At 39.5% G+C, this 60948-nt stretch overlaps 1 protein-coding gene across 3 annotated transcripts; it reads right to left on the reverse strand.

The window, feature by feature from the left end:
- Window positions 1-4437: 4437 nt before the first annotated feature.
- On the reverse strand, window positions 4438-50323 carry SS18 (SS18 subunit of BAF chromatin remodeling complex). 3 transcript variants are annotated; one of them, XM_075084892.1, is made up of 11 exons: window positions 49879-50279; window positions 46662-46738; window positions 45257-45341; window positions 31766-31919; window positions 26149-26370; window positions 16204-16371; window positions 15384-15488; window positions 13126-13218; window positions 12290-12412; window positions 8302-8435; window positions 4438-6134 (listed from the first exon to the last, which is right to left on the reverse strand). In XM_075084892.1, exons 1-11 carry the CDS (start codon window positions 49945-49947, stop codon window positions 6108-6110), a joined length of 1257 nt encoding a protein of 418 aa, XP_074940993.1. In that variant the 5' UTR covers window positions 49948-50279; the 3' UTR covers window positions 4438-6107. The 3 variants fall into 3 exon arrangements, with proteins under 3 accessions (XP_074940993.1, XP_074940994.1, XP_074940995.1); XM_075084893.1 differs by lacking the exon at window positions 13126-13218 and having other exon boundaries at window positions 49879-50323; XM_075084894.1 differs by lacking the exons at window positions 13126-13218; window positions 15384-15488 and having other exon boundaries at window positions 49879-50263.
- Between the last annotated feature and the right edge of the window lie 10625 nt (window positions 50324-60948).

Here is a 60948-nt window from a genome sequence, read left to right on the forward strand (position 1 = left end):
TTCCTGGTATTCTGCCTTCCTTGTTTCCTGCCAAAGAGCAGGAAAACACAAAGCAATGTGAAATTGAAGGGCAAATAATACAGGCCATACAGAACTATGCTTCTAAGGTAATAAAGTATGTGCTGTCTTTATAGGAAGAGCATAGCAACAGTCGTAACAAGCACCAATGAACACCAGGCTCCATTAGACATGTTACCATGCACGCAAGGTACTTGTGGCAGTTACAGATATCCTAGTACCCACCAAGCATCTATTTATGGTCCTAAAATCAACCACATGCCACCAGCCAAAAACTTTGGGGGATACAACAGAAACCTTCACGCTTGCCTCAGTTTTTCTATGTTCTTACTTCTCCTGAGCCTACATGGATACTGACGCAGGTGATAAATCTGAAACCGGCGTCAAGCTAGCAAATACTTTGTCATACTCAGATGGGGAGGCTCTCTGGGCTTAAGAAATTAAAAAACTCCGGTGTTTTTCGGGCAGAACCCTTTTTCTGAAACAGTACGTTTCTAAATAAGGTATTTCATGGTAGAAGGAAAATATTTTATCCAAGCTGGAAACAGCCTTGGGAGCAAACAGATAGATGTAGTTATTTAGGTGCTCAAATAAGAGCTAGCTCTAAAATGATCTGTATCATTGCTGGGGAAAAAAATAGAGAGATACACAGATCATTAACCTTTGAGATTGACACCATATCAACTTGGCAAGAAACTACCTTAACAAGTAAGGCCATAATCACTATTTAAATAGAAACTCTAAGAACTGTGACACTTTTTTATATTGTAGCCCTGTGGAAAGGAACTCTAAAGGCTCTGGGCTGAGAAAAGCTATGAGTGGAAAAATGTAGAAGGCAACTTAATACTGCAGACTAAAAATTCATTTGATTCGAAGTTTACTAAAAAAAGTCAGGAGGTACAACTGATGTTCTTAATTTCATAGAAACAAAATGTGTATTCCTACCAAGCCTGCCCTAGCAAATGGCTTTTTCTACAAAAGTATCTGTAATGGACCCGTGTCAAGATGCCAGGACACTTCTGGCAACACCAACTGCAGCAGGTGATTAGAATTTATGCTGTGTAAAATTAACTTTTAGATTAAATGAAAATTATGAACCAAAAATGCAACAGTTCACCTACGCCATTTGTTTAAGACGTGTCAAGGCGAGTGAATATAACGCAGCACTCTGAAGAGTTCACAGACTAACAGCTCTGGCTCTTCCAGCAGCTTCCTTTCCAGCCCCACAGCTCTTTCCCCCAGAAACCTGAGGTGTAAATATTGTCCTATTTCCCCCCTCAGAAACCTGAGGTGGAAATATGTGAAGCCACTGACATGATTCATTTCTTAAGACCTAGTGAGGAATAGTAAGGGAAAATCAGAAAACATTACCTACAGAAAGCTGAAAAACTCCGCTTGTAAAATCATCAGATCTCAGGAACAGGAGATCATACATTCCCCTAGATTAGTCAAGAATTTTTCTTGAAAAATCTGTGCCCTGGAGGCTTATGAGAATTGAGCAAAAGCATCCAGCATCTTGCAGGCTTGAAACGTAAGTATTTCACTATTCACATCATTTTGGTGATATATTTCACCATAGTGGAAAAACAATAATTTTCTGAACAGAACATTGCCACCCCGGTTCAGATTTACATTTCAGTTTAATTCTGCAACCTGAACCAGTAGTCTGCTGATAATGCCTACTGCCAGGTTTTTGCAGAGTAAGGTACCAAAAGTTATGATAAAAAGAAATCTAAATGCAGTCCCAGTATTTACTGTCAACGCACCAACAGAAATATCTTCCGAACTCTAGCATATTGCTTGTTGCTTACAGCTGTGAAGCATGAGGTTTTACATTCTTTCAAAATAAACTGTTTCACCTGACCTGATGTAACTGTGCATGTTCTCTCATATATACCCAATTCATTTTTTAATCCTACTAAGCCCCTGGCTTCAATAATATCTTGAGGACCGAGTTTGCAGTTGTGCATGTCGAAAAAGCATTTTCTGTTATCATTTTTACAGCTGTTGCCTTTAATTTTCCTCATGTTTCTGTATCCTTGCAAAAATGACACTATCTGTTGTGTACCTCTGGTTTATACATAGTACCTTCTGAAATAAAGAATCCCAAGCATCTTTCATTCGCTCTTGACCACTCATCACCCACCTGTCTTTTACCTGACCTACCTTTTTTGGACAAGGGAGAGACAAGGATGAACACAGTAATTCAGCGTGTTGGTAAAACTCCGATTACAGTATTAGGGTACTTGGTTAAGCATTCCAAACCACCTCTTTTTGAACGTTTTGGTGGCACTGACTTCCGATACCCACTGAACCTACATTTTACTGCACGAGCCACAGAATTTCTCCTGATGGCTGATTAACTGCGTATGAGTAAACTGGTATTATCCCACCCAGTACCGACTTTGTTGTAAACATCAGCTCTTTCTTAAGTTCTGCTATGGTCCACTGCATTTCCACAAAGTTTTAAGTCCTGCATAATTGAAGTAGCACCATTTCCACCTCATTTTGCAACCAGAACATGTACTCTTTTCTCCGTTTTATTTGGTAAGTGTTTATCAGTGGTCCCAATAGAGCTCTGGCATAATTTGTTATCAATATCCATATTTTTTTATATTTAGCACTTATGCCTATTCTCCCCCCATCTTATCTAATGTCCAGCGCTTGACAGTCCACCTTACTGCATGCTTTATTTTTACGGTAGCAGCTTCTCAGAGAACTTCAGGCTTTGTGAACATACAAATAAAGATCAATTCCATCAGACTGTGCTATCACTGTTTAAAGCAATTCCAGCAGATGAAGGGGCACATTTTGGCTTTTTTTTTGTTTTTAACAAACATATTTAATACATCATTGAAAAAAATTTTTTTTCATTTAACTTACTACTTTATCCAGTTATTAATTCACTTCAGAAGGTTTGTTTGGGTTCATTTCATAGGATTTCATCTTTATGCTTCTATTTTATGATACAGCAACTGTTGCTCATGTAGGAAAATCAGCTACTTTCTTTTTAAACTTCTTCAGGCCTTCTGGCTGAATTCCACCTGGACTTGCTGATGTAATAATTCCTCTTCATTTTGTAAATTTAAGTATTCTCTCCTTTTTTTGGAATCTAAAATCTGATTATTTTTTTTAAAATCACATAAAGTGTTTCAGCATCCTCTGTGGTAGGAACTGTAGAAGTACAATGATATTTTTGCACTGAAGTCCTTGCCCCTCTTTCATCAGGAGTATTTTCTCAAAAAAATCAATTACTTTAAACATTTAGAAGTAATTTTAAATATGAAAACAAAAGCAGGACTATTTGTAAAAAGATAGATTTATCCTGCTCTATAAAGTGGCATGTTTGCTTACTTACATTATTACAACCTTGTAAAGTCAGTTTCGTTTGAAGCAGTGATCCAGCTTCTCCCTTCTGTGTGCTGTTCACAGATCAGAAAGGGAGATAAAACTGCCCGAAAAGGAAGAGCAAAATACAATGTCAAAAATAACAGCACTATGATAACCAAAAGCCACTTAATTCACTAAGTCCTCCTCTTTACTCTGAACATTTGTATCGTTTCTGCTCATGTACTTGATTTGCTGTGTCAATCCCCCTCTTAGGTCTTCCTCTTTACATTCTACATGTAAAATGCCAAACATAACACCTTTTTTACTAGTTTCCTATGGGTTGGATTTTATTTAATAAAGAATACGTACTAAAATGAACCTTGTATCTTGCTATTTCATCCTGGTCCTGTCGTGCATTCCTGCTGCTTTTTTTTTTTGTTTAGGGAAAACTGGTTTCTTTTTTAATACATAATTTCAGCAGAAATACTTTTGCATGGAGCTATCTCCTCTCAAGTTGTTCTTCTGGCATAGTATCAGAGGAATAAGGTAATTTTTGTCACCACCAATTAAAAAGTTTTACGAAACAGGACCGTTATAAAACAATTAAACCTTGCAAATGCAGTAGTCTCTAGGAGGGAAACCCTGGAGGAAATTCTGCTTATTAAAATTGCAATTTTAGTTTCCATTAAAAAGGAGAATAAGACAACAGAAGATGGGCTGGCAAGACAAATTATTTCTTAATGTCAGTTGAGCTTATTTCAAATGAGATAACATATCTACACCAGGTTGGGTTCAACACATTTTTGCCTCCTCGACTCATTTATCTAATTCAGTCATCTTGATTATAGCCTCATGGACCTTCATTTTCAGAGGAAGAATTTTGTAACAAACAACCTACACAACATGCTGATTACTGAACAGTTAATTCTAATTAACTTGGCTATGGCAAGAGAATTTTGATAAAGTCCTAGAATGCAAATACAGTTTGGTTATTCTGGCCAAACTTCTATAAAATAAAAACCCACAGCAGAGTCTCCAGATGAGACATCAGAGTGACAGGGATCTAATTTAAAGAAACAAATGAGAAAATTAAAATCACAAATAATTTATTCTTCCGTTAGAATTGATGGAGTACAGTTTTAAATAGCAATGAAGTACACAGTGGTGGAAAATTGGCACAGACCCTACAAGCATTTCATTCATAATAATGCTCCTCATGCCATATCTGTTCAAACCTTGATGTGTGTTTTCTGTCGACTTTAAGGAAATTGTTTTCCCTTTAAAAATTATGAACAAATTGAAAATCTTGTCTTCCATGTATAATGTCATACGTATTTTGAACACCAATTGTTCTGCTCGCCCCCCCAACATGATCGTCACCTGAAAAAAAATATAATTTTACTCCTGGGCTGATTTTAAGTTTTATCCTTTAGAAAAGTTGCCAGGAATTCTTGAATGCATGTATTCCTGCACAACAGAATATCCATCTATTTATCTGATGTACAGTTGCAGGACAGTCTCAAAACCAACTTTTTGTGTACTACGCTATTGATCAAGGTGCTGCCTCTATCTCACATGCAACACTATAAGCATTAATGCAGTTCAAAACAAAATTTGGCATTTACCTCACCAACAGGTTTTATGTTCGATGTTAGAAAACATCCCTTGGTCTCATGTTAACCAATAAGAAAAATGGACACACACAAAAAATGCCCCTTTTCTAAAGATATTAACTCCCAGTTAGGAAAGTTTAGATAGGTTTTACAAAGTCTTCTAGGCTATTTTGATACATACAAATTATTCAACTAAAGGTTAAAATACACTGATACAATACAGTCCTGTCCTCCATATTCTTTTTCAAGTTCTTTGCATATTCAAGCCAAGTAAAATTAACACTTGTCATTTTCTTTGTTATTGCAATTATTAAAAGGGATTACAGCTTGCTTATGCAAAGCTGTGACAAAACACTTGAGAAATGAAACCCAAACGTTTATCTTGTTACCCAAAAAATGTTACAGAAAATTGTCAAACTATGTTAGAAACAATTTTTACAAAAATGCTTCACTCAGAAAAATTGGAAAGCTTAAAAAATTAATCTTTGCACAAGACTATATTATACTGTCCTTAATTATGTTCCCATTTAGATAACTGGGATTCTTATTCTTCGTACATGAACCTATCAGTGATGTATGATGCTCTCCATCTTTTTTCACTGTTATCTTTATTGTACACCATTTCGAGACTTATACAATCAAGCACTTATCATGCCCCAACCCATTTTTAACAGTAGATTTCTTATCCTGCCCAGCGAGTAGTGTACTGTCTTGCATATTCACCACATGAAAAACATAATATACAAAATATTGCTGCTGTAAAAAGTGTGCATTTCCCCTTTCCCCCTACAAAAGAAATCTGTGGAAAAAATATTAAATTCCCATAACCTTCATAAACATACAAAGCTGTTCGCACCTTTCAGTCTGTAACAGTCTATTTGACATATAGTTCCCAACTCACTGCAAATTGTTATGTCATGTATTTTCTGTCCAATATTGCCATCTAGAGTAGAGATGTGAAATCAGTTTCTGAGAATCTACAGTCTTTAACAATTAACCCATAAAGACTGTATACCATAAAACAGCCACAAGATTTTTCCAAAAGCTAGATGGAATGGTAGGTTCTCATCTCAGGAAGATGTCCACAGTGCTGAGGAGACAATAAGGCTGCTAACAGATATTGCCTACCGGAATGTGAGTACTTTTTCACTGTTGATAATTTCCATACTGACCCTAAGAAAGAAATGCAAAATACATAATCAGACCACAAGGCATATTTTTCTGTATTAAAAGCTGAAATCAGAAGACCATCCAAATAAACTATGATGTTAAAAGGTGGAAACAAATAATAATAAATGATAAACCGATATGAGTAAGTGGTACAGACTTTCATCTCACTAAAAATTCTTTGTGTTTTAAAGTAAAATTAAGACTGATGATACAGATTTAAATCCAGGAACCTAATTTGATCAGAAGAGTACATCTTTAAATTCACTACACTGCTGTGAAATTTGCACAACACCGTCAAAAATAAAAGATGGGAATTACTTCCCACCTAAACTTTGAAAACTACTTCAAAAACACAAAGACACCTACATTCAAAGTAATTTAGGAAACCAACCTGCTTTCAGAGATACCTGAAAATATTCATGTATCAAGCGTCACAAAAAAGGACTGATACATGTATCTCAAAAATCAAGGCACAGCCCAGTGAACATAGAAAACTAGTCAACATATCCTATGGGAATCAATAATCTGGTACCTAAAATTATTACCTTTATTGATATTCTCTATTTCTTTTGACAAAATGTCACATACTGCAGAGGAGGGCGGAGGTGAAAGGATCAACATCACATGCTTACCATGATCCTTCACCAGAGTTCAAGGCTTGCAGAAACAAGTAGTGTGCTATGAAGTGAACATGCTCCAAACTGCGGTCCCACCACCATTTCATGTTAAGTACCGTCACGATAAGGCAGTATTTGAAATTCCAGTTTTATGTTGCAATGTCAGTTTTTTACCATTGTAATATGACAATCAGTTGGGAAGACTGGTTTTAGAACAGCTGCCAGATGAGAATTTAAGCAGCACAATTCCTGTGGGAATGGCTAGTATGAAAGAGTGGAGAGGTCTTCTGTAATTGAGTTTCCCAGTGGAACTTAGATTACACAAACTGGAGGAGCAGAGCCTATCTACAGAGAGGGTTATCCACTTACACTGCAAAGAAAGCTGGAAGACACTTGGCAAATTGAGATTAAGTTTCCTTGACCCTACATTTGCCACAAGCAAAACATTCTCCTGTAGCTTATTATTTGCAGGAGGAAGCTATTAGTTCAGTGCATGAGCATTTTCTTTATCTGTTAAATAATCAGAAGTAATTGCATCTCTAAACTAACACACTGAAAGAGTTTGTTCCTTCTTCCTTTTCTTTTCTAATTTCTGTAGAAAGGAAGCCAACTGTTCTTTAAAAATGCAGCCAATTGTGGCTATTCTCACTTCCGAGGTAAAGTTCTTCTTGAAAGTTCAACTGATCTTCTACTGACATATCAGGATTTCATTTAAACACTAGAACCTCAACTTGATCATAAGGTGTACTTAGTTACTCTCCGCTTTATTTATGTCAGGAAAGTAACAGTGTACATTTTAATGACATTTCTGAATGATTCATATGGCAAAGATTAGATTGTTACAGTTTAATACTTTCTACAGGAATAAAACCTCTGCTTCATCCTTTAATCAGAAGATGGTTTTCTTACAGGAGTCGTCCACTACAACTCCAGCCTACAGTTTGGTGGTTCTTGTTTGTTTTAAACTTATCTTTGTAGTGACAGGAAAGAAGCAGTTGATTTTTCAGGTAACTTCTTGCCCATGTTCAGGGTTCCTTTATACCGCTCAGAGAAAATCTGTGCAAAAATAGGCTTCATGTCTCCCCACACAGCTCTATAGTGCAGGGACTTCAGTTGCACAATTGAGGTGTTTCTGCAACTGGAGAAGACAATTACTTTATTTGTGTTTGTGGAAAATCAATTCAACCATTTTTATCACAAAGCAGTAATTAAGAATGATCCTCCATAAGATTTAGGAACCTCGCCTTTCATTTTAGTCATCCCCCATGAGGCCATGAAACAGATCACCTTAAGTTTTAAGGTCCAAAACTACTGTCTGGAGTGCCTCACTTTGCCAAATCGCATTAAAATTCATAAACTTAGAAGAGAATCACTAATCACACCTCCAGACAAATTAATCTGGGCAACTCACCTGGAAATAAAATCTGTGAGAACTGTATATATACACCTGAGAGACCATGTCCTCAAATTTATTAGTTTAAATGTCCGCAAGAAACGAAGACTATCAAATGAGTGTGTAAGAATCACAACTTTCTCATCAAATGAAAGAATACCTGGTCATATCCATAAGGCCTCTGCTGTGGTGGCTGTGGTGGCCCAGGCTGTGTGGGTCTGTATCCCCCATACTGCTGGCCTTGTCCTTGTGGATAATTGGGATACTGAGGTCCTGGACCACTCTGGGAGGGGCCTGGAGATCATTAAAATGTAAATTAAAAAAAAAGAAAAAGGATCGCTTGAAGTGTTAGGAAGAAGAGACCAGTAAAAACATTGAATTTTACAACTGAGCAGGGTTAAGTATCACTACTGTGCAATTAGGTCTATTCCTACCAGGGAACAGTGTCTTCCTCTCTGGAGGACCCTGGAAAGCACCTAGTTGACAGGGCCTGTGCTCCAACCACAGAAACATTTACCTTTATTTATATATTAATTATTACCAGTGCATGTAGTTCCACACATGAGGTCATAGGACAGCGAAGAACAAGGCAAGAAATGACAAATCATAACCACCACCACTTTCTAAAATGTAGAGAGGCACACTCTTCTCCTGTTGTATGCTGCTCCAGTTCCAGAACTTTATAATGCCAGGAGCAGGCAGATCATCAGCTGTGTTCAGCATTTGGACCATTTGAAGAGACTAGCAATGGTGCGCTGCCAGAAAGTCAGTTCCACAGCAAGCACACACCACAGCAGGCAATCATAAATGGGATGTCAGGCAAGCAAGTTACATGCATAAAATGTGACAACCAGTAAATACTATTGTAGGGTGGAAAAAAGCACCCTCTACTCCATACTCCTCTGGTCATCTTAACTTTTCAGGAAAAGGATAGGGAAAAGCAAACAAATAAAAAACCTTTGGTTCCAGCCCTTTTTGACTGTAAGAGGAAGTTCTTTTGTCAACACAAAATCTTTGTTACTATTCACAGGGACTCAGCCTATTTACCATTGCAAGCTGTACCTAACTGACATCAGGCAGTGTAGACACGTTCCACACAAAATTAACCTCATCCCCTCCTACCTTGGGAGAGATGGTGTACTGTGCTTTTCAGTGACACTCCATATGGATCTTTTGCAGTTGATCTACATTAGCTTTTTCAACACCACCCCGTAAAAATTGGCACTTAGGAATCATAGAATCGTTAAGGTTGGAAAAGACCTCTAGGATCATCAAGTCCAACCGTCAATCCAACACCACCAGGCCTCCTAAACCATGCCCTGAAGTGCCACGTCTGCATGTCTTTTCAATACCTCCAGGGATGGTGACTCCACCACCTCTCTGGGCAGCCTCTTCCAATGTGTGAAAAAGACATTTTCTTAATATCCAATCTAAACTTCCCCAGATGCAGCCTGAAGCTGTTTCCTCTCATTCTGTCGCTAGTGACACAACCTCAGGCCATTTCCTCTTGTCGTATAACTTGTTACCTGAGAAAAGACCAACACCCACCTCATTACAACCTCTTTTCAGGTAGTTGTAGGGAGCGATAAGGTCTCCCCTCAGCCTCCTCTTCTCCAGGCTGAAACAACCCCAGCTCCTTCAGCTGCTCCTCATCAGACTTGTTCTCCAGACCCTGCCCCAGCTTCACTGCCCTTCTCTGGACACGCTCCAGCACCTTGATGTCCTCCTTGTAGTGAGGGGCCCAAAACTGAACACAGTAGTCGAGGTGTGGCCTCACCAGCACCGAGTACAGGGGCACGATCACTTCCCTACTCCTGCTGGCCACACTGTTCCTGATACAAGCTACGAAGCTGTTGGCCTTCTTGGCCACCTGGGCACACTGCTGGCTCATGTTCAGCCAGCTGTAAATCAACACCCCCAGGTCCTTTTCTGCTAGATGGCTTTCCAGCCACTCCTCCCCAAGCCTGTAGCGTTGCATGGGGCTGTTGTGACCCAAGTGCAGGATGTGACACCTGGCCTTGTTAAACCTCATACAGTTGACTTGGCCCATCGATCCAGCCTGTCCAGATACCTCTACAGAGCCTTCTTACCCTCGAGCAGATCAATGCTCCCACCCAATTTGGTGTCATCTGCAAACGAACTGAGGGTGCACTCAATCCCCTCATCCAGATCATTGACAAAGATCTTAAACAAGACTGGCCCAAATACTGAGCCCTGGGGAACCCCACTTGTCACTGACATGAAGTGGATTTAGCTCCGTTCGTCGTAACTCTCTGGGCCTGTTCATCCAGCCAGGTTTTTACCCAGTGAAGAGTACACCTGTCTAAGCTATAAGTATCCATCTTCTCTAGGAGGATGCGGGGGCAGACAGTATCAAACGCTTTACTAAAGTCCAGGTAGATAAATTTACAAGAAGATTTATAACTCTTCAGAAGTGCTTTCTTTTTAAGAAAAAAACAACACTTTTTTTTGTTGTATGTCCCCTCACCGAGAAGAAATAGATGTCTTTAAGCAATAATGCAATTGAGGGCTAGTGTTAGCTACAGGCACTGGATATTATTATGACATGAGATGGTAACTCTTTCAGTAATTCTGGACCTATGAGACAGTCAAAATGATGACCTGAAGAAGAAAAGCTCCATAGGCTATTACCATTCTCCTCAGGCCTCAAATCCCCTTCAAGTATGCAGTTTCAGCTTTCTACAGTGGAACAAAACCTTAAAGATTGATAATAATGTCTGGGATGCCGATTTATTTTTGCAAATTAGAAAGCAATTACAAATTAAATTGAGCAAGAAAACTGCATCCTAAAAAGTGCTGTGTTCATCTGACAAATGAAACTTGGTTTTATTTATTAATGGTAATTCTAACTATTCAGTGATAGATTTTAGAAAATAGAAGTGGAACCTCAATATCTATTTCTGCTAAAAAACAGAAATTGAGATGTATGCTATTTGGGTTTATAAATTATGGTGGGTAAGTCGCTCCAACAGATTTCTTCATCCCTTTCCTCCAGTATTTCTTAACCTAAATTTTCAGAGTCAGATTTTATTTCTTTACTTACAAAATTTAGAATAGTGAGCTAGATAGACCTTCACTCTGATCTTCATTCTATTCCTATGTTACGCTTAGAAGAATATAAGCACATGAATATTATTTTAAAACTATCAATTCATCCATAACCTCGGAAAGGAGAAACCTTGCTAAATCTCAGTAGATCCTCTTAAAACTGAATTCTTTCTCGACATAACTGGATTTAATGCAAATCTGGCATTTACCTACAGGGCAAACAAGTCAGCCATGCACCTCCTCACATACCCACAATGCTGAGTTTTAGCGCTTAAACCTGCAACAAAGCTAAAAGTTAAGATATATGGAGTTAGATTTCAGAGATTCTTTCTTCCCAGATAAATATGTACAGCTTTACAATATGCAAGCTAGTAAAACTTCAAAGAGCAGGATTTTCAGTATGCTCTTCTGACCTCAAGTTTTCAGAAGTAACGCACAAAAATTACATACTACTACTTCAAGTTTCCGGTGTGGGAGGTTTTCCTTGAATCCAAGGACTACATTATCTCACTTGTGGCAGAGGATTTCTCATTCCTGCCACACATCAGAAGGTTTGCACCACTAGTGCAAACTTGTAAGACAAACTCTCTTGACAGCTGCAGTGGCAATACTTATATTTGTTTCCTTACTGTTCAGTACCAGAATTTTAAAAGAATGATTAATGTATGTTGGATGGAATTTTAAACTAGTTTTAAAAGATTTTGTTCTAAATGGCAAGTCCAAGGATGAAAGGGTATAAATGGTTCTTTGCTATCTTTGTGCCCTCCTGACTGTGTTCACCTACAGAGGACACAAAACAGCAGATACTTTCCAGGTCTTTCTAAATTACAGGCAGCTGTTATAACGCTGTCTAGTCACCTTTGGCTTCCTGTGCTACCACACTGTCCTGGATTGCCAACAGATCTACTTCCCAAAATACGCTGTCTTCTACACTTTCTTGTTCTGGCCCAGTGAAATGGCAGGCATACGGCTTTTTTGCACAAGCCAGGCCTTTCAACTCAGTAAAACAGGGATGGAATAACATATGAGGATCTCTCTTAGTCTCTCTGTGATAGCTGTCTGTGTCTTCAGATTCTTACCATAACCCTGCTGTTGTCCTGGATAGCCTTGTTGGCCTGGATATTGCTGCTGTTGTGGTGGATAACCCTGCTGTTGTGGTGGTCCTTGATATGCATCTTGCTGCTGACCATATTGCGAGTTTCCTGTAAGACGATTGCAAGAAAGCAAAAAACTTATAAAGATACCTACTTTATTAATTTTTTCCTTCTAAGATGCACAGCCAACAACACAAGAACAAAATGAAAATGCAATATTGATTTAAAAAACTGAACAAAACAAAGAAAACTCAAACCAAACAGAAGGAATTCGGCCAAACAAACTGCAGTTAAAGCCAATTTTGCAAAGTTGAACTGCAGCATTTTCAGCATCTCTGCCAAACGAGCATTACATTTACTGGAACATCACAGTCATAAGATCATGACTATACTAAATAAAATTAAAAAAGACAAAATTAAGGACAGCTACAAGAGCACAGACTAGCTACACAAGATCAGCAAGCTGTTTCCTCACAGCACTATAATTATACAATATATACACACACAAAAAGATATACAACTGAACCAACAAATTTATGTTTAAATAAAAATTTCCATTGAGGTAAAAAAAAAAATTCTAGAGTGTTTTAGTCATTTTACTGTTGTTAGAAATGGCAAATTGTGGTTATATATTTTAGGTGTTTGCAAGAAATTATTCTGAATGCTTCAAGTTCCCTGCAATTTTCAAGACAGCCAGCAACTAGTATTCTACAAGAGCTTTGCATGGGTATAAGTCGTGTTGTGCAAGAATTTTTGTTCCCGTTGCGGGTGGGGGAGGAGAGGGAATGTATGTGCGTATGTGTGTGAAGGTATATAGATACCTCCTTCGTAGTAATGTTGTGAGGAATCCTCATAAGGCCTATCGTAGCCTTGTTCAGGATACGACGGTTGCTGATAACCGTAATCATTATGACCTACATCAATTCGACAAGAGACAGGAAGAAACGTTAATGGCCTCTGAGTGAAAACCCTAAAAATACTTCATTTCTCAGAAGAATGAAAAAAAATTTCAACTGGATATACATGAAAAAGAATTTTCAATTGTATTAGCCAAAGATTTATTAATATGATTTCTTTTCATATTGAATTAACATGTGACAGAAAAAAAAAAGGCTTAATGCAGTAGTTTTAGCAACATCACAGCAAGGGATGGTCTTAACCTTCTGATAATCCTTTCTGGTGGGGTGGGAGGGGGGAAGTACTTTATCTTTCACTCAAAAAAAAAATGAAAGCATTTAGGCCTTTCACATGTAAATAACCTGAATTAAATTAAAATGAACAAAGAAACCAATTATCATACTTTGTCTAACACCTGTTCTGCTGATCTCCAATTCAAAAGCATATGCTAAAAGCAGTGTGAAATATAACAAATAAAGCTCAATGAAGTTATGAACCACAGTCCACATTACATTTTGCTTTTAAGTGACAGAAAAATAACATTCTCAAAGTTTTCCCTACAAGCAGAATTCCTACAAGTCTTAAGAAAACTTTTGCTCTTACATTCCAGTCCTGAGCAGGATCATTACAAATGACTCCTCCTCTACAGGTTCTCTGATTAAGAAACCAATACATGCAGTAAGCACCCCACCTGTTTTTGTTTTTACAACGAATATATTTTGTCTTACAGATGACCAAAATATATCTTACTGCTAACTTGGTCAAGAAAACAAGCCAAAATTTTGCTTACATTTGAAATGAAATTATACAAGTTATATATATTGGGAATAAAATGTTGGTATAAAAATTAGGAGAAATAGCTCTACAACTAAGTGGTCTTTGTAATTCTGCAACTGCATCAAACGTCATTGACTGAATCTAATACAAACACATAGCCATTAACATATGTCTTATATTCTCTTTACATCCTGTATTAAAGTAATAATGAGGTAGTGATAAAGAATGAATCTTTAGCAGGAATAGGTCTTAGAGAAGTTATCTGTGCTGCCACAGAGCTGTCAATGGTAACATCCAATTGCCCTTATTACAGTAAATTGCCTGTAACCATCTGAAGTTCACATGCATAACACAGAAGTTCCAAACTGAAAGCTTAATAATTACAAGTTAATGCAACTTGTAAAATAACTCTGCACATATCTCTCCAAAAGTAACACGTGACCTTATGTAGACATGGCTTGACGTATCTTAAAAATCAATTTAATAGAAATTCAAACAACTAACTTGTATCCTTTTATTTGCAATGAGTGGTTGCTTTGGCAATTACACAGCTTTGCTTTGTATACGTTTTCAAAATGTTAATGTCTACCACGTTCCTTGAACTTCGTAAGATACCATTAAGTTGCACACACGATTATCGCAGTGGTCATGAGTGAGCATCTTTGTTCTCCCAGTCTCTGCTCAGCCTAAAAACAGGTTAATCGCAACTTTTCTAACTTATAACACAATCCAATAGCCTTCAGCACTCTAAATTTCAAGAGGTATGAGGACAGATTTATGCAATTCAAAGTTATGGCCTTGTCTTGAATGTACTGGGGGGACTTCTAAAGAGGATTCACAATTACAAGCTCCTCAGGGCAGGGACCATTTTATTTCTTTGCAAAAATTAAGCTCAAGGCCCATACCATCCATAGCAGCAATAACACATTTGTGCGACATATTAAAACTAAACACTAAGTTAAAAAATAGAATCTTTACCGAAAAGCCACATCTCTTTAACAAGTTTTTGCACTCCAATTAAAATCTTTAATGAAAGGATATCGCCCCCTTTCTTATTTATAATGAAGTTAGACTGTTTTAATTAATCTCAATTATATTAGATATGCTAAGGAACCCTCCGTACTTTTAGATAAACCAATTACAGAATTTTCATTTTGAAATACTAAAACTGCTGTTAAGAGTTTCAAATGGGAGTATTACAAATTACATACTTCGAGTAAGTTGTAGAATGAACTAGTCATAGTAACTTAAACTGTAGTAACAATTCTGAATTTGGAAGGTTTTGTAAATATAATGTGTAATATCCAATTACTATTCTTGCCCCATTCCCTAATTTTGGGTATACGACTACATTAATATTGGGCAGGTATAGAAAATGGGAAAGTTAATATTTATGAGAGATTACCATCAGGGTAATATTGCTGGTTCATGCCTTCTGGAGGACCTTGTCCACCATGACTGTATTGGTCCCCATAATAGTCTTCCTGGCCTGAGTACTGCTGTGGTGGGCCTGAAAAACCACAACCAGTCAATACGTAAATAACTTGTTTTCTCTGTTATAAAGCCTGCTAATTTCTGACTTCAGTATGAGAAATATTTCTCAAATGTACTCCCCACCCATATTGTTGCATTTCACACAACATATATAAACTGGTTTACTTAAAAAAAAAAAGAAATATATCTATCTATATATATATACACAAACACACACAGTTGTTTGGTTGCACTAGATTGAGCAAATATATACCAAAGTTAAGTTCTGAGCTCATTTTAGGAACATGCGTGTAACAGACTAAGGTGTTAAATACAAGTTATTCCTTTTCTGAAAGGACTGGGGAAAAAAAAAGAAGCAAGACTGTGGAACAGTGTTCCTTTTCTGTAACTGAATGAATTCGGAACCAAGCAGGTACTCTGTTCCTTTTCTACACCTATCATTTAAATATTGAAACAGAATTCTGCATCAGCATATGAGATGCGTATTTTTAGGTACATTTTGTCAGAAAGAACTCAAAACAAAAGAAATACTTTTCTTCATGTTTCATGGTGATACCAGTAATCTGTTGCTGCAAGAACCACTCTTAAGAGGGTAGCAAAAAGAGTCTGCAAACAAAGTCTGTGATACGCAATGATTTGATCAAAATTTGGTGTAAGCAAGGAAGTGATTTTACATAGTTTTAAAGATGGTTATTTAAAACCGACATAAAAACACTGAAGTGAAGTCCTACCTTGCTGTGGTGGCCTGTATGGAGGAATCTGTCTCTGACCCATCATGTGGTTTCCTTGGTTAACTTGACCCATCATTCCCATAGGTGGCTGCTGCCCCTGGTAATGCTGCCCACCTGCTTGTGGCATGTTGTATTGCTGGGAGGGAGGCTGCTGGTGCATCATTGGACCTGTACAAGGAAGAGTAGCAAAAAAGACCCCTGTAACACACGATCTGTTATTAAATCTATCAAAAAGAACATGGAAAATTCAGCCTTTAAAGATGGACCAAAAAAGGCTCTGTATTTCTGGTGCTCTCATAAGAACTCATTGTTTCTGGAGCAATGCAAATGCAGGCGATCAATTCATTAACCGAGTTACAAAATAGAACTCGGCCTAAATAAGGCTGCTTGCTAGATAATTTTTCTTCAAACTACACTGACATTAGTTTAGTCATGCACAAATATAACTGAAACACTTTTTTACCATTGTTTCTTTGTTTCAAAAAGCACCTGCAAAGAAAGTGCAGCTGAAAATTTGATAGTGAAATCTTGGTATGTTGTAGAAAAATTATTTAACATTGTGAACTCCTCGGGGCATAGTTTTAATACACATGTAGTTGTTGTTATAGTCCATCAACAAGCCATTTCGCTGTTATCACAAACCAAACAATCTTATTTAGCCTGTAAAGATGAACCACGTGTACCAGTGAGTCAGGCAGTCACACAACAGGCAGTATGAAGAAAGGCCCATGGGAATACATGCTCTGCCCACCACTGAACAGTCCCAAGCAGCCTGTAACAAAAATATTCATTCATACCAAGCTGCGCCATGTTTCTATGAGCCACAGGAAGAGACCAGGAGAGATCAAGTACTGTCCATGTTTTATCAACTGAGAAAATCTCATTAAGGCTGAACTTGGAGAAATGCAAACTTCAGTAATGAAAACAGACAGTTAAGGAGCACCCTACTGACACCATACAGCAATGAAAACGATGATTACGCCATTTCATTATATGGGATTCCAGCTTAGGTCGATACAACTTTTAACATAGAACAGCTTCCACACTTCCTCTGTCGTACCACTTCAGAAAAGAGTTATTCCAGTATTAAAAATATGAAGAAGAAAGAGTTGTGACAAGGAGCTAAACTTCTTAAACAACATATTTTTATAATGCATTAATTCAAACCACTTAACACATATCGCACACTTCATAATGGTGAAACCCAATGCTTTTTTTACCTTTTTTTCTTTATTTTATATTCTACAAATACAACAAGTATCTAGTCTCACTTAAAACCAAAACAAATCAAAACACCGAATTAGCATAGCCACTCCTTAGCCCCTTCCCAGGAGAAAAACGAAGGTATCATCTAGTTTTCTATATGCTAGATTTTGCCATTACATTTAATATTTTTAAATAACTAGGTGCTGGAGCACAAACAGGAAATCCTACATAGAAACCTCAGTACTGGAAAATTATCTAGATAAAGTCAACACTGAAAATGGATTTCTAAGGAAAGGAATACACAGTCACTTAGATTCTGTATGTGGAGTTATGGGAAAAAGTTAAGCCAAATTAATTAATGGTAGGAATTCAAAGTGCGTTAGTTAAATCCCATTAAACCCCTGTGTGGAATCTCTCAGTGAGAAGTGGCCTTAGTTCTGTTAAGCTTCATTTTCCTCTGAAGATAAACATTGGCCACTCTTAAAATGATCCAGTTATGTTCCTATCCTTCGGCATGGCAGTGTCTGTGTCCCCATTTTAAAGTAAAAAAAAAATGGTTTAAATTGAGATACTGTAATTATTTTTCACTTAGCAAAAATATTCTTCATTTTTATATCTTCTGAACAAGTAGGTAATTTAGATCATTCCATTTCACTGCTCCTCTGTTTGGAGGTACTGAGAAACATTAGGCAGCCTTGAAAAAAAAATAAAAACTTGTTGCCATATTATTCCTAGATCTCAAGAAAGCTTGTTAATTAACAATATTAATATTAGTCACAATACAATGTGATAAAATGTGTTGGGTCCCCATGGTGCAATGTAGAGGTTTTCTGTTTGCTTTTTAAATTAGAACTTCATTAACGCTTTGTAGAGCCACAATGAGAATTCACTACCCTGTATCAGACTGTGTATTGTGTTAATAACAGAGTGCCTGGCTTCCTTCCAGTTTGGTTCACATCTCTTTCTTATGAAGAAGATACCTAAAAAGAACAACCATGGTCTCTATCGTCTCACACAACAGAACCATTTTATGTGGTAGTTTTGAGGGGTAAGGGAACTTTAAACTTGTTATTTCTTTTGAAAAATCAAGACTCCAATAAAGCTACATTTATTCATCGTATAATACTTAATATGACATAAAACTAACCTAGAAAATGCCTCCACAAAACTTAAGTCAAAAAACTGAAGATCATTAGTTCTAACATTTGTAGCACATATTTTTACAGCCCACTTAAAACACAGCTCTTGAATCTCAATCAAGTCACAACAAACTACACACAGTGGAAGTCGTGATCTCTTCCAGACTTGGAGATAAGACCTCACACACAGAAGTTCACAAAACTGCACGCTGCAAGAGAATACTCACGTCTTTCATAAACTCCATAGAAACTCCCTATTTTTTTGGTGAATTTCTAGAACTATTTATTTAAGAGAGGGCAATACCTCTGATTTGTACAGAGTCCAAAATGAGTCCAAGAAAACACTGTGCAGAACTACCTCTGTAAATATGCAAGCACACAAACAGACTATTGCCTTTCCAAGAAACTAACTTTGGTTGTGCAAAAGCCCTACATATGTTTCTGTAGATTCAGAAGGCAGCCTTCACACGTTAATATCCTGGAAGCATCCTTGGGATGAAAGTCTGAAGAAGATGCTAAGAAGTAATACTGTAGGTCCTGTGAGGAGCACAGGCAATTTTGGTAGTCACTAAAGAGACATTTGAAAAATGCACAGTGTAGACCCGAATCAGTCTTATGGAGTAAGTGAATGTATAAAACAAGCCAGACAATAAATAGGTGAAAACTGAACTGTTCATTGGTCAATTTATTAACAAATAGTCTACATTATCAAGAATACACATCATTTTCCTCAATTACTCATTGCAACGTCATCTACATCTACTAAATTAAAAAAACCTGTTCTTGCTCCAGGCAGCGTCTCATAAGGACAACTAATGTATAGGGAAGAAAAGGTATGTGGATTTAAGTAAAAATGGGCGGGTACTTGATCTTCTTATAAATGCAGTGACCCGGTGGCAGTCTCCTGACAAGAAACTACTTCAGGAAACTGACAACCTAGTGTTCAGACATGCAAGATTAATAGAGAGGAACAGCGAACTACAAGTGGGTCCCTAAGAAATTTGAGACCAGAAGTTCACTGAGGATGAAAGAGCTGCAGGAAAACTTGGCGGTTTAAAAATGCCTCCTTAGCTTCATCTCTTCTGCTGAAACTCAAATGCTACGGGAGGACAATAACTGCTGACGTGGTTGAAACTTCTGAAGAAGCAGAGCCGTGAGGAACCACACTCACAACTGAATTGGTGGCTCTGCTGTTCCGATGGAAGAGCTATGGGAGCAGCTGGGTATAACCAAAAAGCAACACTACAAGCTATTGTTTCTTCAGTCTTCAAAAATATGTTGGTTTTGCTGCTAAGAGGTCTGTTCTTTAGGTGTTTCACAGCGTGTACTTTTATCAATGAAGCAGTCAGACATCCACATCTAGAGTAGCAGCAAAGTATACCATGCCAGATTTACCATGGTAAACCTTGTCATTGTATCCGCTGTTACATAAATAACAAAATATTTGCTGAGCAGCCCTCAGCAAATTTTTTGTTGTTTTTCTTCATGTTTACAAAAAAAATGCTTGTTTTTAAACATATGTGACAGTGATAACGCTTGGAAGAGCTAGCTTAGGAACTCTACCGTAGGGTAAATTTAACTTTCCATTTTCTCAAGATTCTTGACTAAAGCTACAATTCAGATCTACTTGGTCAAAGGAACCAAAATCTTCAAGGTGTTTTAACATGAAGGGTGGTTTAAACACTAACTCAAAAGATTTTGAGGATACAAAATCTTTTGCTACTCCTAATGTAATGTTTAGTCTGCAAATTAAAGGCAGTAGAAACTTCTCCACACTCACTTATTCCACAAAGGTCTCATCTCAAACTGAACCATAATTTCAGATGTCCTTTAAGGAAAAAAAAAAAAACAACCACCAAATGTAAAAATAGGTCATACAAAAAAAATTCCTTAGTTACCAATGCTGCCTTTCATGTTTTACACTAGGGAAGAACAAGCACTGTGGCACCTGTTTATATCTTTGTTTTTCCAACATAGCAGAACTGCAGTGTATTCTACAGCTAGACATCCTACAAATCCACCTATAGCATGACGGCACTACAGAACACGGAGGCAATTTTATTTTTCTTTAATAGGTTAGATGTCCAAAAAATTGAGAGTGCCCTGCTTTGTCCATGACATCAGGGCTACTGTAAGCAGCTGAGGTATTGAAATTAACAGCCTCTGCTTACATGGGAATGAACAGATGGCAAGACATTCACAGAAGGTCCTCAACCTCAGAAATCATTTTATCCTGATCTGTCATACCCTGAATATGTTTATATTTCAGATAACATTGGATGTTCCTCTCTTTATGCTCCTTTATGTAGACAACTAAAGAACAGGAATTCTGCACCTGCCTCATCTCTGCTGCCTCTGTGATCTCTTCGTACTTGCTTGTAATTGAGAGAGCTCTGAAACTCTAATGGAATTTTTGTAAGGTTCTATAAATGAAAGTGGCATTAAAAAAAAATCTCAGCACCAGATTTGACAATTGGTCTTCTGCAAATGATCGAGTCAACATTATATTCTCACATAAAGGTCACCTGTTAAAAAGTAAACTAGTTCCCCTCCCTCAGCCCAAGCAACGTATAATGCTCATTAAACACAGACTGGGGAGTTTGGCAACTTTGCTTCAAGTGCTCCGGGCAAGGGAACAGAATCCTAGCAAAAGGAACTGAGAAACAAAGTGCCTGAGATGGTCAAGCTATGATTTCTTGGTCCTTACTTTTAAAGTATTTGAATTCTACTGTTTATTATTATTCTCTGACTGTGAAAAATCCCTTCAGTATAAGTAAAAGGAATTTCCACTGAAATTTCAGGTTCCAGAAAATCATGCTTACACCTGCCCCCTGAAAAATCAAAAATTGCCAGGTCTTGAAATATTTCACTCAACAGAAGTAGCTTCCCATAGAAAAGAAGAAACGCACATGTAACAAAGGAGTTTCTTCCACATTCACTCAGCTCCTGCTGCTTCCTAACTTTTCCAAACAGGCAGCCAATAGTCCTTGCAGATGTCCCAGGCTGCTACAGTAGCTTTTTAACCGAGAGTCATCTACCGAATCTTCCACTTAAAACATTCTGCTTCGTAAGTCCAAAATGACTAAAATTCTTCTTCTAACTGGACTGACTATATAAAAACAATACTGTGAAAATTTTGCTTTACATTTAAGATATTCCTCTGGCCAGCATTTTATAAACTAGTACAAATCAATAATGAGTACAAAGTGGAGACAGAACATAAATCCAACAATGGGTTCTGTTGCTATGCATTTTATTTCTTAATTAGCACTTCTTCATTTTTTCCTATTAACACCATCTGCCTCAGAACATGTGTATACAGCAAGATGTTTTGCTAGAAAACGCACATAAAAAGGTATGGTAAAACCACCGAAAAGTTAAATCCAACCCTTCTGTGTGTTATGGTATCTCCATCTATTATATGATAGCACGCCTATTTTCTAAAAGTACTGGCCTTATTCAGGACACAGAAGATACTATTCACTGAAAAGCTATTTCAATATATTGTTTCTTCCCAATGGTTCATGTGAGATGACGTGCCTAGTCGAACTCTGAAGACAGAATTATTTAGTCATAGATTTACTTATGGCAATTGTAACTAAAATGTCCAAATCTTCATAATGAATATACTTTCACAACACTCCCGTGAAATCAGATGGGATTATAATCTTACCATCAGATTCATTCCTCTACAGATGAGGAACCCGTGCAGGGAAAGATTAAGGTCAAAAACATCTACTAATTTTTAACAGCCAACCTGAGATGCTAAGACCTTATCTTGCAGAATATTTAGCTAGCACTGTTATTAACTGACAGATTCAGTAAGATCTCTCATTCTCCATATGGATGACCCCTTTACAAGAAACAATGCGCGTTTAGGGGTTCACAAATGCCTCCTGACAATAACGAGGTGTAGAAAATCTTGGTTTATTTCTGCTTCTGAATGGCAGCACACGCTACCAATTAAGAAATCTTCAAGTCACAATCTGTTTGTTCCATTTTTGATAAATCACGTCTCAATGGATGTCCTAGAGGCTCACTATGAGAAGCCTACAGTGTCTGTGCTTGGCCGAGACCTTCTGCCCAGCCAGACTGGACTTTGGCTACCTATCTAAATCTCTCATAGTCTCACAGATTTCCCTGCCATTCTCCCCTCTGCTGTCTTGGAGTCACAAGGGAGTGAAGATACAAAAAATATTTCCTCTAAATTATCACCAAATCTCAATACAAATGCAACAACTAAGCAGAAAATGGAGGGAACATATTAAATACCCTCACTGGGCATATTCTTAGGTCAAAAACCTCAGCTACCAATACATAACAAACATGCATGTCTTCGGACTTGAAGATCGCTTCCCCTTACAGACATTTAAAATTAGACTAATTTGGGACAATATTTTCACTGAAACACCAAATAGGACCTTGCTGGCACAACAGACAAGTTTCAAAGCCTTGCTCTAAAGCAAAGGGTCCCTGCATTCCTACACCATGGGCTGGACGGGTATACACTTCACTGGGTAAAAACCTGGCTGGACAGCTGAGCCCAGAGAGTTGTGGTGCATGGAGATAAATCCAAATGGTGGCCGGTCACAAGTGGGGTTCCCCGGGGCTCAGTATTTGGGCCAGTCTTGTTTAATATCTTTATCTGGATGATTGAATTGAGTACACCCTCAGTACATTTGCAGATGACACCAAGTTGGCCAGGAGCATTGATCTGCTCAAGGGTAGGAAGGCTCTGTAGAGGGATCTGGACAGGCTGGATCGATGGGCCAAGGTCAACTGTATGAGGTTTAACAAGGCCAGGTGTCACATCCTGCACTTGGGTCACAACAACCCCAGGTTTGAGGAGGAGTGGCTGGAAAGCCATCTAGCAGAAAAGGACCTGGGGGTGTTGATTTACAGCTGGCTGAACATGAGCCAGCAGTGTGCCCAGGTGGCCGAGAAGGCCAACAGCTTCGTGGCTTGTATCAGGAACAGTGTGGCCAACAGGAGCAGGGAAGTGATCGTGCCCCTGTACTCGGTGCTGGTGAGGCCGCACCTCGACTACTGTGTTCAGTTTTGGGCCCCTCACTACAAGGAGGACATCGAGGTGCTGGAGTGTGTCCAGAGAAGGGCAGTGAAGCTGGGGCAGGGTCTGGAGAACAAGTCTGATGAGGAGCAGCTGAAGGAGCTGGGGTTGTTTCAGCCTGGAGAAGAGGAGGCTGAGGGGAGACCTTATCACTCCCTACAACTACCTGAAAAGAGGTTGTAATGAGGTGGGTGTTGATCTCTTCTCCCAGGTCACTAGCGATCGAATGAGAGGGAACTGCTTCGAGCTGCATCAGGGGAGGTTTAGACTGGATATTAGGAAAAATTTCTTTACTGAGGGAGTGTTCAGGCATTGGAAGAGGCTGCCCAGAGAGGTGGTGGAGTCACCATTCCTGGAGGTATTGAAAAGACATGTAGATGTGGCACTTCAGGGCAGGTTTAGGAGGCATGGTGGTGTTGGGTTGACGGTTGGACTTGATGATCCTAGAGGTCTTTTCCAACCTTAATGGTTCTGATTCTATGATTTACATATGAAGTGCTCTAATTACTAATGGTTTTGTGAGACACTGAAGTATTTTAAAGATTGTAATTTTTCACCGCACTGTCAGAAATGACTCTCCACTTCTGTGAAACTTTTGCCAAAAAAAAATCAGCATTGAAGCAGACATTTGGAATGGAAAAAGTCTCAGCCTAAAGGGTCAAAATGTGGCAAAATATGAATTACCCACTGTGAAAGCTTACTGTAGCCCTAAGTGCTGGCAATGGTACCAGTTGTTGTTCTAACTACAGATTTTACTCTTGTTCTTGAACATGTAAGCTGGTAGATATTGTTTTATTCCTTATTCCCCAAAGCCACTTCAGTACTATTATTTGTTCAGAGCAGAAACCTTTTAAGTATCTTTCTGCCTAATTTCTAATGAGCAATTTTCAGGTTTGACAGAGTACTGAAAATACAGCAGGGGAATGAGGAAAAGTAAAGAACACTATTTTGAGATGGAATAATCACTAGTCCTAAATTGTAAGTCAGCCATACAAAGTAAGTTGTTTTCTGTAGAGCAACTTAGCAGATGGCTCCTTTACACATACTGCTACATATTTATTGCTAACTCTCTGCAACTAAGAAATTTCACAGGACTTTTCTAAAGCATCTTACAACACCTACAAAATTAGTCCCTTGTGTATTGCCCAGAATACACAGATAACTTGCCAGTTCAGAGAGACCTTCAAAAATATTCCCACTTCTGATGGTTTGCTCTGCTATGTGCCTGTCTTTTGCTTCCCCTGCTGTTAGATTTTAAGAAAAATGCCATTAACAATGTGGACAATAAAGGACTCAGCCTTCCGACTTTCACTACTGGTAATAAAACTGCAGAAACAGCTGTTTCATCTTGACTCATTTTTGATCTCTCATTAACTTAGTCTCTTGTCTGTTTTGTACCTTTCTGTGCTCTAATAAACTGATCAGTATGACCTGGTCTGTTTGTACACCTCTACCTAACAAAATGGAGCTTTGGTCTCCAACGAGAGTATACTGCCATAAGAACAACCTATGCCACTGGAGGATTATTTTTCTACAATGACCGGGAAGGGAGCCTTAGAAAAAGAGAAAAAACACATTCTCCTACAGCATCAGAAAAGAGATAAAAACCTCAACACAAGTCATATCCTTCAGCTAATATATCCATAAGAGCTCATACATACTGGGGGGGGGGGGGGGACGGGACACGACACACCATACTTGCTTTAAACATGGCAGAAATGTTTTTGTTGTTTTTTTTTACATTCTGCAGTATGGCTTCTAGCAGGTGGTATGTCCAGATTCAGCATAGTAACAGACTTAATAGGTAAACTGAAAATACTGCTTGCTGACTTGTAAAACACCTTTTTAAGAATATGCAGTATACATACAAATTAATAATTTGGTCTGTTGTGACTCTAATGCAATATTTAAATTCTGCAATGCCCTTGCACTTCAACAAGGACCATACTGTCAACTGGATACATCATCTTTTTATGCTATGCAAATATCCTAGATAGAAAATTAGTTTTGAATTTTACTACATACACAAGGACATCTCCTGAAAACAGTAGGGAGTAACGGATTTGTTCCTGGAACTGAATTTTATTTCTTTAAGATTAACAGACATTCCATGCTAAAACAGCATGCAGCAGAGAACAAAGATTAATTAGGTACAAAAATCTGAGGGCTACCTGACTTAATTTTTCAATTTACCCACAGACTGAAGAGTAGAGATATATTTTATCAACTCAAGCAATAATAACATCTAGATACAAGTGTAAAATCTGAGAAAGACAAACAGTAGTTCCAACTGATGAAAGCAGATCCATTCCCAGATTCTCACACAACACCTGAAAACAGTTCAATGTCTGCAAATAAATAAATAGTCACTGATACGTGGGAGAAAGGAGATGTAGAGACCTCCAAACGTGGGTAAAAATACATTTAGAGAAGAAAATCTACAAAAAAAAAAGACCTTTAAAAACAAGACTGTACCTGAGATGTTTCCTTAGATGTTTCCTTTTTACAGAAGCTGATAAGCACCTCACTTACCTTGGTTTGGTTGCATGTTCATGTTTGGTCTGGGACCATAGTTGCCCATCGGCTGTCCCTGGCTCATAGTCATCTGATTCTGCACCGGCATACTCTGTGAGGATGGCACTGAGTGATTATAGCCACCCATTGACCCATGGCTACTTGAAGGCATGTTCATGGAACTGTTTGTCATATTGAGCTGGTTAGGTCCAGGTCCTTGCATAGGCATATGGTTAGGTCCTTCAGAAAGAACAACAGAGAAAAAAGGTTCTACATGTAGTATCACAAAACAAGCAAGTGTAGTCATACCAAACCATAAAACTAAATAAAAGTTATTAAATACAATTACATTAAAAAAAAGCTAAAACAGAGTTTGCTCATGATGTCCCAACTTAAATTAGAAAAAAAAAAGGTAACAACAGTCAAAGTTCAGCTCTACTACGCAATACATTTGCTTTTGTTGAGCAGCTGAAGCTTCTAAAGCAAAGGTGTAAAATATCATACAGCTCATCTTATATCCACATCATATGCAAAACTAGCCTTTTTACTACTCGCACAACACACCCTGAATTTCAACCTGAATTGCACAGTATCAGTGTAACAGCCAGCTTGGTAGCTGTATCACAGGTACATGTGTAATTGCTACAATAGTTGTAACATTTTTGTTTATTCAACAAACCGTACCAGACACTTTTCTGAAAGTAACAGTTAATATTTTAAAAAAAAAAAAAGTCAGGCAGTATGAACATTGACATGGTACAAACACACATAGAATAAAAATGGCTGAAGGCATATTTAACATTGTTTGAACATATAACCTATAGCAAATACTCTGCAACTGTATCTATGGATTACTAGGCTGAGAGAGTATGACTGGAAGGACAGCCATCAAATCATCAGCTCACCTCTCATGCTTGCAAAGATTCAAAGGAAGAGCAACATATTCATATACCTATGAGGCCAACTATACCTCCTCACCCTTTATTTCCCCTCTTCTTGACATCACAGTCTGGAATTGGATTGTTCTTTGAATTAAACCTACTCTCCATGAGCATTTTTAAAAGTCCAAGCATTACAATACCATCTGATCAGTTTACTCATTACTTCAGCTGGGATAAGTGAGCAGCTGCTAGGAGCAAAATCAGTAAGAGGTGTGACTGGATATAAATATGATAAGTGAAAAAAGTAAATGAAATGCAAGGATTTTGTGTATGACAAGCACCGCATGAAGAGTATATGAAGATATGTACAACCAGAGCATGTGACAGAGTTGGTGAACTGTAAACAGGGCAAGTGTTGATATACACTGAGTTCATCAGGAAGATGCCACTGGTGCCAAACATGACACACATTTTTTGTGCAGCTCCAAAACCCTAAGAAATACAGAAAACTTAGAAGAGGAACCTAAAAGAAACTACACCAGTAGAGTTGAATGAAGACAGTGATTTGGTTACATATCTCCCCATGGAGAAGGAAGAAAAGAAAAGAAAGAAAAAAAAAAAAAAAGTAGGTGCTTTCGGATATAAACACCTTGAGTCCTGTCTTGGCTAAAGAAGTAACTGCGCTAATCTAGGACAGAATGTAGGCTAAAATGAGGGCATAGAGAGTTGCACACAACGTCACAGAGGCCTTACCAACTGACCTGCAAACAAAAAGATGCAGAAGAAAAAGGTAACAATGACCAAGGAACACAGCTACTGAAAGCCAACATGAAGAAACAGAGAATAAGTTTAATATGTTCACCCTCTTGCCCTTTTCAAGACACCTCACTGAAATGAACACATAAGCTTATTTTATCAAGGAAAGTGAAAGAGCTAAAAAAGTATCACATGTACTGTTCCCTGTTCCTGAAAAACAGGGTGAGCAGATATTGCTGAATTGTACAAAGGCTGATCCACCACAAATACAGAAAAAATAACTCAGTGAATACGTTTATGACAATGACAAAGAACTATAGGTGCCTATACTGTCCCCTCTTCAATTCAACACTGCCTAACTCTGTAATAGTGAGAACATGGAGACAGTTTAATTCTGAAAAGGTGAGATGATTTCTAACAATGAGATCAATCATCAATGTGTTAAAGCAAAGCTAAGGTGAAGAAAAAGCTCCAGGCTGTCGTGCCCAGCAACTATTACAGGACTGCTAAGAAAGAAATTAAGAAAGCAGTCTTTTAAGAAAAGGAAGAAATACACATGGTTAGTGCCAGAAAGTCAGAGTCTGGGAGCGGTTTTGTTCCTTTTTGTTTAAAGGAAGAAATTGTCAATAATAGATTTCAGAGAGCTAGCCAAGCACACAGTGGAGTAATTTTTTAAAAACTCATAATGTAAGAAGCAAAATGGGGAAGGCAAAGATTATTGCGAGAGAAGTTGAAAAGAGTAAAACGCCTTCCCTGAAAGGATGATTTACACTTCATTTCTTGGGTGGCACCAAGACTGGAGAAAGCACTTGTAAGAAAAAGCTGGCACATGAAATATCAGGCATGCATATGTTCTGGGGTCAAAATCAGGTAGTTTGTTAGTCAGAAGCTAGAAGACATGGACAGAGGAAAAGCTAAGACCATAGTATCAAAAAAGCTTGCAAATGAAAAATACTAAGAACACACTTTCTAAAACATATTTTTTTATACTTTGCCAAAATACTTCACGAGGTTCTTCTGCTCAGAATGACACAACAGTAGATTTTTTTTCTTCATACAAATAAATTAAAAAGGAAGAAGGCAATATAAATGAAATATGAATGAGACATGAAGTGCACATCTGCCATTAAAATAACTGCTTTAAATGCTATAACGCAGAATGTAATTAGTATAATAAAGTTAGTGGAATAAGTATCTGTCTTGACTATAAACAGAAGTCCTTTCTCCTCTTAACCGCTTATGGACAGTATCTTAGCTCTGAGAAGCTGTAAGCCAGTTTAAGTGCATTTGAGACTGCATCTGCAGGAAGGAAAGACTTCGACAGAACTTGTTGGTAACACACAAGCACCTGTTATTCAGGAAGGTGACCTACCACTGCCAGGACAAGGGTCAGAGAACCCTACCACTAGTCTTACCTTTCAACTTTCTACGCATGCTAAACAAGCTGAAGAAATGGGAAAGGTAACCTGCCACCAGCACAACCCAGTTCCTCATCTCCTTCCAAATCCAGACCACTTACTTTGCATCACACAAACTCTCAGTCAATAAAACTCTTCAGACAGTAATTTTTTCAGGTAAAAGCCATAATCTGTCACAGGTACAGACAACACTCAATTCTACCATAAGCTGAAAAAGGTTTGTCATGACTGTCTTCCCTGGTAAGAGGCTACAGACGCTCATTTGTCAGGGGAGGCAATTAAGGGCCTCAGCAGCACTTCAGGTCCTTTATTAACCAGAACACAAGTATGAGAAAAATCATCCTTTGCCCTTTAAGTAATGGGACAAGTCTACGGCACAACTTTAAATCAACTCATGCCCTGACCATTGCTAGGCAGTTCTTTTAACACTTCCATCAACCCTTCCACCCATTCTCAGCCCTCTGCAAGCCCTAACTCAGATAAGGCCCTCTGGAAATCCTTAGCTGGTATTTTTAAGTGCCTGCATTTTATTTCTTCCAGGCTGGTCAACTTGTGATTGTTGACCCTGAAGTCTCTTGGTTTGCACCTTAGTGACTTTATTCCTTTGTACAGACCATCTCTTCAGGTATTTAAGGTTTTGTATCTGGCTTCTATTACAAAGTAACTTTAGAGTAAGCACCCTACAAACAGAAAGCAAAGGCATACACTGCAGAAATGATTACAAATACATGTCCATGAAATACACAAAGGCTCACATACAGGCAAACTAGTAAACACTTAAAAAAAGAAAATAATCATTCAGCTATCCACTTAACAAGATGATCCTGTTTCCCCTTCTCCAAGGCCTAAATATGAAATAATTTTAGCATGCCATTCCAATATTAGAGATGCCCTCATCCTAAGCTGTTTATCTTCACATCCTCAGAGACAACCTTAAATAGAGAAGGCATGGAACAGACATTCAAAAAAGGGAATATGTTGGAAGAAAGGCTAAATTAAAGCTTAGTTGGAAACTTATTTAAGTATCTGTCTAGGTGAATACCAAAACAAACCTATTTACCTTTCACATATTTTCATAAGAGCTCTTTTCGTATTCTATCTAATTACAAAATATGTATGTTTAAGGAGTGACTTTTCTCCCCTGTGGCTCTGCAATGAAGTCATTATGCTCACATTGTGACTTAGTAATCCTTCTCCTTGGAAAAGATCATTATAATAACAATAATATGATTACACTAGAGGGTCAAAGAGACTGATTTGTGAGAGGCAATGCTATTCTCCCTGGGAGCTGATGGATCTTAGATGGATAGAGGACTCCACAACCAGAATATCTCTGCCCTACTTAGGGAGCAGCATATATTGCTCTTTCCACTTCCAAATGCAGACCATGACCAACATGCATGATGAAACTAACTTCTCTAGATCTTTTATTACACTTCTTACACACAGCCTCTGGGGTCTATTCAGCTACTCAGAAAAGCTGTCACTATCAGGTCCATTTTATCAATATTTGCACAGAAATTAGTGACTATAACAATCATAATTTTTTACTTCCTTTTAAGTTTTAGACTTATTTACTGTGTTTGCTGTCGTGAAGCGCATCCTTGTGACCACTGAGAGATGAATTTTCAAAGACCCTTTGACATCAGTTTCCTTTCTTGGAAGAATCAATACCTTGAAGAGCTTTTGTAGGAAAAGTTCCTCCATACAAAAAAATGAAGGGGTCCTGATCAAAAGCAATCCTGGGAATGCAATTTTAAGCTAAAAGCCAATTCACATGAAACGGGCAGTATGACTTTATGAGTAAAAGTTCCGGAAAACAGCCTCTATATAAAGAAGCAAGCTTTACCAGGGCCCACTCCATTCTGATCTGACTGCTAAAGGGAATAGTTACCCCAAAGCCAGTACTGGTAGGTACAATGCAGAATTTTATCATCTTGTTTCACTGCTTTGTTTCTGACTTCCCAAGCACTTTTCTTTTCATTACAAAACAGGATGGCATAAAAACTGACTTAAAATTTACACCTCGAACAATGATCTGGAGGCCATTTCTTTACAAATCCCTTACGATTCAACACATCTTCAATAATAAAGAACACAGAGGATTAGTAGAGGCTGGATGACTTTCTGTAAAAAAGCAATTTTTTTTTTAAACATTTACCCACATTCAAAATGCTCTCTTTAAGATGTATCTATTTTATTATTATCTAAATATTTAGCTACGATGATTTCAACATTATCTTTTTATGGAAGGATTTGTGTTCACTCAGCCACAGGCCAATACCTTTCCCCAATAAGCCTTCTAAAGCCAGCTGTACTGCACGGTTTCAAACAGACTAAATTTAGCCAGTTCTGTTCATCAGAGGAATGCTGTGTGTCAGCTACATCAAAGCCCAAGGGCAGCCTGATAAACACTGAATACAGGTCACGTAGCTCTGTAGCTAACAAACTCTAAGAGAGCTTGTACTCGGGGGCATTCAAAGCAGTTTTGTCATCAACAATCTAGTATCCCTCGAGCCCCCATGTCGTTTCAGTTGCCAGGCAACGCTGGTGTTAATGTCTTAGAGGAGAAAAACTTACCAGGCATCTGGCCGTTCATCTGGTTCTGCATGTGTGGCGCAGGAGGGCCCCCACCTACCATACCATCTGAAGACATGCTGTGCGAGCGCGGAGGTGGGGGAGGGCCGCTCTGACTCATCCCTCCCGGACCCATAGGCATATTCTGTGTGGGTGGCTGAAAGGAGACAGTTTAGTCAAACACGAGAAGCAGTTAGTCTGACAAATATATTATATGTACATATGGTACAGCAGTTGTCTATATTGTTAAGCAGGGTATGAAAGAAAGCATTGAAACAAATTTCTTGCTCTTTCTGATATGTTTAACTCCTCCCAATACCAATTTCGGCAAAACGTTTTAATATTTCAATCAATTTTACACAAATTATTACATGCAGGCAACACTACGGTACCTTCAAGCACCGCTTTAAAATAAAAAAAAAAAAAAACACCTACAAATCAATGCCTCATTAAAAAATTATATCTGAACAGTTTAAGATTGCCGGAGTCGCTCCCTCACACACACACAAAAGCTTGCCTTCAGAGCAACATTTGGCAAACAGAAAGATAACTCTTCCATTGTAATTCTCTCACATCAACAATTTGTTGCTGTTAACAGACCTTGCACCAGGACAAAACAGGTACAACAAGAGATGAAAGCCTCTGAATGCTCATAGACTAGGAAAAATTTGCACCTGGGTGTGGTAAAAGGTTTGCGATCTCTTCCCCTCTCTCCCCCAAAGCGCTGAAGGCCTAGTTCATAATTTCGTGCCAAACACCCCCTACAGACTGGAAGCACATTAGTGCTGGCCTCCAAAGGTCCAGAGACAGCTGCCTAGAAAGGATGTTTTTGGCAAATTTCCTAATGAAATTGTGAGGAAAATAACTGAATAACCTTGAGAGTTCAAAGAGGGAGAGCAAGAAAAACAGTAAATACAAGGGGGAATTTACTACTAGGTTCTACTCACGGCAATGTAAGGAGCCGCAGAAACTGCTAGTAGACAGCTTCGTTTTCCTATTAAAAACACCTGCGAGACTATACGATCCTCCTCACACACCTTAGCCAAATGCTTTCAGGAGAATAAAAATCATCTCTGCGAGGGCGAACGCCTGGGTCTCTGGCTTTTGAGGACCCTCCCTAAAAGGCCATAACTATTGATGCAAAACCCTTCCCATGAGACAAATGTCTGTGTATTTTGCAACATTTCTCTTTGTAAAAAGAGCCAAGGGAGTGATCCCTAAGTACTCAACTGGCCCAGCACCCCTTATACCTACACATAATCATCAGAACCTTCATAAAGACAAGATGTAATACAGTGGAAAAGAGTAACACTTTCCAAATGAGTGTACGGCAGGACCCCTTTTGGCCTTCAAGATGGCAACATCTGGGTAATACAGACACACACATGCATTCATTTCCCAGGGGGAGAGGGGGAATGGTATTAATTTATTTTCTCAATGTTTCTTCAAATACCTCAAGCAGGTATTCTTTTCCCTGCAATATTTTAAAAAAATAATTCCTCCAGAAATCAGTGAAAGGTTTTTTCAGCACAAGGAAGGAAGGAAGGAGATGGAGGAAAACGCAAGCAAATCGATGACTTCTCTTACAGAATTCCATTCATTCCTCCATGATGAAGAGAATGACCTTTTATAAGCAAGTTTATTACTCATTCTGTAGCAGAAGTGGCAGAAAGTAGAAAAGGTAAGGGTGAAAGGCAGCTCTACTTTCTGAACGGTGTGAGTGAAATGCTGCTCCATTTTGCCTGGTCTTCCTCCACTAGCGAGCAACCAAAGTAAGGCTGCATCAGCTAAGTCTGCCTTCCCTTCATCTTCAAAAGCTCACTATCATCGTACTTCTGCACCTAACAAATTATCTAAAACGGATATACAGAGAAACAAACAAAAAAGAAAACAAAGATACTATTTTTAATTTTTATTTAGAAAGTATTTTTTGGAATACCAACAAAACCAACACACTTGTACCTCCACATGAGCAGCTAGGGCTCAGAGTGTAACAACAGCCCATTTCAGAGAAGAGAACAAAGCCAAAAAACACCGAAGTTGAAATATTTTCAGAATTTAAGTGAACTTCTTAGACTCCAACTATAAATCATTAGTAAATCCAGTGTTCACACAATATGCTTATAATGAAAAATACCATAAAGTACTAAAAATTATTAGATCATACCTAGATTTTAGATATCCTGCAGGTGTTACTGCACAAACGTGGGCATGCCCTTATGTGTGGATAGATGGACAAAAAAAACACCAAAGGTTGATACAAAACAATATCTTTTCCAACTCTGAAATTTATTCTGGAATTTTTCAAAACACCTATTGTTTAACATTAAGACAAACACTGCAGTGATCAAAAAAACAGTGTTGAGGCTGCAAACATTAAAGGACGGGGGGAAAAAGGTATTAAGGATTTTTTAAAAATCCCATTAGATACAAAAACCTGCAAGAGATTTCACAAACTACAGGGAACTGAGAGAACTGAGGGAGTAATTAAAAACACCCAAAAAGTCACTACCAGAAAATAATTTAGCAAAAGGAGCTTCTGGATATGGAAACAGCCCGAAGACCTGTGTGAACCCATTTCAGATTCTTGAAAATAATGCAAGAAAAAGGACTAAGCTGCTAAAAATTCAATCTTTCATTAAAATAAACTACCCCATAAGATGACTAGAAGGTAGGCAAACACTGACTGTCTTTTCATTAAAAAGTAGTGGGACCAATTCCAGGAAGCATAAGTCTATGAGCCTTGGTTCCCCAGCTAGAAGTAAGCTGATGAAAATATTTAGAGTGTTATAAAACTCCAAGGATGATAAAAACAAAGATGTGTTAGTAAAGTGTCAATATAGGGAAGTCATATCTTTCTAATCTATTATAAATTTTCAAATATGTAAATTAAACTACTTAGCTGCATATATAACAAAAACTTCGTAACACAAGTTTTTTGACAAACCCGTTTGGAAAAACGTGGTGTTCAGGGGTACATACTTTCACTGATCAGAAACTGCCCAAAGGCAAGATATAAGCAATAACCTTACATGAAGTTCAAGGAATAAAGGAACATATAGTGGTCCTCTGAAAATATTTGTTAGTAAATATCAATATTTGAAGATATTACAACATTAATTACTGAAAACTGTGGAAGAAAGAATAAGCAGAACAGTGCCAGCTGAAATTCAACATGGGTAAGTAAATGGCAATTCCACTGAATTTTGAACCACTCTTCAGAAAGAGGAAACTTGTATTCCAACTAATTCAGAATAAAACCCAGCTGACCACTACCCAGACAGTTTGGGGGGGGGGGTGTTAAAAATAATCCATAAAAACTATTCAATATACCTGTGTTCACTTTCTGATTACCTGCAGTACTTGATCTATCAAAAGTGAGGTACAATACGCAAGAAAAAAATGTCATGGTATTTGTGATCATGATACATGTTCAATTTGAAGAAAGCAATCACAAAAAGATATTGTAAAAGCAGGATTCCAAAGACAAGCAATCAGTGATTAAAGACTTTGAATGTCTTTCACCTAAAACAAGTCAAAAAGGACATTTTAATTTTTTTTCTTACATTGAAAGCAAATTAACATAAGAGGATATGACAAAAATACAATTTAATGTATGATTCATACAAAAAGCAGATCATCCCATTTATGCTTTAACAACAAAGAAAACCCCAGGAAAATGGTCAATAAATTGAGGAATAACATTAAACATACAAGAGACCACATAAATCACATAAACCTGAGGAATTCATCAACATGAGACACTAGAACAAAGTTTAAATAAGGTTCAGAGATAATGACACATATGTATATGCAATCAAACAGCTATATTATATAGGATATTTTAAAAGTGCACTATAAGCCTTTACATCAGTGTTGCAAACCAATCACTACCTGATAGTAATTAAAAAGAAATGTCTCCTGCAGATATAATTATTCCCCAGTGACATTCCTCCAGAGTATTTTTCTACTGGCCACATCCAGAAGAAAACAAGAAAAAATTGTTTTAAAATGGCAACTTTCCTATTTTTATCAGAGTTGATCCAGGCTTTTGAAAGTCAAAAAATCTTAATTCATCTTTCATTAAAGAAAAAAAAAACATATAAACCACGCCACAAAAAAAAACCCCAAACAAAAAAAATATAACCCACACCCAAAAACCTGAAAAACCTGGGTCATTTAACCTTTTTTGTTCTTTACAGAAGTTAAGGAAATCGACTATCCCCATTAATATGCTCTACACATGATAAAGACCTTTTAAAATACAAAATGACCACACAGTATTCAAAAGCCAAATATTAATAAAAGAAGTAAGAAAAAGAAACCCCCCAACCCCTTGTGAAAAGGAAGTTACCCAACATGAACCCTACCCATTCAGTCTAGATACGAAGGGTGAAATGACATTCAACTATATTTAGATTAACAGACCAAAGGAAAGGCTACTTCCCTCTTTCTGCTGGATGAGTGACAGAAAGGAATGGAAATTAAAATCACTGCTGATTTTAATCCAATTACAAAGTAGAAAATGTTAAATATTTTTCTATCCGTAAAAAGTAAATTCAAGAATTAGAAGTAAGATGTCAGACATAGCTTCATTTGCTAAACACTACATTTTGGCTCACTTCCCTAAGCACACAGATTACAATTTGTAGCCACTATGAGCATTTAAAAATTATCAGAGCATGAAAAAAAAATTATAAGCTATTTTGTCCAACTCTGGAAATCTGAACTGAAAAAAGACTGAAACTATCCTGCAGTTGTCACCAAACTAAGAGACATGAAAAAAAACCCCATGAGATTTTAACCAACAATTTCCAGCAAACAAAATCCTACTAAACCCAAAAGTTATTGGAAACCAGACACTTAGAATAGCCAAACTGTGGTTTTTTAGAGGATTTTCTTTTAAATAATGAATTGGATCAAATGCAAGACGGCAAACAATAAAAGCTGCCACGGTGGAATTGCACACCTGGAACTTTCATCTATCATCTCCTCTGTCCTACTTATCAGATCTTTCTTACCATCAATAGTAGGTTGAAAGATTTGTTTATGGAACATTTATTGTTATAAAAACTGAGATGGCATACCAACTCAGTCATCAATACAATGTAAAAGACATAATCAATACAAACAGCAACAGATATTTAAAGTACGCTACCACACAATTTTCTTGGAATTCAGAGTAACAGTTAAAAGCTACACGGAACACAAACATAAAAGCCTTCTGATCTTTCTAAGAGAAGCTCTAACTCAGGATTTAATCAATCGTTTTTGTTTTCAGTTCTTAAACACCATTTTCTGCAAAGCAAAATACCCCACCCCAGGAGGTACCCTGCCTTGCTAATATCACATTGCTAATATCACGGCACCTGTCCCAGTCTCAGAGAACAGTGCTCTGTTGATAGGTGGTGATGGCACCTGCAGAGTACTTACTGAGGTGTCAGACTGGGAAATAAGATCATAAAGGAGTACATTTCTGAGATTTGAAAGAGGCAACATTTCTTTAATTGTGTTACAACTCTCCTACAACATACGGGGTATTCTAGTACTGAGGGCGTCTTAAATGAAAAAAATAAAGAACCTATATCAATTCTCAGCAAGTGCAATATTTGGGGGCAGGGAGGATTTCTATGGGAAAAGCATTTACCATCATGTCTAAATAGTGAAGTTAACTACAAATATAATTTGTGCTCTCACTGTTGGCGTACCAGTTGTGACACTAGCAGTAAGAAATTCTAAATTTAGAATGACAGTTTCTAAATTTCAATTTACATCAGTACCTTTAAAAAATCAAAGAAACTCTGACTTAATACTAGAACAAAATGTTAAAGTGGTGCATAGTGTAATACTTAAACACTTTGTTTAAAGAAGAAATTGGAATCTTTGGTTGTTTCAAATTGCATCTATCAATGTATAAAAACATTTCACTGTACAAATATTCTTTAGCATCAATTTAACAACCAGAAAATTTAACCCTAAAACACTTAATGTCCACAGAGCAATAGATGTTCTGATACTTAAAAAATAATCACACCAAATTCTTAACTCTTGATATAACTACAAATGATTTAAATCAAAAGTTAAATAATCTGGTACAAATTCAGATGGTTTTAAGTGGCTAGAAATAAGTCAACTGTGGACATTAACTTAGGGAACACTGAAGCTAGACACCTTCAGAGGTAGTCTGTAATTCCCCCAATATCCATCCTCAAAAGCAGGAGCTTTCTGTTCCACAGCTGTTCTACCTCCTGCCTCTTTGGCTTTTAAGATGGTTTAATGTCTGGTCCAATAGTTACAAGTTTTGCTTGCATTTAGTAACCTAAGAGAAAAATTCCACCTCTATTCCAGCTAGAAGGCCTTATGTAAACCCAATTAAAGCAGAAAGAATCCTTTAGAACCCTCAGAGCATTTCACTGGGGAAACAGCAAAACCATACAGTCTAAAGGACTCGGCATCTATGTTACCAGACTGCCTGGTACAGCTCTTGGCAAACTACCTAGGGTTGACATGGGTATTTATTGTGTAGACACTGTACTACAGGGAGGCAAATCACATCTTCAAGTATGAAAAGAATTACACTTTAGAGTATATTAATTCAAACTGGCTGCTATTTTTCCCAATTTCTAAATCAGCCACAGAAGTTAGCAGGCAATATAAGTAGTTTTTTGTGTACAGTGCTCTAGCTCCCCATGTGGAGACACCTGATTAGCAACACATGCAAAGTAGTTTACAGAAGTTAGAGTGATCCTCTTATTTGAAGTGGAGTACACGAGTGGTCCATGAATTCACTCCTAACACGCTAACACCTTAAATACCCATATTCTGTTTATTTTTTTTTAGTGGAATTGCTGGCTTAAGAAGCTCCCTCCAGCTGCTCTCCATTTACCAATGCTACCATTTCAGTTGTGCCAGCAGAATCGTTTACACAGCTCTGCGGTTCATCTGAACTGATTCAGAATAAAAACATCCCCCTTTCCACCTAATTAATCTGGACTGATTCTCCAGATTGGCTCATCATACAACAACTTCAAAACATCACAGAGCAGAACCGCAGCTGATGAGAGTCCAGCTCTGGTTATGTCAGCATAAACATTGCTATTCAAAGGAAATCTTGTCAAACAGCAGCCAAACTTCTTTCCAACATTTAAAAGCCTCTCTGGAGCAAAACAAACAACCTGGAAAAGCAATTTTTATTATAAGACCATGGCATACATGGATAAACTGAGGACTTGCCTTCTGAAAATTCTTTTTAAAATGCAGGATACCCAACTCGATTTTGCTAACGCAGGATGACACTATTAACCCCAAAAGATGTGTCTCAACACAAGGACTAGTGGTGTTACAGAGATTCAACAAGTAGCCTCAGGGAGAAACAACCCAGAAAAGTTAAATCATAGCAAATTTGGTTGTTTTACCTTTGAGTCTTCTAAAAGGCTTGAACTACTGACAATTTTACAAGATTTCCTTCCCATATTGAGTAGTTTTTCAGTTTCCCAGTATAAGCAATGGATGCGTTCTTTCATTCCCCACCCAAAAAAAAAAAAAGAAATTCTGAGTAGCTATTTGGAAAACTAGTTCTCTTTTGGTTAATATCCCATAACCATACTTTTACATACAACGAAGACGTAGGCAATCAGAGCATTCACCAGGAGGTCAGAAGTCAACCAGCACGCAAAGCTGTGAAATGTGGAAAAGCATGCAAAGCCTCAAAGAAATAAAACACATACAGACAGTCACGTGCTAGCCTTGGAGCAAGGACAATGAAGTGATACAGACGTGCTAGATACTTACATCTACTTACATAGATACAAGCTAGATGCTTACTCTGTAAGCAGTTATGCAGCTAGATCATAATGCATTGTTGTTATCACTGGTTATTGCAGCCATACCTAAGACGTAGGCTACTGGTGGCAATAAAGAATTAAATCGCACCTCTAACAGACCCCTAATACCATACAACTTCAGGAAAAGTCTTATTTACCATTTTGTTTAAAGTGCTGAATCTCTGAGATCACTAACACGGTGGTAACACTCAATTCTGAGAGTAATGTGGTACTACAACATGAACCTGAATGTCCCATATTTCATATTCTTTAGTGACAAAACTTAGCTAACTGGCAGCTAGAGACTACTACCAAAGAGGAGTTACCCCACGTGCTGCTTGCTCACAAAACACAGGAAGTATTTTTGCTATGCAAAATCAACATAGCAAATGCAAAAGTAGAGCACAAAGAGTTAGAGGAAGGAATATTTTAAGAAATTGTGTTCTTCAGGGAGGATGTAAGCACAAATAGATTAGCTTTTATCAATTACAAATTTGCACTGGCTTGATAGTTTCTAATAACAGCACAGGAATGTAAGGCTTCATTTTTTTTACACATCCCAACCACAGTGGCCCTACTTGCCTCTTGTTTGAGGAGCAGCAGGAAAGTTCCTTGGAGTATACTCACATAATATGGTAGGTATGAATGCAACATCTTTCCTTCCTTTTTCAAAAAAATCTGCTACCTAATGTTTCTCCTTTAAAAAGTCTTTAGAAATTATTATGATTTTGGAACACTGATTAACAAATGTTTAATCAGAGCAATTAGTCTTTAAAATCCAAGCTCCACTTCTGACTAGTAGCTCACTTGCCTCTTGACGGGAAACACTGAACTTCTCTTCTGCTCTGTTCTCTATTAATTCAGCCTACAAATTGTTGAACTTGAGTTTGGCATGGACTTGTGTTCTAAAAGGCTAAAGCAGAGTAACACACCATACAGCTTCGTGTATGTGCACTAAAACTCATTTAATCAACACACTAACATTCAACGTATACAGAATTAAGCCAGAGGTTTAAAGGCTGATGCCCACTGTAACCAGCAGGAAAGCGGATACCATGAACAGACTTTCCACTATCCTACCACAGATATCAATCAGACTTTCCCAGGCATTTGGTACATAACTGGAATTTTATTAAGTTAGGATTCCTCTCATCTTCAGTAACAGGAGTTTTATTTACAAACTTTATTTTAAGCTATTAAAACTGAGCCATATTTTTCTTTTCTGGATGCCATCTTGGTTTTTTTCAAGAAAAACAGTATCACGATAATTCAATTAACATATGTTTTAGACAACTTATATGTTCAAAATGGAGGCTACTAAAAAAAGCAGAGTGCACTTTTCTGTTCCTAAGACCCAGAATTGTTTCTACAAACTAATCATACAAATACATTAAAAGCACAGATTGAACATTACACCTTTGAAAAAATACTACAGTGTATATAAGATCATATGAGACTTTCCACTGATTGAGTAAAACTGTTCTTTCACTGAAGACTCCTATTTAGCCACCCGAACTCCACAGCTGTAGAAAAAGAAGAAAACAAACAACAAAACCCAAACAAACCTAGAAAACAAAAAACCACCCATCTTCCTATAAGGGAACTCGAAGAAAAGTTTTAGTCAGGTGCTAGTAATGCTGTTTAATGGTTCTACCTCTTGAAGCAGTTTCTTTGGAAGTAACCAGCATTTCAGTATTTGTTGATGTTGAGTGTTTATAAAAAGCAATCACCATTTTATACAGAGTGTTTTGTAACTAAAATGGCATGGACTCTGCGCTAATCTGTGGGAAAAGTTTGGGAACAGCATATATATATTAAGGGATTTCAGAAGTACTACAAAAAGCATTAGTTTTGAGACAAGTATCTCAAGCAAGAAAAAATAATTTTTATTAATAAACTTATTAATAAACTTTATTTTTTTTAATTAAGAAAAACAACTTAATGGGATGTGCACATTTTTCTACAACTCAGACACAATGAGTTTTCTTGGAAGTCACTTCACATACAGAGTTTAGCTTGCTACTGGAAGAAACTGGCACTTCAATATAAAAGAAAACTGGTATGATTTAGTAGTGAATAATAAATCATAAGCATTTATTTTCATCACCTTCTTGAAATACACACTGAAATAAAGTGTTCTGCATGGTGACAGAAGGAAAGTTGCATTATGTAATAAAAACTCTGAAAGAAACCCCACTTTTAATGTGTTTTAAAAACCAAAATGAATGTTCCCAATCAAGTAATTCCTGCAGACTTCAGTATTTGCCTGTTATAAAACTGATGCCAAAATTAAAAGGCTGGAGTGCAGGACAAAAGTTGCCCTCTACTTTTCCCAGTAAAGTGATGGTCATGTGTTGTTTTCTTATAAATATTTTGCAAAATGAAGACATTTAAAGGAGGGAAAATGTCCAAATGGAAAAGCTTTTTGTTCCATTCAATAGTTGGCAATGACTTTTTAATGGCACTAAAACACTGTCTCTCAAGAAAACAAAAAAGAGAAGTCAGGGAGGATAAGATGCCCGTTCCGCAGTTTGAGATTTAATGCGTTTGGAAACATATGCACACAATATTTCACAACTTTTTTTTTTGAGATTCTCTTGGAAGTTCCAGTAACAAAATTTAATTGCATCTTTAGTTCAAGGAGACCAATACTTTGCTGTTGCCTCCCTCAAAAATAGCATGAATGAAAATCAAAAGAATGCAGCAGCGTTGTATTCCTCAACATACAAGCCCTTTTTGGGAAGCCAGCTTATCGCATACAGTGGTGGTAAACAGACTTTCAACTGCTGCCCAAGAGAGAATACCTGCCATAACTTGGAGGGAGGCAGCAAAAAGCTGCATCAGCCTCACACGTGGACTTAGACACCATTCTCATCCAGCTGGGAAGATACTTGAAACAGCCCTGTCCTTAGTAATCCTGCTGTTCACTTGGCTGAGGCAAGACTGGTTGAGTAAAGGATATTAACCTTGCACTTCTTTTGTCTTCTGATGCAAAGGAAGGTCTCTTACCCCAGAAATCATAATTTGAAACTCTCAATTTCATCATACATAAAGACAGCAGCAGCTTTGTTATAACGCTTGCATTTCAAAGTCTTTCTAGTTCCCTTCACCCACACCCTGCAATGCTTGCTTCACCTGTTTCACCTTTTCCTCACTTCCAGGCTCCCTTTATAGAAGCTTTTCTCTGCACTGGATAGTCGATTTGCTATACTTCCATTTAGTATAAGATTTATCTTGTCCTCTACAGGCAATACCACACTTTCAGAAAGGATATATAGTCATTTCATTAGAATAGCCCATTCTAAAAGATGTGGACAGAGGCACAGCAGCTGACTACAAGCATTTTTCCCAACAATATGAAATATTAAGTCTGAGGAGTATTGTGAGAAGATACAACAAAGTTATCATCAGGTTCAAGTCATTTTAGCTTATATTAAAAACTTCAATAAACCTGATCATTTAGCTATATTATTCAGTGTGAATGCTATCTTAACAGCAGCATTCTCTTTTCAACTTCATTTTATCACGTAAGGCATAAAAAGTAATAGTTGTGAAATTTACTCAGAGTGTATTTACCAGATTGAAACAAAAACAAGATTTAAATTTAAACAAAAAAGAAAGTATGGTTTACTAGGGGACCAGTGTTCCAGATATTAATAGATCAGCTACAATTCCACTTCAGAAGATATCCAGACTCAAGCTCTCTAAGTTATGTGGGAAACTACTGCAATGGTAGCATCATAAAGCTGATGTGTTTTACTGTTAAAAATAGTAGATGTTTACACAGACAGTATCGTGCTCCATATTTAACTGTTGCCACCCATAACACCTGAATTTAGTGAGACTGCTCAACAGCTGACACAGAAGCATGGTGAACAGAAACATAATACTTCCAAGTCAACTTGAGCCTCACCAGTTCTTAAACGGAAAGCCAATAAAGGAAACGAGTCTGAAGCAGTTTCTCTCACACTGAAAAAAAAAAAAAGCAGCCAGTCACATTTTCCCAAATTCTTCTGGCTAAAATTTGTTGGGAGGACAGAATATTTTTCTAGGAACCCCAACAAAAAGTAATTTTATCTGATTATGTTACCACATTTCAGGCAGATCTTCAAAGATTTGACTTGGTAGGTCAGAGCATCTACACTTAGGGAAGACTAAACATGAAAATTGTCTTTCAAACTAAAAAAAAATGAAAACCAAGAAACTACCTTTTTATTCCTCCCTCAGTTATCCAAAGGGGACTCCCTTCCCCCCCGCCCCCGCCCCGTGAATTTCACTACTGTGGAATATTCCTTACATTCAAGATCAGAAGTGCACTTCAGTCCTGATCTGCAAAAGTCTTTCCCGGCCCTATCTTCTTTTTCTTTTAAGAAGAGAATGTCATCACATTCAATTTTAAGAACCGGGCTGTTCAGCAGAGACTAGGATAGGTCAAATTCATTTCCAGTTGTCATCAGAACCAGGATATGAATTAAGCCTCCAAAAACATATTAGTTGAGTAATACACACAGCCCTCTTAAAGGTTTCCTTCCCTCCCCCTCAGCTACAAGCATGGATTTATAAAAAGAGAAGCCTTTACAGGCACAACAGGTTGGACATAATGAAGCACTGTTTCTATAGTCCTCTAGGTACCAACTTGAAAGGATGCTTCGCTAGTAGCAATGATTGGAGAACACCTCTCCTGAGACCAAAGAAAAAGTAATTCAATTTCAGTTGGTGAAAACTAGTATCTAGGAAAGGCTGTTTTATAGACATTCTTTTTACTTCATATTACAGAAATGAATCAAGACTATATTAATTCAAGAGAAGTCTTATTACCAAAACCCAAAGAGCTTCCTTGTGTTACTCAAAATGAACTCCCCAAGCTTTCCGGTTAACACAAAAAGCAAACAGATAGAAATCTATTTTAATGTTTGTTGTATCTTTCCTTACTTCTCCATTAACAATGGAAATGGGTAAAAATTCAAGGGATCTTACGAAATAAGGAGTTCAGGAATAGATTGAGAAAACTCCAGATTAAAAAAAAAAAAGATTGCAAGTATTAGCTAAGAAACGCTTCATTTGTAAAGTGATGCAGTCTTTCAAGTTAAGCCTGTGCAACCTTATTTCTTATATATTATCATTATCCACCTTAAAAAACGCTGCTTTCTGATACAGGAGAGAGGCAAAGAATTTAATAGACTTACCCAGAGTACATTAAAACAGACAAAGATTTACCCAACCTCGTTCCACTGAGGCAAAAGAATGGATGATATTCCAGCAAAAAATAATTAAAAAATCCCACCACCACTGTTAGATAACAGAAGAGGAAAAACAGAGTACTGCGAGAGGAGCTGACAGAGCCACACCACTAGAGTACTTGGGGGGGACAGGACGACCGACACCAAACCAAAACCTTTAAGACTATCTATGAGGCAGGCCAGATATTCTGAATTAAATACGCAGTGCACAGATTAACAGCCTGCAGTTAAACAAGTCAAATTTTGAGCAAGACCTAAGCAGTGAGATTACTCCAAATACAGTATAAAGAAACACTGCATCATGTATTCACTGTACAGTAAATCAAAGGCTATTGGTCATTACCTCAAACACTTCTGTTTGGTTTTGGCTTTTTCCCCTCCAGGAACCCAAATGAAATCTATTCCCTACTTTTACACTATTTTGTACTTACTGCTGGTAGTAGAGACTGCATGTTCTGGTTGGAGTCAGCTATAGTGGCTAGGTAAACCAAGTTTGTATGCAGCATCTGCTGGTATCTATCAAAATAAGCAAAGACAAAACAGATCTTAAGTCACAAATACAATAACATCAGAATTTATTTTAATTCTACACATGTAAAGAAAGTTACCCATGTAAAACAAGATTCAGGAGACTTACAAGAGCACCATTATTAGGAATCCTAAGCCTTTGCGCTCACACTTACCTATTACCCGACCTTTCTCAATATCTCCAAATCTGTGCCTGTATCCACCCTACAACTTCTGTCTTGCTATGAAAAAATCTAAAGCTGGGTGACACTGTTCTCACCTATTTCACTTCCTGCCCCAAACTAAGTCACCAGGAGACATACGCAGTGTGTGGGTGGCTGTTTGGTGTAATATCTGTCACAAACACTAGGGAAAGAGAGCTCCTTCTATTACGTCTCCAGATACAAGATATCAGAGATTGATGTGAATTGTGACCAAGAACAGTGCAAACATTTCATCATGACCCTGAGCTTTGGAAGTTTGCTGTGGAATAATTTTTCTGCTACAGAACCAGAGTCTCAACATCTAGCCCACAGTCACAAAAACAACCTTGAAAGCAGGAACAGATTATGAACACATAATACAGGCTTGCAAACAGCTTAATCAGTAACTGTGCTACAATAAAAGAATGTCTTTAAAGCAAAAGTATCTACTATTTATGACCCCCCTTCTACTCCCAAACTACCGGTTGTCTTCATAAGGGACTCAAGCCATACTATGATGTGCTGTCTATCACATGACTCCATATTTGTCCCATTACAAGGGTGCCATGATCGTCCCATGCCAGAAAAGAGTAATGGGGAAATACTACTCCTTAATAATTCACTTCTTCCACAGTTCTCTCAGATCACTCTCTGGACATCCCACTAGACAGCAAGTCCACATGCTATATTCTGGCAAGCCAAACTTCTTTTAAGACAAGCCTGTTTGTTCTTGGGCAGGTAGTAAGCAAGCAAGCTTTCAAACATGACATCAGGATGAAGAAAGGTCCGTTCCTACATAATTTTGAGAAGTTTGAGAAGAAAACTACCTCTTTCCCAAAGCGTAATTATGATGCAGAGGAAAAGGATGTTGGTTATACAGTCCTCATTTTTATGAGCAACATCATCACGATACCAACTTGCAGGAGGCAAGTGGCAACATTTTAGTGAGAGAAGTGATAGTCATATGGCAAATAAAAAGCCCCATAAATTGTAAGTGTAATATCTATAGCAATACATTTCTGTTCTTCACAGCACAGTTCTCCTACAAGGTGAGCTAAACAAATCAAGAACAGTTATCTAGATGGAAATTCACCCAATCCACAGTAGATTTGGATTAATGTCTTACTGAGAGCATTCGGACGTCTTTCCTTTGTTCTGATAGTCCATTATACACTGAATAAGATGGTTATTTTCATCCAACATCTGTAACGATAAAGAAGAAGTCTGGAGTAAGTTTCACGTTCTTTGTGGAAAGAAACTGAAGATAAGTTTGAGTCTTTGAGTTTTTAAAAACAGTAACAAAAAAAGTAGTATTTCAGAAAGTTCTACTTCCACCAATTATTTGTAGAACACTCTTTGCTTCCATTTATCCCCCCTCCAACTAGTTTTACAGTTTTCAGTTTACGGGTTTCATACCGCTACTATAGCTACCTTTGTAAAGCTTCCCATTCAAATACCCATGCTTGTTCTGCACCAAGTTCTTCAAAGTTTTCCATTTCTTTGTTTGATCTCAACCAAGAAATTTACTTAAAAATTTATGCCCCAAGTTTCCCTCCTCATTCTAAAGCCTGCAACTGCTCATAAATTTATTAATAAAAAAGGCATTGAAATTGTTATTGATAGAAAGCGAGCTTACCAGAGAGGTTTATTTCAAGGAAACACACTGGAAAGCTAGGCTGTATTTACATTAAGAATCTCTAATTAAACCGCATTTTGTAAGTATTGTGTATAATGGGCACAATAGATCTATTATACTTCAGAAGTGTCCAGGAATATGAATATATGTAAATTAATTTTCTGAAAAAAAGAAAAAAGAGAAGTAGTCCTAAAACCACGCGAAATTGCAGCTCTCATGGCTTTCTACAAAAAGCTCACGAACTCACGGTGTTCTAAGCTCTATGAACAGGAAAAGAAAGCCTGGTTTCCTAGAGCTGCACATCCCCACACGCATGTCTTTTTAACCCCTCTCCCACACTCTGATCAGAAAAGAGTCAGCAGAACTATGGATAATCTGAGCTACCAGCCAAGTTACCCAATTCAAGTAAACTAAATGGAAAATTTTGCATTGATTTCTCCCTTTGCTTCCTCTCAGTGGAAAGCTAGTTTAGATCCCTTCACTCTACCCAGCTGCTGAATTTCACAAAACTAATAGTATCTTAACCATCTGCAGGATTCTTTCCTTCTTCCAGACATGGTTGAGACTAGCTCATGCTTCTACAAGGAAAACACAAACAGTGTTATTACATCACCTTTATTTCTCTAGGAATCCAACCTAAACAAATTCTATAGAAATACAATTTTCTCTACAGAGAAAATTTTAATTTTTTCTGTAGAGAAAATTATAAAGTAGAAGTAAGTACTGACACTTTTCTTCTTCTGACTAATCCCTCTCTACTATGAAAAGGGTATGGAGTCAGAAACCTCATGCAGTCCACTCAGGACTTGTATCCATGCAAGAGTGAGCCAGCTAGCTGAGTCTTCCTAAACTTAAACCAGCAATTCACCAGAACTGATTAGAATAACTGCCAAGCAATTATTTTGCCTGAAACTGCTGGATCTGGAAACACTGTCATTAAGCATTAAACACAGCCAGAACTGCAGTATTTCGAGTTACCATCTGAGCCTCAGAAACTACAGAGGCACACTCTGAAGAGGATCACAAACATGCTGCTGCACAGACACATTTCATGTGTACTAACATCAAGTTTTATAAGAAACACAGTGGCCATTTTCACTGGAAAAAAAACAAGGAAAAATGAGCTAATACCTTTGATACCAAATTCTAACAAAGCACTTGCAAAGGAAACCTTGAATCAAGGCTCTCCTCAGAGCATCTCCCACCTTCCAGAGGAAGACAGCAGATAATCAAGGCTTAGCAGATAAGTAGACCTTGAGACTGCCAGTTAGATCATTGCATTCTTCACTATCGCCATGTAAGCTGGATGTCTGGGGGTGGGGAGGAAGACAGGAATGCTAAGGCCAAGAGTAAAGCAAACAAGAATGAATATAACTGTATCCTAGAAGGGGCTGCAGGCACTGTTTTATACAAGTTTGATTGAGCAGTTGCTGATAGAAAACTGAAATAGTTCTCTGAAAGTTATAAACACCTATCATCAAAAAAAACCATTTAGTTTCCAGCTGTATGAAGACACCTCCAGGCTTCTGACAGCCTGTGTACATCACAAAGATTCTTCAGCTTTAACTATACTAGGGTTTTGCCAGCACACCACCATCAAATTAATAGTTTGACTACAGCACAAGAAAAACTTAGTTGTCTGCATTCTCCACATGCACCCCAGTGACCTGAAGTATCTGCTGACTACCCTTAGACAGCTTTCCACCCAGTGGGTATGTATTTTTCATCTATGCTTTCTCAAGCACTGACTTCTGCTGCCATACCCTGGACGTCTCCACTGTAACTCTGGGATCTTCTTGGAGGTCCTGATCCCTGCAACACCTGCCTTGTTGACGCCCTCATTCTTTACTAAATCACGGGTTAGCTGTATCTATCCAAAAGGCTCCTACTCAAGGAGCTTGTAGTAATCTGAAATCTGTTTGATTCGTGGCTATTTATGCTGATAACACAGCGAGTCTTCAGTAAAGTTTCTAAGTACCACCAAGCTACTAGCAAACTCGAACACGCTCCTTCGCTTGTGCCGATACAGAACATCGTCAGTTATTACAAACCCCATATAAGCTTTTCCTTCATCGCTTTAACGAGTTAACTTGCTCCCTCCCACAAAAGCTTAAATGGAGTCGTCCGGAGTCGCTGTCATTGGCTCCGACCGTAATGTTGTTCTTTAATAGCACTTGAAGTTTATGGGGGGGGGAGCCTTACCGCGAGGCCGACCGAGTCCGGGAGCTGCAGCCGCCGCTCACCCCACGGAGGCAGAGCCCAAAGTTAGGCAGGCTTTAGGAACACCCCCCCGACAGTAAGCCCGGCTTACAGACACCCACCCCTCACACGAAGGAGCTATTCGACTCCTCCGCTTTCCCACCGCGACAGGCCGAGCCCTTAGGGGGGAAAACGCCCGCCCGCGGCTCCGGGACCAGCCAGGGGGACCCAAGGCCACCGGCCACCCCCGCAGGGCCTCCGCGCCGCGCCCCGCCGCCTCCCCCGGACCCGGGACCCTCCAAGTGCCGTAGCGCAGCGAGGCAAGGCCTCACCCACCGACCCCGCCGGGGCCGTGCCCAGACCGCGGCCCGGCTGCTCCCCCCACCAGGGCCGGGGCCTCGGCGTTGCGGGGCGCCGCCAACCCTCTCCCTTCGCGGCCCGGCGACAGGAAGCAGCGGCAGCCCCCAGACCGGGGCCGGGGCGGCCCCTCCTCTCCCTCCCCCCTCACCTTCTGGATGGCGGCCGGGGTGATCTCGCCTTTCCCTCGCTGCCTCGGGGCAGCGAACGCCACCGACATGTCGTGCCGTTAGCAGGAGGGGCCGCCCCGCCGCCTGTCCGCCCTCCCGCTCCGGCACCCCGCGGAACCCGCAACGGCGGGAGGCGGCAGCGATCCGGGAAGAACGCGGCGCGCGGGGGGCGGGGGCGGCTGCCCAGAGGGACGGCCCATCCCCGGCCCGCCGGGGAAGGGTTAACGAAAACCGGCTCCGCTCCTCCTCCTTTCCCGCTATGAGCGGCAGTGCCGATGAGCCGCGGCCCCTCGCACCGCTCAGCCAAAACACCGGTACCGAGAGTCGGCACTGCGCGCTTTGAACATCACCACCCTCTTGTCACGCGACCTTCTCGGCCACCCCTTTCCCTCCGCGGCGTTGGTACGTTCCTGCCCAACGCGCCTCAGCGCCGGACGAGCAGCGCAGTGGTACGGCCGGCGGAGGGGGGGGATGGGAGCAAGCGGTGCGCACGTTACAAGGGACGTGCTCCGGCTGTGCCGAGCGGCGCGCTCTCCTCCCCCCTCTACATGCCACGACAAATGGTTGCACCCGGGCAGCTCGCGCTCGCGGCCGCCCGGGGCGGGGCGGGGCGGGGCGGGGTAGGGCGGGAAGCGCCGTGAGGCGGCGGGGGCTGGTGCTGCGCTCCCACGAGGAGACGGTGGGAGCGGCTCCGTCGTGCCCGCCGGTGAGGGGAGTTGGCGGGTGTGGGCCCGGCGCTAGCCGCCGGGGGAGCTGCTGCCGCCGCCGCCGCGACGTTTTTGCAGTTTGGGGCGCCGCCGCCAACGCTGACAGGTGGGGGGAGGGGGGGGGAGAGGGGGAAACAAACCATGAAGATAAAGTTAGAGGGGAGCAGCTGTGCGGCCCCCAGCTCCTCGGTGTGGGGCAGCTTTCCCCGCCGGCCGCAGCCTCCCTGTCATGAGAAGGAAACGGAGCAAGGAGAAGCACTCATCGCTGTGACTTCAGATGCGTTATAGAGACTGAAAGTGCTAAAATTAGGCTTGTTTTTTTTTTTCACTGCGGCCACTGGAGGGAATCTCGGTTTCGCCACGGATGCTCGTGTACAAGTTTGCAAAGTCTTAAGATGGTTCTTTACAAGGGTGAGAGTTTCTAAGGGTAATGGTACAGTAAAGTCGAAAATCCGCAAATAAAGCATTTGAAATCTGTGTTTCCCTGGGTACGTCCCCTGCTCAGCCTTTTTCAGTGCCGCGCTGCAGGCTGTGAGAACTGCCTGCTTCCCAAGCCGTGGCCTTTTGAAAACTGGTTTGTGCTCTTGCAGTTGTTGGAAGCACACACTGCTGAGGCTGACAGGACGCTACCTGGTGACATGACGCCACACCACAAAACGTGAATCTCGTTCCTTACTCAGTATGTTGCTTGCTCTGTTTCTCAGCTATTACTGGCTGAGTCCCCGGCTCTTCCCTCAGGCCCTAACCCCTTTGGTTACTGCACACATTTGTCAGTGGCATCCATGGCCACCCTGTGGCTGTACAGCTGCTTCCCAACTGGCATGCTTGCTCCTCAGACTGTTTCTAGGCTGGCTCCTTTCCCCAGCCCCATGGAGATTGCTCTTCCTGGCTCTGCTGTCCTAGGTTTGACTGTGACTGCCCATCACCCCCTGCTTTTTTCTCTTGACAACCGGTTCCCAGGCTGCCAGCTCCAAGCTGTTCTTGCATTCCTACAGCATCCCCCTCTCCAAGGGCCTGCCACCTGGGCCTGATGCTCTCTGTTACCAGAATGGTGCTGCTCCTGCCCTGTCTCTTCAGATTATACAGGACCCTGAGTTGATGCAATGCTAATCTGGCTTGCTGTCCTCTCCAGAAAATGTCTCTGGCCCAGTTCTCGCACTGTAGGTCATGCAAAGGAGGACGAGTGATGCCAGCATATCCATCAGGCTCTTTGTGTTTCTATTTATTTCACTCACCACCATGGTACCTGGGTTCGTTTTTTGTACTAGTAGGGGTTTTTGCTTCTGTGTCATCATCATCAGTCATACTTGTAGGAAACCAAAAGTGAAAAAAAGGGTTGAAAACTATTTTTTCTGAAGTTGCTACGCTTCATGGTGATTCATTAGTGTATGTTCTTGGACTGAGCTCAGGACAGCTGTTTTAATAGCTCTGTCTCTATCAGATTGATCCTATTTCTAGTTATTACAAATGACAACAAAGAATCCTAGGAATGAAGAATGCAAAACAGCCTTGGCCAAATCAACACGTAATCAGAAGGTACCATCTCCTAGCCAGTTGCAGATAGAATCACAAGGACTTAAGTTCTTTAGCAGAAGTACATGCTTGGCTCTGGAGGACTGGTGAGGTAGCTGAAAGCAGGCATCTTCAGCAACTGGAGGGCAAAACATGCTCTCAGGAAATACTCCAAACACTGTGTATTCCATAAAACGTTTTTCTCTTCCCACAAGTATAACTTACCTTGCTCTCATCCTCTGGTTACCCAACCACCGTTTATAAAATATTTTGCATTGGGGTGTCTTGGTGATCACAGTGTTTGAGACAGTGTGGGTTAGGTGTCAGCCACATAAATACCGCTTTTAAGATCTGAATATTCCATCATATACTCCCACATTTTCAGGTTGGTTTTGAGTAGAGGAGAAAAATAAGCTTGTGGGATGCCACAGGTGAGGAGTCTTAAAATGAAAGGAGTAATTGCCCGCTGTATTTCCCAAAAGTGGTCCAAATTATATATGAGAAACTTTTCAGTACCTATGCCTATTCCTATTTTCGTGCAAAATATGGGAGAAAAATGTTTGGAATTCGGGTGTTTTTATAAGAAGATACAGGCATAAGCTCATTCATTCATAATAATTAAAACCATCTATTTTGCCTAATGTTGTCTGATGATTAAATAAATTTACTCCCCTCTGTGATGATTTTTCATTCATATGTTTAAGATTTTGGACTTCCACATTCATAAATAGCAACAGAACTACAGAAACAATGAACAAAGAGTCTGCAGCTCCATTTTTTTTACCATGGAAAGGGAAATTCACACTCAAAATCAACTTTTAAATAATGGCACAGATGCATACAAGCAGGGAAATAGATAGCTACAATGGAAATATGCCACATGTCTCAGAACACATAACCACAACAGGGTGTCTCTTTTATGACTTTCTTAATGCACTGCAATATGCCTACATATCAAAGGACATATGGTATATTTTCTCTTTAATTGCACATTTCTTTGCTCTTGTGAGTTACTCACAACCTTAACATTATTTAATTGTAATTTAGATGCATAAATCTAGATCATCACCGAGAGTTTCAAATGCAAATATGTTCCAGTCAGATCTTCCACCTCTCTTCCAACTTTTGTCAGTGTAGTGCTTTTTTTGTTGATGTGCATTTCAGTATGTCATATTTTTTGGAGATGATAAAAGAATGCAGATAGAGAAGGATGGGCTCTTTTCTGAGTTCTTTTCCCCCCATGTTTCCAATTCATATTTCTCAGTAACAAGTAATAGGTAAAGATATAGTTTGTAAAATCATAGAATCATTAAGGTTGGAAAGATCATCTAGTCTCTAAGTCTCTAAGATCATCAAGTCCAACCGTCAACCCAACACCCCCAGGCCTCCTAATCCATGCCCTGAAGTGCCACATCTACACGTTTTTTGAACACCTCCAGGGATGGTGACTCCACCACCTCTCTGGGCAGCCTGTTCCAATGCCTGAACACTCCTTCAGTAAAGAAATTTTTCCTAATATCCAATCTAAAACTCCACTGGTTCCTGAGACCAGGGTTTGGAAAGCATTAACATTTAGTTCCTAGAGAAAGCTACCTGTTTGAAATGGATTGTTAACAGTAGACCGATTTTAGTCTTCTCAGGACTGTGTCAAAATTCCTCATTGTAGAGGAATTCATTTAGATTTGTAGAAACCTACAATATTTGCAGTGATCCAGTCTTCCAACAGTTCTGAGAAAAACTGATAAGCTATCTTCAGTTTCTGTCTGTATTTTCTGCCATTTTTATTATCTAAGTTTCCATAAATTCTCTGGAATAGGAGAGATATGTAAGAGAAGGAACCTGCAGACATTCCCATCCATGAGTGGGAAAATACAGAGTGCTGATTCATCACCATTTTAAAATTTACCTTTAAAATTATAATTTCAAACTTGGCATATACAGGAAAGAGGACAGCAAAGAATTTTATGGTAGCACCTTCTGCTTCAACATGCTTGACTGAAGGTCTTGGTATCAAAGTTAAGAATGATTCCTGAGAGTTAGGCTATGTGTTTCTCAGACAAAGCATTTAACATGTTGGTGACAGCACCTCATTTTGTGCATTCACTTCAAATTGTCAAAAAAACTCACTTTATTTACTACAGTAAGTATGATAGCTCAGGATCTACTCCTAATAGGATGACAGGGTGAATTTGACCCTCTTTTTCAGGGTAGACTACTTTTTCATCTTGCAATTAAAAAAAAACACGGGGGAGTTTATGCATGTGTTTTGTAAAATCAGCAATACCATCAGGTAACAGAGCAGATACCAAGGAAGAGGTGTCTTTTGGTAGATGAAAAAGGAAGATGGCAAAAGGAAGAAATGCTGGTTTCAGTTTAGTATTTCTCCACCAGCTGAACTTGGTGGGATCTTGTAACTTTGGTGGGATTTCCTACATGCCATGTCTCCACATTAATTCATCTTGTTGCAAAATGGAGCGTGCACCAAAGGTCTGCCTGGGTAAACGGTTGGGTCTTGAAAATGTTCAGATTCTGTTTATTTAATAAACAGTAATTTGTTATCAAAATACGCAACAATATCACACTGTTGGTAAGCTAAATGGTGCTTTTTGCTTCCTAGAAGAGATCACAGTAACAGGATAAATTTGTCCTAAATTTATTCTGTCTGCTTCTTGCCTGTTTTTTTCAATTCTGTCATTTATATTCTGCAGTGGCTATTGTAGAGAATATTAATGAGAAGTAGCACCTGAATTGCAAACTTATATGTTCTGATACAAAGTGAAGTACCCAAACAGCACTGCACGCTACAAGGACATTGGTGGCTCTGCCATGTTCCAGAGGGGCAATAACAAACTCAGGAAAAAAACATTGGGATGCTAAGTTTTTATTCTAGTATCTGCCATTTTCATCTGCAAATATAAATATTTGGACTAAAGAAACTCGCAGCAAGTTCAGCAGTTTGCACTAATGGGAGTAAGTGCAACGGCTGTGGTGAGAAAATCTTGCTGTGTCCTGATTTTATTCTTCAAAAGGGAATCTCCAGCTACTAGGAACATATGCTATGAATAAAGAATGGCAGAACATCTAATCTAAGCCTCCTTAGAGCTGAAAATTCTTCAAGAATTCTTAGAGGTTAATATTTTATTTTAGGACACAGAAGGAAAGCACTGTAGTTCACTAACTTCCTCATTTTTTGAATGTCAAAAGCAAAGCAGAAAAGATAAACGTTGAGAAGGCACTGCCAAGCAGCACTGAAGAAAAGGTAACAACGATCTTGATGATCTGAATCGAAATCTGAAACAGTATTGGCCCCTATATTGACCCCTGAGATATATCAGTACTGACTGGCCCCTGGCTGGACTCCGTGCCACCGACCACAACCCTGTGAGCCTGGCAGTTCAGCTAGTTTTCAGTTCACCTCACCATACACTTATTTAATCTGTGCTTCAGTTTGCCTATGAGAATGTTATGGGAGATAACTGTATAAAACCTTGGTAAGGATGAGATGAAAAAAATCCACTGCTGTCCCCTCCCTGCATGCTCAGACAGTGTCTCTGTATTGCTCCAGGTCACCCGTCCCTGCTTCCACCTCTGGTATGCTTCCTTATTATTTTGGCTTTCATCAGGAGCTCCTTGTTCAACCCTGCAGGCCTCCTTGCTCAATTTTCTTCAGGTTGGGATGGACCATTCTTGAGTTTGGAGGAACTGATCTTTGAAAATCGACCATTGCTCTTGGATCCCTTTTCTTTCCAGAGCCACATCCCGTGGGACTCTTTCCAGCAGCTCCCTGAATGGGCCACATTCTGGTCCCCTGAAATCTAGGGCTGTGGTCCTGCTTTTTGCTTTGTTCCTTCCTCTTGGGATCCTGAACTCCACCTTCTCATGGTCCCTGCAGCCACGGCTGTCCCAGACTTTCACATCCCCATCCTGTCCTTTCTTTTTGTAAGCATGAGGTCCAGCAGAGCACCCCTTCTTGTTGGCTCTTCAGTTGCACTTGTTAGGGATTTGTCAATCAATGCACTCCCCAAACCTTTTGCATTGCCTGTGCCCTGCTCTGCTGCCCTACCAGCAGATACCAGGATGGTTAAAGTCCCTTGTGAGGATCAGGGCCTGCAAACATGAAGTTTCTTCTAACAGTCTAAAGAAGGCCTCTTCTACTTCTTCCTGATTGGGGTCTGTAGCAGACACCCAGAACAACTTCACCCATGTTGTTCTGCCCCAGCAGCTCCCAGTTGCTGTTCCAGCAGCTCCTCCTCATCCATCCCAAGGCAGAGCTCCATGCTCCATTCCTGCCACTGTCTCACATAAATTACATTTGGGTTCTTTTTTCTCTTCTGCCTGCTTTCTTTGTTGATAGACTCTATATATTGCTTTTTACATCATAGAGGAATAACAAAGTTGCCAAGATCAGAAAAACCTACCCCCCATACTACCACCACCTCCACAAGGGAAAAAAAGATGGGTCATAATTGTAGGACACTCCCTTCTGAGGGGAACAGAGGGTCCAATATGCCGGGCTGACCCTTCTCACAGGGAAGTCTGCTGCCTCCCAGGAGCCCAGGATAGGGATATCACTAGGGAACTTCCTAGCCTGGTACAGCCCTTGGACTACTACCCGTTACTGCTCTTCCACATGGGTGGTGATGAAGTTGCAGTATGTAGCCCAAAGGTGATTAAAAGAGACTTCAGGGCCTTGGGACAGTTAGGGAGGGAATCTGGGACACAGGTTATTTTTTCCTCCCTCCTTCTCATTGTGGGCAGTGATGCTGAAAGGAACAGGTGAACCCAATCTATCAACACATGGCTCCACGGCTGGTGTCACTGACACAACTTTGGGTTTTTTGACAATGGGGTGGCCTACACGGCACTGGGATTGCTGGCATCTAATGGCAGCCACCTTTCTCAAAGGGGAAAGAGGGGACTTTGCTCAGGAGCTTGCAGGACTCATTGACAGGGCTTTAAACTAGAGGTGAAGGGGGAGGGGAAACATATCAGGCTTGCCTGTGACAAGCTGTGGGATGATACACAGCGGTTAGAAAGATGGGCTGCTGGTATGAGCCCTCAGCCTGTTGCCCAGAGGCATGCTGGGCACACTGCAGCATAGTCGAAGTCTTGCAGAGATGAGCTGGGGGCTCCTGAGGTAGTAGGAGCCAACAGGGAAACTCCTGTGAAACACCTCAAGGGAATCAAGGGGTGCTCTGCTAAGGAGACACAGCCCACAGCCCAGATGAAATGCCTCTACACTAACACACACAGCATGGGCAACAAACAGGAGGAGCTGGAAACTACCATGCTGCTAGAAAGCTATGACCTAGTTGCCATTACTGAAACTTGGTGGCACAAATCCCATGACAGGAATGTGGCTATCGATGGCTACAGGCTGTTCAGAAGGGACAGGTGAGGAAGGAGGGGCAGAGGCGTTACTCTCTGCATCAAGAAATCGATACAGTGTGAAGAACTGTCTGTGAAGAATAACCATGAGCAGGTCAAAAGCTTATGGGTAAGAATCAGAGACAGACACAACAAAGGGAACCTTGTGGTTGGAATCTACTACAAGCTGCCTGATCAAGGGGAGCTTGCTGACGAAGCCTTCTTCCTCCAACTTCAGGAGGCTTTGTGCTTGCAGGCTCTCGTCCTACTGGGGGACTTCAACCTCCCCAACATCTGCTGGAAGAGCAGCAGGGTGAGCTGTAGGCAATCCAGGAGATTCCTAGAATGTGTTGAGAGTGACTTCTTGAGCCAGGTAATAGACAGCCCTACCCAAGAGGATGCAATACTAGACCCGATGGTACCAATGCAAGTGAGCTCATTGGTGATGTCAAGATTGGAGGCAGCCTGGGCTGCAGTGATCACACATTGGTGGAGTTCACACTCCTGAGGGATATGGGAAAAGCGAGGAGTATAGTCAGGACCCTACATTTTAGGAAAGCAGAATCCCAGCTCTTCAAGGAGCTAGTCAGCAGGACCCCCTGGGAAACGGTCCTCAGGGACAAGGGAACGGAAGAGAGCTGGCAGATGTTTAAGGATGCTTTCCATTGAGCACAAGAGCTCTCTGTCCCCAGGTGTAAGAAATCAGGCAAGGAAGGGATGAGACCAGCATGGCTGAGTCGAGACATGCTGGTCAAACTAAAGAGCAAGAGGGAACTACAGAGGCAGTGGAAGCAGGGACAGGTGTCCTGGGAAGAGTATAGGGACACTGCTTGGTTGTGTAGGGATGGGGTCAGGAAGGCCAAGGCACAGCTGGAGCTCAGTTTTGCAAGGGATGCAAAGAATAACAAGAAGGGCTTCTACAGGTACATCAACCAGAAAAGGAATGTTAAAGAAAGTGTACCCCCACTGATGAGCAAGAATGGTGGCCTAGTATCAACAGATGAGGAGAAGGCTGAGGTACTCAACAACTTTTTTGCCTCAGTCTTCACTGGTAACCTCTCTCCTCACCCTTCTGGAGCTGATGGACTGCATCAAAAGAAGTGTGGGCAGGAGGTGATTCTGTCCCTCTACTCCACTCTGGTGAGACCCCACCTGGAGTGCTGTGTCCAGTTCTTGAGCCCTCAGCACAAGAAGGACAGGGACCTGTTCAAGCGGGTCCAGATGAGGGCCACAAACATCATTAGAGGGCTGGAGCACCTCTCCTATGAGGACAGGCTGAGAGAGTTGGGGTTGTTCAGCCTGGAGAAGAGAAGGTCGTGGGGAGATCTTGTTGCGGCCTTTCAGTACTTAAAGGGGGACTATAGGAAAGATGGGGGCAACCTCTTTAGCAAGGCCTGTTGTGACAGGACAAGGGGCAGTGGTTTTAACCTAAAGGAGGGTAAATTTAGACTGAATATAAGGAAAACATTTTTTACAGTGAGGGTGGTGAAACCCTGGCACAGGTTGCCCACAGAGGTGGTAGATGCCCTATCCCTGGAAACATTCAAGGTCAGGCTGGACGGGGCTCTGAGCAACCTGATCTAGTCAGGGATGTCCCTGCTCACTGCAGGGGGTTGGACTAGATGGCCTCTAAAAGTCCCTTCCAACCCAAACCATTCTATCATTCTATGATTCTATGATTCTATGAAATAACCATTTAATGTTGTGTTCTTTAACCTTCTATACATAGTGTATCTCAAAGTCACTGTATATTTTAAAACCTGAAAAGATTAATTCTTCTGATGAATGAAAAATAATAAATTATACAATGAAATACAAAGCAGGGAATACAGTTATATTTGACCAAAAATAGATTATGGAGATAGTCTTGTCACTGTTAATAACTAGTGGTGCCATTTCTTTTACACAGCACCTTAGCGACAACAAAGCACAGCAAAAGAGACAATATACTCACGTTTCTGTAAATATGCTCTGTAAGCATTAGTGTGCTTGAAACCAATTTGGGAAAGTACCCTCTAACTAAAATCTTGTGGTATTGAATGTACATTTATTGTTTTCCACTTTTAATGTCTGTTGGATTCTTGCTTCATGCTTGCTTTTTTCTACTCTTTAGCATTTTCAAGGGTAAAATTATAATGACTGGAGATCCGGTTGCAGAGTAAGGCTCTATAAGTTTCTTATACATAGGATGCATACATTTTACTCTTAGCTTGGAATGACAGATATAGCATATTCATATTTTATAATCTTTAAGAAGGAACCAAGATAAACTTCTGTTGAACACACACCTCTCACATCATTGCACCGTGGTATTTGTCCTTCCAGACATGGCCCCATTTCTTTGTCCCCATTTCTGTATTTGGTACGTACACAGTAACTTAGTCACCAGGACCGCTCAAAAGGCCCATGATTCACTGAAGGCCAAAACTCCTTTCCTGTGAAAGTTTACTCATTTATACCGTTCTGTCCTGAGTAGTCCAATCGTCAGTGGAAATACAGTAACTGAGTACATATGTACATTTGAGAGCCAAGAAAATCACTATAAAAAATAACTATGACATTTTGAAATGTTTCCTTTATCTAGTCCAAATTCCTAACAGAGACTGTGCAGGTACAGTGAATGGTTGCTTGGAGTTGTACTGTCTCTAACTTGCATTACTGTAAATGCATATATATAAAACATATATGTGTATGATATGTATCTATGCATGTGTGTTTCTTTTCAAGCAGAGCAAAAGGGAGGAGAAGGAAGATGCTTCATGTGAGTGCAGTCTGTGAGATCAGGGTCCCAGGGTACAGGAGGTCTGCTGTACAAAACAGGAGATTGCATCCATGGGGAGGAGTTGGTATTTGCAAGGTAGGAACTATAGGCCTTGGTCTTCCCTTGTTTTGGAATGAGAGCAACAAGGGATGTGTGCTAGAAATAGGTAAACTGCCTTTGAACTACTCTACAAAGAGGAATTGACTCTAAGCAACAAATGAAAACAGAAAAAAATAGTAACTGTTGATTTCTAGTATTTATTTTGCGTTAAGGACATAGCAGTGCTTTTTACCACTCCCTGTCTTTTGCTTTTCTTCAGCAGGAAATTTTCAAGCATGACTCTAATCTAAAAAGATACTCTAGAAATGTATCACAGTGTTATTCTATAATTGCTATATATTCTTCTGCAAATAAAATCGCCATGTATCTTACTATTAAATCCATCTGAAAATCAAATTGAGTTTGCTCTGGATATCAGTAAGAAAAATTCTAAATTAAAAGACTCATTAGAAGCCTTGCTGATGGGAATGTGGGCCACAATAATACCTATGCTTTCCTTGTATTGATTCTGTAGGAATAAAGGAGGAGTCTTTTGTTTGGTAACATAATTTACATTTTATTATTAAATTCTACTAGTCTTCAATATTGATAAAAAGTGATTTTTGCATAATTTTCTAAACGTGTTCACATATTAGTGTGTATAT

This window comes from Phalacrocorax aristotelis, chromosome 2 (assembly GCF_949628215.1).
Source record: "Phalacrocorax aristotelis chromosome 2, bGulAri2.1, whole genome shotgun sequence".
NCBI lineage: Eukaryota > Metazoa > Chordata > Aves > Suliformes > Phalacrocoracidae > Phalacrocorax > Phalacrocorax aristotelis.

Bases quoted from the DNA above. Each gene is read 5' to 3' on its own strand.
- SS18 (XM_075084892.1), bottom strand. From the start codon at position 49,947: ATGTCGGTGGCGTTCGCTGCCCCGAGGCAGCGAGGGAAAGGCGAGATC. The intron at 45,342-46,661 runs GTAAGACATTAA...TTATTTTGATAG, and splicing joins AAGACGTCCGAATGCTCTCA to ATACCAGCAGATGCTGCATA. The intron at 15,489-16,203 runs GTAGGACTTCAC...GTGGTTTTTCAG, and splicing joins ATACAGGCCACCACAGCAAG to GCCCACCACAGCAGTACTCA.